The sequence below is a fragment of the Scomber scombrus genome, chromosome 20 (genome assembly GCF_963691925.1).
Source record: "Scomber scombrus chromosome 20, fScoSco1.1, whole genome shotgun sequence".
Classification (NCBI taxonomy): domain Eukaryota; kingdom Metazoa; phylum Chordata; class Actinopteri; order Scombriformes; family Scombridae; genus Scomber; species Scomber scombrus.
This window is the reverse complement of record NC_084989.1, coordinates 11,347,240-11,417,232: the sequence shown is the minus strand read 5'-3', so window position 1 is coordinate 11,417,232 and position 69,993 is coordinate 11,347,240. Positions and strand designations below refer to the sequence as shown.

Genomic DNA, 69,993 nt, shown 5'->3' with positions numbered 1-69,993 from the left:
CTCAGGCATGAGATGTTTCGATTAATTCACAAGCAAAATTTTCTACCCGTCAGTGTTCCTGTCATACGCGCTTTTTACTTTATGAGGAGACTCATAAACAAGATTTAAAATTCACTCAGCTAGAACTGGAACAAATCATTGCCTGCATTTTCTGCATAGCACTGAATGCCTGCTTCACCCACCAATTTATAATAATCAAGCCTGTTTGCAGGAAATTGAACATAGTGACCTGGTCATATGACATCAGAGTAGAGCATCACAACCAAGGGTACTCTAGCTATCTCCCTATTTGTCAGAAACAGTAATGACAAATTTTCTTCTTTTATACTTTATAAATGATTCATCTTGGCCAAATGGAAAGCTTTATCCGTTTAATCCCTTCTCATTTTCTTTCTCAGAGAGAGAGAGAGAGAGAGAGAGAGAGAGAGAGAGAGAGAGAGAGAGAGAGAGAGAGAGAGAGAGAGAGAAAGAAAGAGAGAGAGCAAGTTACATAACTCTTACAAATGCAGAACAGGATGGAGATTTGGAAAAAAAAGAGAAATTAGCTTAGAATGTGCCTACAAAATATTCTATTATTGTTGAGAATTCAGAATAAAGAGGCATATAAATGTGTGTTTGTTTGCTGTTTATTGAAAACCTTTTCTTTTTCTTTACCATCTGATTTCGCATGTTTGGATGTCTTCTGTCCACCTCAAAGCTTGATTGCTGCTGAGTGAAAGAGGCAAACAGACTCCATACCTTCTCGAAAAAAGGTCGGATGAGCAAGGCCGTTGTAGTGATGCTAGCTTTGAAGGTTTGCCAGGGAGGCTACAGGAGGTAATCACGGAGGAAAATATGTCCTCTTCTCCTCCTCTTCTTTTAGACCTCCATTAGACCAGCCTGCCTCTGTCTGGAAAATTGATTTTCTCCCTCCCCCTCCTCTCTTCCTCCTCCTTCTCCTCTCCTCTTTCTCCTCTCTTTTTTTCTTCTCAGGTTCCATTTGAGCTTGTTCATCCACTCTCGATAGCAGTTCTGCAAGACAGAGAGAGAAAAGAGAATAGTTAGGCCGCGACAGGTTGTTCACACATATAGTTGCCCACCCCCCCAACAGCAGATGCAGCGGCTCGGATCTCGTCTCTGTCTCACACACACACACACATGCACACACACGCAAACGCACACACGCACTCACAGACAGGCCTGCAGTAGTTTGAGTCCTTCTCTCTCTCACATATTTCTCTTAACTCATCCTCATCTGCTCTAATCCTTCCTCTGCTGTTCATTCTCCATCTCTTCCTCTTTCTGTTGCTCTCCAACCAGTCTTCACACTTCCTTCCCCTACCAAACCCTCTAACCCCCCACCCCCCTTTTTTTTTAAGAGCCAAGTCTTGGATCAATGCACCATTGATTTTCCTATCAATGAACATTAGTATGATTCAGACTGCTGCTTGCACTGCCCTGCCCAGAGAACTACACACACATGTGCACACTCGCACACAACCACACACGTACACACACATACATACATGCACTACGAGCGCCTGTTGCCACAGGGACCCCAGATTTCATCACTGCTCAGCTACGAGCACAAAAAAAGAACGAGCTGTATGCTGTGGACAAAGGAAAACAGCGAGCAGAGACAGCAATAGAAATACAGCAGGGTGGGATTGATGAAAGAGAGGTTCTAGTTGAAAGCACAGGAGCCAATCAATGAAAGGAGTGACAGAAAGGGTAGGAAATGAAATCAGACCGAGCAGAGTTAGTGTTTGTTTCTGCGCAAAGGAAACAGTCATTGGTCAACTGCCTGCTAGTCGATTCACTGCAGAATAATTCAGTCTGATTGGCAACCAGCTCGGGCTGTTGATAATGGCTGCTAATCATGACAGTGAATGGATGCGTGTGCTTTCTACACCTTTGGGTGTCTTTCACTCACACAGGCATGAACATACACACACATACACACACACACACACACACACACACACACACACACACACACACACACACACAACACATCTTCATCTCCTCTCTCACCCTATAATGGGCTGTGAGTCAGGTGGACACTTTTCTTTCTGCTGTGCTCCTTTTGTGTCCGACATTGTATTCATTCCACCACAAGCGGCCACTCGGAGAGCACATTTCTGCGACATCAGCTACATTTTGCATCACCAAACAATGACGCCATGCTTACACTCAGCATTACCATCTTCAATTAACTCTGCATTTGTTGAGAAGTGGATGGAGGAGGAGCAGAACAGTAAATATTTTCTAGTTATTAGGCTATCTTGTGGACACAGCAGCTCACTGGTTTATAATGGACCGGCTTGCACAGTAGATAATCTATATATGTCTTTGCAATGTGAGGCTGTGAGTACACTTTACTCACTAGTTTAAAAAAAAAAATTCTCTATTAAACAAAGACCATGCACAAAAACATTAAATGCACAATGAAAAGAAATGCCAAATTTTAACATTTCAGCTCATTTCATCTAAAGTTCTGGAGCAGGTACACACAGAACAATCTCTACTTTCACTTTTTCTGATGCAAATTTTAGAAATGTCTTTCTTTGAGTACAACACTCTGAGGTACTGTTGTATCTTTTATATGATTTAGATTTTCTCATATCATCCATTTACTGGTCAAACAGAGAGAGAGAGAGAGAGAGAGAGAGAGAGAGAGAGGAGAGGAGAAGAGGGAGAGAGAGAGAGAGAGAGAGAGAGAGAGAGAGAGAGAGAGAGAGAGGAGAGAGAGAGAGAGGCAGCAGCAGTGTAGACCTGGTCTTGATAGAACAAAGGAACATCCTTCTTTGGGAGCGCATGCATGAAAGTTGATCCTCGGTTAAGACCCCCTGTACAAGGAAACTGAGATGCCTAAGGGCCGTCCTTTCGCCCTGCCTGATTGTAAAGTGTTTTAATTTGTGCTGCAGTGGACACCCGCATGTCTCTCTGTCTGCCTTCCTTTCTACCTGCTCAAACAGCGCTTGCTGTTAGTGTGTGTGTGTGTTGTGTGTTGTGTGTGTGTGTGTGTGTGTGTGTGTGTGTGTGTGTGTGTGTGTTCTGAAAAAAGGGGAGAGAAGTGGGTGTGTTAGGAGTGTATCTATAACCTATAAATAAACTTTACTAGAGTTTTTGTATTCCTCTATAGCCCCATATGTTATTTAGCCCAATAAATCATGTGTTATTTATTGATTTACTATCTGTCTATTATGCTACTACATATATCTCCCTGTCCTGTGAAAAGCATGTATCTCCCAAACATAAACAGTTCATAGAGATAATAAAAACAAGTGTGTTTTCAGCTTTATGACAATACATTTTTCCTAATTCAATTTTTTTAACAGTTCATTTAGTTTATAAAGTTTGAGCATTTTCTTAACCCACAAAGGATCACTTTAAAATTCAAAATCACCACCCTGTGTAAATGCTCTGAAACCACGTGCAAGACCTTTCTGATATACATCATACCACCAAGCTAAGTCAGTAGTAGTAATAGTATTTGAGCATACATAGTTTTTGCTGAGTACAGTTAATGCATTTTGAGTTTGACAATAAGAAATAAGGACCAGAGCTAACTTTCCTACATATATAACACACAATGTCTCTCAATAATGTTTCAAAGCAACACCAAAAACCTCCTTTCTTTTACAACTGTGTCATATTCTATCACAACAACATTTTTATACTCAGATGTTATAATGTATCCCTCTATTGCAACATTCCAAACAATGTCTTGAGCTTAAAAAGTTGCCACTTTTCATTCAGGATGGACCCAATGCAGCTGAGAGAGAAGTGTTGTGGACTGCTGCTGGAAAAGCATGTAAGGAGATATATGCAGGTATTCAATTTTCTGGATGCTTGATATTTCTACAACTAGGTACTGCACACACACACACACACACACACACACACACACACACACACACACACACACACACACACACACACACACACACACACACACACACACACACACACACACACACACCCGCGGGAGCATGTCAACCGAGACTATAACCTTTCTAACCACAAAGTTCAATTACTCACTTAGCTCACTGTGATCCAGACCTCTGCCTCTGATTGAGGCTTTAACATGTGGACTGACTATAACTAATGAGTCTTCAGCAAACCCAGCCGTGAATAAACTTTTTATACTGTAGTTTTGCAATAGACAAACTAACTAACAAAATAACTCAAACAAGCGTGAGTCCAGATAGGCTTGTTGTAGTTTATGATATATTCACACACCACAGTTTAGTGCTGATTTAGCTGTAAGTGGCGTAAAGCAGAGCCAAACTGTGAAAGATCCAGCCAGCCGTCCTCACTCAGCGGCAGGGTAAATATGGCGGGTCCACCGTGAAAATGTGTTTAAAAATAAACATCAATACTCGTGTTTCATACAGTTTTAAAACTCTAAATACGCATTGAGCCGGCGATACAAGTCGCTCGGCTTGTGTACGACTTGCCTGTGGTGCTCGGTGCGGAGCCGTGGTCCCGGGGAGCTGGGCGGGAACTAGGCTGAAAATCGGGCTCCTACCAGCGGTCACAGCAGCAGCAGCAGCCCGGCAAGAAGCTGCTTTTCACCCGGCACACAGGAGGAAGAACAGCTGCCCCTGAGCGTCCAGGAAACACCGGCTCTCCCGCAACTGAGAGAGGAAAATATGAAAGGAAAAATTATAAAATATAGCAGTGCAGTCTAACATGGTAAAATAGTAAAGATTGATTTTTGATTGATATTTAAATTTTCAGAAACAGTCAACCTGAAAACCGACTAGCAATTTCTTTATTATTATTATTATTATTATTATTATTATTATTATTATTATTATTATTATTATTGTACAGTAATGATAACATGTATAATAATAGGCTATGTCATCTTAGGGATTTTTAAAAATGTAGCTAATTGAGCTAGAATTTAGTTATTCAGCTACAGCATGAACTCATTATTTATGGGGCTACTTTAAACACATGCTATTTTTATCCTTTATTAGTGGTTTTGCAAATATTGTTATTAAAAATATTAGTCAGTATATTTTAATATGTTTTAATATTCAGTTGAAGCCTACATGTATGAAAATATTAACCGCAGGATAAAGACAATATGAGCTCGGTTATTGAATATTACGTCAGGTGATATTTGCATTTAATAGCCTATCTCGTCGCCACATGCCATAGTGTAGCAGTGATAGACTTAAAAGACTGTAATTGCAATCACATTGAACCCCAAAAGCTTTTATTGTCAGAGTGTGAGTGGGATACACACACACACACACACACACACACACACACACACACACACACACACACACACACACACACACACACACACACACACACACACACACACACACAGAGGCTGCAGCACCATACTCCTATACATCCCTGGCAGAGAATCACCACGGAGCCTCTAATCGCCGTTACATCTGTCACATTTAGGGTGACGCTGCCTGGCGTGCTCCCCAAGTCATAATGGTGATGGTGGTGATGGTGGTGATGGTGTTGGCTGTAGAGAGGGTGAATTACAGCGGGCATGCCAAATTTTCATATATGTCGTGTCACAAGGGAGACACCCTCTCTTCTCTTTACTTCGCATATAGCTGTATTTTCCCCTTACACACACACACACGCACACACACACACACACACACACACACACACACACGCACGCACACACACACACACACACACACACACACACACACACACACACACACACACACATCATCCCCCCTTCTCTCTCTCTCCCTCCTTTCTTTGTTCCCCTGTGATGGAGAGAGAGAGAGAGAGAGAGAGAGAGAGAGAGAGAGAGAGAGAGAGAAACCACACCACTGCCACCCAGCGGCCACAGCGGCGCGCGTAACCGTGCACGCGTACTCTTTATTAGCCCCCGACCTCCATGAATTTCCATCAGCGTGTATTAAAAACGCACACGGCGCCTTCACTACATCGCTACATTTGACAAACGTATTCATGCACAGGGCCGGAGGGTGTCTGCACGCACACCACACACCCGCGCACGCACGCACGCGCATACGTGCACACTCACGCACACGCGCCCTGCTGAAGTGTCCTTGAGCAAGACACTGACCCCACGCTGACCTCTGTGGACGGGGAGCATGAATGAGTCCTCCTGAGATTATCACATTATCATCAGAAGAATGTATTTCTTTTCTCCGCCATATCTGAAGGATTATTCATCAAACATGATTCAATAAAGAGGAGACTATAGGCTCTGAAGGACAATAATTTAATTAGCTCTATATATAACCTAATTAATGAGGTACTTAACGGGGAGACGTTAATTACAGATTCTATATGGCCCTGCTTATTTCTGCAGGGCATCCTCTCTTCTCAGCGCCTATAAACAGGATTAGTCAATTATATTTTACACGTTTGATTCATCCACGATCGTCTGCCGATTTAAATGACATTACTTCAGTCATTTGTTTGTTTGATACCATCATTTGTGATTTATGCAGGCAGCCTCATCTAAAAAATGAAGTGATATGGGAGGAAGTTTTAAAAAATAACACATAATATGAGCAAAAATCCAACAATGACGGGTGTGTTTGCTGAGATAATAAATAATGCATAGGTTATAAGAGCAGCTCACGGTGTATTCAGAGGGACAGAAATGAGGGAGAGTGTTTTCCAACAGGGGGCAGAGTCACTCTGCACAAAATCTCTCTCTCCATCACGTACACGCATACGCTCACGCTTCAAGATCTGTTGTTTTTCCTCTGCAAGCAATTTTCACCTCCTACACAGCTGCCTTAAAAATTACCTTTAAATAGCCTTATACAAATCTGAGCCCAGCGTGTGTGCTGTTTGTTTTACAAATAAACTTTGGAGCCAGAACAGAGAAGTGTAGATTAGTGCCAGGTTTTTTCTCATTTATTCTAGTAAATGAAGCTGAAAGTTTGCTGGGAGCTCAGCGGTTAAAACGTGCTAAAACGGTTAAACACCCTTGATGTTTGACAAAGTGCAAAAGCGAGTTTTCTTTTTCTCCTCAGAGGGTCAAATTAGCTTCTCATCTAAGGTTACTGTTTGGGATTAGTTTTGAAATAATAACAAAAAATGAAACAGTGAATTTAGTTTTTGTTTTTTTCTCTGTGTGGCCTCATTGTTACATCGAGGTCCTGACCCCGGAGCTGGTTGCTTGGGAGTTCTGGTTTCATGCTTAATTAAGTTTTAATTAAAGCTAAATCTGGTGTTTGGAGCTTATAAATAGTATGAAGCATGACAGGGGAATGCATATGCTGCTAAACTTTTTCCAAATGTTTTTATTTGAATTTGGTTTTTTTTTATGCAATGAATGCAAATGTTCAGGGCAGAATTAATCCAGAGCAGGAAAACTGATTTTCGTCTTGTTTTAAATTCTTTAATAGTTAAATATTTGTCCAAAAAAGCATGTCTATAAAGTCACTATTGCTTATTGACAATCAATTAGCAGCTTGACTTGTGCTGTGATGAACATGCTTATGGCAGTAAAACATTTCTAGTTTAAAGTCTGTAGTTCAGTAAAAATCTCCACACAGGGACTCATTTGTTACAGCAGCATTAAAGCAAACAGGATTTGGGTGACACATTTAGATTTCTTTTTATTTTCACAACATCACAAATATACAGCCTGTTCCACACTGAGTTCATTTCACCAAATAACCCCTTTTTTCTATCACCATTGCACACATAGAGTAGAGCTGATGCAATCACGTGGAGTTGTTGTGAGGCCATATGCCTTTGGAAACTCTAAACTATGTTAAAACAGAATAAATAAATAACACATTTGCATCATCCACTTGACTATACTGAGAGTTATTAGAATGAATGAAATCAGTGCCTAATTGATTTAAAAAAAAATCTTTCGTGTTTTTATTGCTGCCATCATTTGCACACAAAAAACCTGAACCACAGCCTTTACTGTTGTGTAGCGTGTATGGCATGAGAATATGATTCAAGAGAGAGAGAGAGAGAGAGAGAGAGAGAGAAGAGAGAGAGAGAGAGAGAGAGAGAGAGAGAGAGAGAGAGAGAGAGAGAGAGAGAGAGAGAGAGAGAGAGAGAGAGAGAGAGAGAGAGGCCTAATTAGTGCAATGCAGCATCAATTATAGTCGGTTTAATAGCTGATGTATATCTGCTCTGCGGGTAGTCGTGATGCTTGGGGATCTGCGTTGCAAACACTGATGCTTTGGTTTTTGAAGTCGTTGGTTTTACTGTAAGCTGTGAAAATAGAAAAGAACGAAAAAGTACCAGCACACTGTCTTCTTGCATCCCAGTTTTCTTCCTTAAGTCAACATAGGCATGGCAGCGTTTCAAACACTCATGCTCTACCTCTTTGACGCAGATTATTCCTTCCCCACACCTCCAAAAATATGTGGATATCTTGATGACTGCGAAGAAGAAAAAAGAGACACAAACCAGAGTCCACATGCAGAAACAGGCCGAGACTGATAACTTTGTGTTGCCCTCACTCTGTTCAGATACAACCTTTCCTTTGTAAATATTCATTTCTTGTTATCTCAGAAATAAAGACCCATCAACCACAAAATCGACACACGCTGTGATAATACAATCTGTCAGTGTCTTGTAGTTTAATCACCCTTCGTTGCAATCAGTGCAGGATACCTTCAGCGGATTAAAACAGCACGTTTAAACCTGCGGGAATATTGTTGATTCAGCAGTAACAGATGTTGATACACCCCGCTGTGTCAAGATGGTTTTGTTGCAACGTTGCTCTTTGTCATTGACAATGCACTCATTTTCCAAGGTCATATTACCATAGCGTCTTCTTAAAGGGGATGTTTTCAGCTGGCCATCACCTACATGTGAGTATGTATGGACAGTCAGTGGAGGGAGAGGATGATCGCTGGAGTATACTGACTTCAGTCCAAGCTGTGATCAAAATGAAGAAGACAAAAGATAAACACACATCATAATTCCTTTATAGGGTTTTGGCAATAAAACCTTATTCAGATACTTACACAACATCAGACATACAGATCATTTTTTTCATTTCATTTAAAAATCAGCAGGATACGATTTGCAGCTCAGTTGATCTGTTAAAACGTAAATATATTTGGCTTTTGAAATTGTCTTAATGTTTAAAAGTGTATCCAAACATTAGACTGTAAGGGACACATTGGTGCACCGATGCTCACTCTAAATGACACATTTTACAGTTGACACATTTCATATTTGACCTCAGGAGGTCACTGGACTATACGGACGTTTATATTTGGTCATCTTTAAAACCTCTTATTGTTGCGCACAAGCCCGAAAATAATGTACTGAAAATATAAAAAGTCACTGTTGTTCAACTTTTTGATTAGACTCGCAGCCCTTATCTTGTTCGAAAGGCAAAATGATCAAAATGAGTGTAAGTGATCCTGAATCAAAGTTACAGAGGCTGAAGTGTCCCACAGTGTCGTTTAAAAGCACTCCAGAGACGATAAAGCTTAACCCAACTATTCCAGAAAGACTCGACGTGATGAAAAGAAATGACGTGTCTTCTCCTGCAACAGTGGCCAAGACGATAGAGGATCAACATTCATTCTGTCAACAGACAAAAAAAAGAAAAAGAAAAGGAAAGGAAAGCTGACGTGAGGTCACCTGTTCAGTTATAGGCTATGTTAAACAGATACGGTTCGTTGACGCTGCAGAAATAACACAGAAAGCAAATGTAAGTGGTTGTAGTGCTTTTTATTACGTTTTGGGAAGGAATTAGATACGCATATTCAGAGGTTTCATGTGTAAATATAATAATGTGCTGAAGAGAATGCCAAAAAAACCCCGCTTCTATGTGTGAGTGGAAGACATTCATTCATATGATTTGTGCAGATTAGACTCGGAGAAACAGACAAAAGAAGAGAAAGAGACACACAGAGAAAGAGACGTAAAGTCGCAGAAACGGGATGTGCACCGCGATAGGAGATATTTCTTGGAGGAAAAACAAAACAGCAAGGAGAGAGTGAAGCCTAATCTATTTCACAACCCGACCTGGAGCCAAGATGGACTTTGGACAAAGCTCGGAGTCAGAGGTCACTGCGATAGCTGCAGCATGTGTGGCCACGGGTGCGCAATAACGCAATCCTCCTCATTTCTGCATAATAACCGACACGCCGGCGATGATCTCGCTAACAGGAAAATAAGCAGACTAAAATTGGTTCTGTAGCTTAGATAAAAGGTGACAATGACAGGAAACATTTGACAAACGGTAAGTAGGTTTTCCCTTTTTAGCGGTTAACCCGTTAACTGCTGCTGGTGCTTATGAAGAAAAAAAACTGTGCAGCAGCATCTACAGTCAGACAGGGGTGTTAACTGCACTGAAGACTTGCAGTGTGTAAAGGTGCATGTAAATAATAATAATAAATATTATTCGTGGGTGCTTCTGCTTCTCTGGACATGTGTTGTTGTTGTTGTGGATGCACAAGTTGCACATGTTTTTTCTCTTTTTTCACAATCTGGGCAGAATTTAACATCACTGAGAGGAGCAGTCTGCAGCCCATTTGTAGCCTGCAATAAATGATGCAGTAGGGGGTTTCATGCAATAGGGAATTTCCTTGTCATGGGGTTCCTTTTCTAGGCTGCGTTGGATAATAATTGCAGATATTTCAGCCTGACATATGAGAAATTTAGAAGCGACCCGGTCTGTTCAACAAACTTCTACCTCATGACTCCCTCAAGACTCAGGCAGGGAAGTTCCCCAGATGAAAAACAACATCACAGAGGCACGTAAGTAAAACACGCTACAAGATATTACCAACAAGATGGCTGAATTGAAGTATTACAGCCTTCAAATGATACACATACAACTTTACAAGTGTCACTGTTAATGGGCTGGTGCTGCTTTAATTTGACACAGTTTAAATATACAACAGCTTTACAAAATAGATGAAAAAAAGATGTTGCACATCCTCTCACGTCTTATCTGTCTTAGAAATGTTCCTCTTATCTATGTCAATAGATTTAACAGGGAAAATACATTGCTGGTTCAATTTCTTTAGTGTACTTTGGTAACAGAGAATAATTGAAACACACAGGTAACGGTTCAATACAATGATTAATGCAGAAAAACTGTATAGAAAATGGTGTGTTCCTTTTAAATTGAGTTTATATCATATATTGCATATACATCATGATTTTTTCACTTCTCATCTTAATATTTGGGTTTTGGTTCTATGGATATTTGAACTACTCATATTGTCACAAATTGTGTATTGACAATTGCAATGTATAAAAGTTTTTTTTTTTTTTTAAAGAATCCTTTATCTCGTCTGTTTCTCATAATCTTCATCTTCTATGGGATCATATTTGACAGGAGTGATCATTAATGGATGGCTGGTATGTGGTTTCAGCCATTCAATGAAAGGAAAAAGTGTCTTTTAGCCTTCTGTTGATGAGCAGGTGTGAGCAGGCAACATCTTATAAATCAGAAGCATCAGAATCAGATTTATTAGCCAACTACAAGGAATTTGACTCTGGTTTGACTCAACAAACAAAGTTCAGGAGAGATACACATGTGCAAATAAATAAGAAAAAAAACAAATACTTATAAAAAAAACTAATGGACAACAACATGGGTACATACAGATGGAAACTGTCTTGGTAAACTGTAACAGGATAAGAGTCTAAGAGTGTGAGCAGTGCTGAAATAATGGCTCATGTAATATGTTACTTTACATACATGCAGTGTGTGATTATGAACTAATACTGAAAATGGTCAACTAGCCTATATAAATAAATAAAAAGATATTCAACTCTTTTATGTTAAAGATGGGTCAACCTGCAGATATCTACTATATCTCAGGGTATAGTAGACCACACCTGAGCCTGAAAATCATTAGGTTAAAAATTCACCCAGTTTGGGTCAATAAAGCACCAAGACAATAATGGGTTAACTTGGGTTAACATTCAACAGATACACACGTTATTAACAATCAATAACAAACAGCGACATGTAGGTTTAAAACGAGTATAACAAGCTTTAGTAAAATAACTAAATAACACTAAACTAAAACAAGCCCTTGTCTTGAGTGGCTTTCTGGGTAACAATGTTGGTGTTGGTGGGTAAAACGGCATACAGAACTGCACTGGTTGACTAAAAAGCCTGTCAGGTGCATTCATATTCACTGTAGCCTAAATGAAGCAGACCCCCCACCTAAAAATCTTGCATCCAACAGTGACTCCGATCGCTCTGACAGTAGAGCAACAAAAAAGCAGAGGAACTACATGCATATGACCAAATCTCCACAATATCCCTCCAACATCCTACTCGATGATCCGCAGTGATTTGCCAGCTCCTGTTGTAGCTCCGCACCCCGGGCTCCTGCAGCTCCTCCCTCCGCTGCTGCACGCATCAGCTGATCCGTCACGTGGGCTTGTGTCGTGGGTCAACCCTTTTGCAAAATGGAGTTGTCCGAATCTGTGCAGAGAGGGCTCCAGTCTCTAGCAGACCCGTCGGCGTTCGATCAGACCAGCTTCCCGGCGCTGGTAGACGTGTCTTTCCAGAGTCTGCTCTCTTCTCACGGCGACCCGGCTGTCCTCGGTGAGCTGCAGCCTCCCCCTCCTCCGCCTTTTGTCTTAGCCGTTGCTTCCGGTTTCCCCTCTCCTTGTGGATGTGTAAAAGGGCTCCCATCGGTGTTGTTGCGAATTGATACGGAGCTGCTGCATTCTGCGGATTGCTCGGAACCACAGTTGTGTTTATATGAGGCTGTGTAATGAAGCGAGGTGGCTCTGCAGACAACCGGAGCGATCTGCAGCCTCCTCTGCTGTCTGCTTTGCATTAGGCAGCAGCCACACAATCACACGACCAGCCGGGATGCCTTTTGTCATTTAAACTGAGTCTACTCAACATATAAGATGTTGCTATGTTACACTATTTCAATCAGCATTAGTCCAAACTGACAATGAATACACATCTGATTGGCTATTTTTGCTGTAATCCTGTTTAGCAGATGTTTGGAGCCATCGGCGCGCAGTGTGCTACTCATTTTGATCGGCTTTGAGCTTAAATGAAGCAATAAATATGAATTCTGCAAAATGACAAACCTCTACCATTTACTGCTCATGCTCTCTGTAATAGCCGCTTCGGATATTTCCCCATTTCTACCATGTGTTGTCCAACGTCTGCAGCATTCCAGCTCCTTCTGCTGGCAGAATTATTTAGAAAGCGAAATGTTCACTGTCCAAACAACACAAAAGACCCCCCCGGCTGATGCAGCGGAGGGGCCCATTCACATGCAAATCATCATTGATTTCTATTCTGAAACGTCAATCTGTGTGAGAGAGTATGGATTGGCGAATTCTGCATCATTTATATAGCCTACCAATCAAACGCGTCTGTTGCTGCTAATGAGAATGAAGTTAGAGGCTGTAAGTGCAGCTATGTTGGCATCCTTCTTTACACCCGTGTCTGTCCTCTGGTTGCAGATCAGCCCCAACTGAAGCAGATCGACCAGATCCTGCTGAAACAGAGCCACGCTGCAGCGGTCACCCTCATACTGGAGGCAGTCAAACAAAACGCAGACAAGTCAACTGTAAGGTGAGCGACCTCAGACAGAAGAGAGGGCTTCCTGTACGACATGCATACGTCTGTAAACCCTACTCATGCTTGTGGTGAACTTCTAAAAACAGCCTCATTAGTTGTCAGCACATAGCTATAAAAACGGTTCTCATATCACACAGTGTGACAGGAAATATTTAGCTCCATATAATGCAGTGTGAATAATACACGTTGAGACAGTGGCCCAATCTCCCAATAGATCATGAACCGCTCAAATTAAATTAATATATATGCAAAATGTCTTATTTCTATAACAAAAGCTATACATAAACATTGTGCACCGTTTTTATTGAATGCAGCAAAACACTGATTTATAAGAGGTCAAAGTATTTCATTTGATAGAAATGTATGATCTGATTGTGTTCCTGCATGTGCACTATAGCAGGAATACACAAGGATGTTGTGAATTGCAGTAAATGAACACATTTGAGCAACTTTTGGAATTCCCAGTGCAGCTTGTCTCCAAGTTGACAACAGCCTGAATGGATCAATGCTATCTATAGCTAATTATCACAAATTTAGTTTTTCCACAATAGTCCATCTATGTTGCCTTAAAATGCTGTTTTTTTGTTATTAACATAGGGAGGTAAAATCAGAAGTTGGTGTATTATTCTCACAATTAATCATCAGTTAGATGTTCAGAATAGACAAACTCTTAAAGCTATGTTGTGTGTGTGTGTGTGTGTGTGTGTGTGTGTGTGTGTGTGTGTGTGTGTGTGTGTGTGTGTGTGTGTGTGTGTGTGTGTGTGTGTGTGTGTGTGTGTGTGTGTGTGTGTGTGTGTGTGTGTGTGTGTGTGTGTGTGTGATCAAATCTGCTAAAAAAATATTTTAACTTTGTGGAAAGCATTCATTCTAATTTTTATATTCCATTAAAACTCACTTTTATAGATTGTCCTGAATTTCATATTCTGAAATTGGACATTTTGGCTGTGATAGTAAACTCTATTTTCACTTAGACAATGCATGGTAACATTCAGCCTTCATTTGACTTATTGAATGAAGTCTGATGAAGGCTGAAGTGAACAGATAGTTTTAAGACTTTGCAGAGTTTTTTTGTGTATCTGTGTGCGATCAGCTGTGTATCAAAGTGTTGTTTTGTTCCCACAGCTCCTGCCTTGAAGAGCTCACATTCAGTGCAGAGAGAATAGAAATATTCTGTGGCACATATCAGGTGATAGTTCAAATCATGCTGCTTTAATTAAAATGTATGTTAGTCTTGTAGCTGTGGCTGAACTGTTCAAACCTATTTTTATGTTTTTAATTTTACAGAGACATAAAAAAGAACTAGAGCATTTGTTAACAAGGTAAGCCTGGATTTTTTTGTGCTTGAAATGTGGTGGTTTATAGAGGGGATGGTGTCATTCTTGAGTTAAAAAAGACCATAAATGTCCCAAAAATGTGTGACTCTGGAACATTATTGAGATTTTCTCAGTTTTACATTGCAGAATTATTAACAGAGCGATTTTGCTCATTAATGTTTCATTGATGATTAACTGGAGGTCAAAGTTTGTCCCATTTTTATTCGACTCTGCATAGCTGATAATCTCATCACATGTGGGGGGGGGGGAAACGACGCACTTCTCAACAAGTCAATAAATATATGAGATCAACTAGTCTGGACACAATCTTCACCAATCAGAGTTTTTAAAATCGGGGGAAGAGCAAGCAGAGAGTCTGCAGCCTGCATGACAGGAGGAAAAGGAGCGTGATTAATTGCAATGAAAACGCTGCGTTATGACGCACCGTGAACAAACGCTCATTGTAAAAGTAACACATTGTCTGCAAACTGAATTGAAACAGACACATTTGTCGAATAAAACAGAGGCAGAGGAATCACATACACACACTTTACGCACAACTTTGTAACAAGAGGGTAAATCCTCAGAAATAAATTAAGCACTAAAAAGTTTTGGCATCGGTTAAAACGCTCCCATGAGACACAGTTACACTTTGATGAGGGCATTCATAGCCTATACACCTCCAGATTTTTCTTCATCACTTTGACCTCCGGATGTCCACAGAGTGCATCGTGTTGAGAGTAAAGTAAATGAGTGAAAGGAACAAGGTGGATTTTTCCCCTTCAGCTTCTTTTCGCAGCTGCTACAGCGTGATTACAGATGCGTCTCTTGTGTGTCTTGCAGCATAGGAACACAGCCACCTCGGGTTAACGACGTGTCGTGGCGCCTGCAATACCACATGAAGGTACATGAGAGACGTTTGCAGCACAGTTTGTCTTTTTAGTTTTGTTGTTGTTTCATAGTTTCTCGTGTCACACACAAACTTTCCTAACAGAATGGACAGCTCGATAAGGTCAACGAGCCTTTCTACTTGATTTCATTGAACACTGAGGTAAAACTCGAACACAGTTGTTTTTTTTTATACCTTATACGTTTCTTGGGTTTTCATCATGTCTCTGTGGTAAAAACGATGTTCCTGTTTGCTCCTCTTGTTAGACTAAAGGAACCCCTGAAGATATCAACTTCACCTGCACAGTGGAGCAGTTACAGGTAGAGGATTTTTCTTGTTAGTCCGGCTTCAAATAACTCTTCATCTGTTATTCTTATTTTATTCCAGAGTCGGTATTGCAGCTGCATCATGACCAAATCATAGGGCACCACACTCAGTCTCCCTATCACTTAACAAAAATGAAAGAGTGCGACTCAGTGAGCTGAGAGTGTGAAGCTAGTGTTGTTTATCAGTTTGGGCAACTTCCTCATGTATGCCATGTATTAAATTGTATCATATGAGCCGTGCATTCACTATAAAATAAAGAGCTTTCCGGGATTTTCTGCGCATGGCTTTTCATCACCAGGACAGTCCATCTCTTTGGATTTAGGTGCGTTGCTGCATTCACACACCCTCAAATATGAAATAAGAAAGATCGTAATGATGATGTGGCCTCTAATGAAGTGAAAGGTTATAGTATTTTGTATCTGTTCACCCTGTTAACGTTGCAAGCATGTGAGGGATGACCTGTTTTTAAATAATGTGGGCTGCAAAATATATGGAGAATTAAACTCGGATGTAGTCTTCAATTGTAATCCACAGTCAAGTCAGACTCAATAAAAAATTCTGAAGGCATAACAATGATCTCAGATTCTTATTTATAATAAGCACACGCAATTTATAAGGGTTTTTAAAAGTTGATATTTTAGTTTACCTCCGCCGAACAGGTTGCTGCGTTTTTTTATTCGTACTGAAAATAGTCAATTGTTGCCTGTTTGCAGGATTTGGTGGGAAAGCTGAAAGACGCTGCCAAGAGTGTGGAGAAAGCCAGTCAGATGTGATGCTGGTGACCAGTTTCTTCGCCACAAAGCAACTTCACTTCACCGGTTTCCAGCTGCATTGTTCATCTCTTTATTGCTTCTTTTGTACCTGAGATTGACGCATGATGTATGAGCCAGTTATCATTCCAACGTGTGTGTGTTAATTAAAACAGAAAAATAAAAAAAACCCTTTGTTTTTGTTTTTGTTTTTTAAATAATTCAACGCGTTCAAACAGAATCCGATATGATGTCTGTGTTTTTTGAGAAATCACCAGGAAAGTATTTTTTAATAAACATTGCGAATGCGGAGCCAGAGAGTGAAGTGGTAGGCATGTGTTTTGTCAACACTTAGCAGCCTGAATGGGATTTTTGCCATAGTTGCATGACAGCAGTGTATTTTGTTTCCTGCAGCATTTGTTGCAACAAGAAGCTCAGGTCCAGCTGTCCGGGCTGATGGGAGCTATTTATAAAAGGCTCCTAATAAGAGATCAGTGACTTTCTAGACAAAATTGCTCTGTAAGAATTTTATGGAGCCTCTTAAGCTTTCTGCATCCACCTCACTCAAAAGTTCAAATCAACAAGGCGGCTCAGATTCCACAAACATCCGCGATGACTCGGTCCTCGGCGGCGCTGGCTGAAGGATAAAGACTCCAATTCATCAAGTGGAAGTTGCAACGCATTTTTTTGCAGATGTCAGGACAGCCTGTGACAAAGGTTTGACGCCAAAGCCATTTGTCACATGGACGTATTTTCATCGTGTGCGTTGTTCTTTAAAAGCGACGATCAACAAAGATTAATAAAGGCAGCTGCCCGAACTCCAATAGATCCCACGTTGCGGCCAATAGTAAGTGGTTCGGGGCATTTTTTGGACGGTCAAATTGACGTGAACGTGTGAACGTGTGTGAGTGCGTGTGCTGCAGTTATTTTTAACACCAGAGAGACGAGGGCACACCATCAGTAGCCTACTTTCTACACTCTCCTAATCACCGTGCCATTTGAATGATACATGTGAGTGCATAGGTGTTGTCTTTTCCTGGTGAAAAGTGTGGGCTATCAAACGGTATGAATATGCATTATGGATTATTTCAAATCATGCGTCATACATTTGAAAGAGCAGAATACACCGACAGTATTTTTTTAGGCGCCCTTAAGCAGCTGCCTGCTGTTATTTCAGCTCAAGTTGCACAAACTCTTCAATGTTTTGTGTCATTTCGCGCTTACAATGTTATTCTAATGTTGGCTACAATGTGTGTGTTTTCAGCGTTATTTAACATCATGCGTAGAAGATTAGGAAAACCAGCGTACACCGACAGTAATTATAGGCACCCTTAAGCAACTAGACCACGTGACCAAAGCGGGGCGGTCGAACTAAGCCATTTTGGGGACGGTGTCAGTTTCCACGGAGCACACACACACACTGCTGCATTTTACTGGGGGGTGAAGCGGATATTTTGGAGGCAAAGTTCTCGGTGCCGAAGTGGGAACCTTCCCGAGCCCAAGCCGGAGGATCGGTTTCTTTTGACGCCGTGGATCGGATACGTAAAGAGCGTACAAGCGAGGAGAAAACAGGAGGAGTTTTTATTCGCACATCTGAAATGCGCTCCGGTCCGCCGTGCGCTCTCAGCCACTGACAGCGTCTGCAGCCTGCTTCAAGATGGCGGCTCGGCTCCTATTCATTTTCTGCTGATCTGCCTCCCAACTTTCATTGTCTATTCGCGTCAAGATCCACCGATTCCCAGCCGAGCGATCAGGTACGTCTTCTTCGATATCGTCTCTAACTAACAGCGGGAGAAGGCGAGGTTTCGGCTTGGTGCTTTTGTGTTTTTCTGCGTACCGATCCAGTGGTGGATGTGGAGCTCTGAACGGTGGCTGCAGCGATCACCGACGTGGAGCTCCGTGTGTGTGTCTGCGCACCACTTTTTTTGGGGTAAAATATGTTCCTCGCTCGGGTACAAACGCGAGTTGGGGTTCACGCTCAGCCGCTATGGCACGATCCAGTGTTGAGTTATGTGTCCGTATAAATTGATCGCGGCTGATGTTTGCATTGCGTCGTTTGGATTTGTGTGAAGTGGCAGATATCAGGCGAACCAGGCTGGATTGGCTGAGATGTTAACAGCAGCAAGTGCTCCAAACTGTCTTTCTGCGCCCATATTTCCACACAGCTTCTTCATTTTATAGAGTTAGGATGCTTAGGGTGTTATGAACTGGGTGTTATGTTGCTTTTGGGCGTATGTGATCAAATGTTGGATTTATTAACTTAACTTGGATGACTCCCATAAACGTGCCAAGGAGGCAAACCGTTTCAATTGTGCATAAATGTTTCATGACGGCTGCTTGGTAAACACTGGATCGTCGTTTAACATGCACAGTGGCTGTTCGTGTCTCAGTATGTGCTTATCATGATTAAAGAAGATGTTTGGATTTGTGGCAATTTAAAAAAAAATATATTGGGCTACACGTCGGCCAGCTCACAAAAGACTGGTCGTCTCATCAAGCAGACACAAGCAACAGCAATTTCTCTTGAAATAATGCGGGCTGCAGCCAGCATATAGACGGTTTGTTTGTTGACATTAAAGCACAATATAGATTTCCATATTTTCACCTCCATGCGACTGAATGCTGGCCCACTATGTGCCTCTGAATGTGTTGATACAGGACGGACTGACCTGAGCCTGGGCTCTCTCCTCCTTTTGGGTGGAAAAAAAAAGTATCATTTTTCCTCATGAATGCTGGTAGAGACCCTGTGTGGGCTTAATGGGTTCAATTGAATGTATTTTTCTCCTATTCGGGTTTGCAGCCTCACACGTTTATGAAGAGATGTGATCATGTAGCATAAACAGTTAGTACAAGCAGTTGAATAAAAGTGATTTTTGCTTGCATTGTCTTTAATAAGTCTCAATCACGTGGTCAGTTATGAATCCCCACTTGTTTAATTACTACATTTCTAAAATGACTGACATCGGTTAATATGACGTCCTTGGGTTTTTTTTTCCCATCGCCGATTTTAACAGGGTTATTTCCAGCTGCTGTTGATTTACGTGCAAGTGGAACCTTTATTAGAGCAACTGGTCTCGTTTTGGGAATAAATTAGATTTGCACAGAAGAAATCTCTGTTTGTTGTAGCTCGTATGGCAGAATTAAAGATCAGTAGCTTGTAGCTGCTGTGGATTAACTATTGATATGTAATTAAACCTGGCTGGCAATTTAAAAAGAGAGATATGTGGTGGATCAGCTGCATTTTCTAAGTACAGTCAATGTCTTTGTATTCGCGACTGAATCCATACTGGAAGTGTTGACTGGACTATATTTCAGCTGCTGTATCATTGCTGGTTAGTGCTCCAGCCATGTGAGTGTATTCGTTCCTGTGCTACTAATGAACTTTTGGGTTTCTGGAGTGATTGACTTGATGTCTTCTAAAGTGAGCCTGTAGCTCCCACAGGACTGAGACAGAGCAGTTGTCCAAACACAAATCAATCGATGAATGGCTCAACAGGCTCTCCTGCGTGATATTATCCATCATGATCCAAGTGTGATGCATCCTTTTGATCGCAGTCTCTGTCCAAACTTGCCCGCAGTGGTGTGTTCACAGACCGTCATGGACCGGCCCGGCGGTCGGGCTTGGTGCGGTGTGTGACTCCATGAAGTGACAGTTTTGGTTGAAGATTGGACTGAAGGAAGGTAACCTCCTGTCCAGTCTGCTGTTATTACAGTAGGATGTTATACAGAGAGCAAAGGGCATCCAGATAGTCACAGGAGACTTTAATAGCCAATATTCACTATTTTTGGATTATTGTTTTTCAAACCTTCCAAGATATAGTTTAATAAAAGTGGTCGTTTAATGAGTGGAAGTAGAAAAACAACGCTATTTTGGCATTGGGAGACTTATTTCACTTGGTCAGAACCGCCTTTATGGGATGAAACAGCCACTGACATCAAGTGTAGATGTTTAATAAAGAGTGCTGTATGTGATTTGAGTTGATAATGGCGCAGAATAATAAGTGTGCTCCAGTGTGCGCTCCAGTGTGCGCTCCAACTTCAGCGCAGTCGCTGCTTGCTGGCCATGTTGTGCTGCACACTGCTGGTTATCGCGCACACACCATGAAACACAGCAACCACAATAAAGATGAGAGTATTGTCAGAGTTTGGCTCGTACTCTCCTCCCCGCAATCCGTCAACATTTGGAAAGCTAGTGTAAAACAGTGGGATAGTGGCTTTATTTGCCCCCTTTCGAAGGAAACCCCGCAGCCCGTTGAACCGATACGGGCTTTTTTTTTTTTTTTTTTTTTCCTCCACAAAATGGCAGCCGTGCTGTCGGCAGCCTGGCAGTCCAGCGGCTGTGTGCGCGGAGGGACGCGGAGGCTCCGGTCCCTCCTTATTCCCGCTCTGCACACCGGCAGCTCGCCGTGCTGTTGTTGTTTTTGGTGAGACATCCTGTCTCGTTCTGGTCACTGGCGACCAGCCATGTGGGTTAAAAAGCAAAAGGAGTTGCCATAGAAACGCTCAGGTTTCCCCACAGCCTATGTGGCACACCTGACGCAGTGAATGGGTGTCTGCTATCATCCCCACAATCACCCCGGGGCGCCAGTCTCTCACTGCTTCATATTATTTTCCACCCATGATTTCAAACATTGGTTTAATTCCTGGTTTTAAAAATGAAGCTGTTGCTCTGGTGAAAGTGAAACATTGAGATGCACAACTCATGAAATCTGTCTCAGATTTAAATTTGATCAGCGTCACTCACAGATTAGTCTTTTTTTGCTGTATTATTATTTTTAATCAGAACTTTAAAACTAAATTTAATGGTGGACTCACTGGAAGTGTGTCATTTAACAGCGGACTGTCCGATCTTTACCATTTTGCAGAATGCGTCCAGATCTGGATGTTCTGCGTCTGAGCAGAGAAATCTTTTGATCAGAGCTCATTTCTGTCTGCTTGTTGCATCCGCTGTGTTCTATGATGTATGTTTAACACTGTAGATTTAAAGGTGAAGGAAAAGAAAGGAGAGCGTCGGTGGATAGATTTATGATTATTCAGTGCGCTTCGGTCAGGTGACTCTGCGGTGTTGTTGCCTTCCCCTTTGGTTATTATTCAATTAGCATAAAAGATGATGTTGCTTTAACACAGTCAAACAAACAGGAGCTTTCTCCAAATGGTCTGACCTGCGCTATAAAAGAGAACCTGCAGCCCTGACACGCACGCTGCATTGTTTTGACTTGATGTGTTTCCCCCCCCCCCACGCAGGATTGTTGTTCCTTTTGCTCATCATGCATCGGACGACCAGGATAAAGATCACTGAGCTCAACCCTCACCTAATGTGCGTCCTGTGCGGAGGATATTTCATAGACGCAACCACCATCATCGAATGTCTTCACTCATGTGAGCAACATGACAAAACTCTTACACATCTATTTTAAAAAAAACAACAGATTTGTGCACAATAAAAAAAAAAAAAAAAAAAAAAGCTGCGAGAAAATGTTCCTGCCTCCAGTGTTTTTTCTCACCTATTTCCCTGCACATGCACTTTAATGTAAACCTTTCATTGCTGTGCTGTTGATGCTGTAAAGGAAATTTCTCCTTGGCAACTTGAGCCAGTTTTAGCATAACTACTTGAGATTCAGGATATCCTCTGTGATGCATCTGATATTGACAGTTTACTCCTTTTTCTTGTTATTGCATATTTGCAGTCTGCAAAATGTGCATTGTGCGCTACCTGGAAACCAGCAAATACTGTCCCATCTGTGATGTACAAGTGCATAAAACCAAGCCTCTGCTCAACATTAGGTGAGATTTCTATTTTCTCTCATATTCTTTGACTGCATTACAAAATCGTAAAGCTTGTCCTTTGTCCTTTTTCATAATTTGTGTATTTATAAATTTAATTCTAAGGCAAATAAATCTCTTTTGGTATTTTGGCTAGAATAATTTAGCAGAGGAAACTGTCTTCTGCTGGACTGACTCCTCATGTTGCATCAAATAGACTCACCTTAGTATTTTCTTATATATTCTTCCCAAAATGTAGAGATGCACTGATAATGTTTAGTAATCAACAGTTCAAGAAAAATCTTTGTTTCTTTTCTTGTAAATATTTGGATATTTGTGAAATATTAAGCACAGGCAGAGCATTCACAGTGAGATTTGACACAGAAAATTCCAAAGACAGCTACGGTTGTGTGTTAAGCTTTGTGATGTATACATGGTGTTCATGCACTGTAATGTAAAGCAGTTACATGCAGTCATATAATCTGTTAGTCCTCCTTTCCTTAAACTTAATAGAACAGGAAAACCTTTTGCCACTTATATGATTCATCTGTAAATAATTTCCATTCTCTCTGTCTGACTGAAGTTTCTCTTCCGTTTTGTAGGTCTGACAAAACTCTACAGGACATTGTATATAAGCTGGTTCCTGGCCTCTTCAAAAGTAAGAAAATGACGGCTGTCTTTGTGTTTCACGTGTCTTGTTTCATTCTGACTCTGCAGTTGCACATTTTTTGATGCCTCCTTTTGGTTTGGTTAGTTTCATCTGTGCTCATCACACAGTATGAGACCACTGCACCTTCTGCATTATTACCACCTCTGTAAATGAAAAGAGGAAAAAAATGAACTCCCAAATACTAAAAGAATGTATAAAGATACATTAGATTATGTAAGGATGTTTGTTATTCTAAAAAAAAAATGCTGTAAATGCAGAGCTGTGGTTGCTGAGCAGAGATGATATCTGCTGTTATTGTCCTCAAATCTGGTTGTCTGTGTCACATTATAGTTATACTGTTTAAACGACTGATACATCTGCTCACATTGGATCAGGCAAAACACCAGTTGTTTCATTTCCAAGTCTTATATTATGCATTTAACGCATCAAATATTACAATGAATTCATGTTTTTTTACTATAATGAAACAACACTGTAATAATCCAATCTGTTTTAAATTCAATGGTTTAATTTAGCAAATTGTGACATACCTAACACTATTCTGATGTCATTTCTCCTTGTATGCAATTCAGTTATGTTCAGATTTCCTGCTGCAGATCAGCACTGTATGCTAAATAAATGTGTGCACGTTCAGTATTTTCAGCTCTAAAATCACGTTTCCTTTTAAAAAGTGCAAGTGAACAGACATGTAACAGCTTTCCTTCCTTACTGTCCTCAGATGAAATGAAAAGGAGGAGAGACTTTTATGCCGAGCACCCTGTAGATGGTGAGTTAGAACGCATTCATTGAGCGTTAATTTGCTTTAAAAAAAAAAAGTTCTACATACTGATCTGCGTGTGTCTTTTTCTCTCAGCTTCTAATGGATCCAATGAAGATCGTGGCGAGGTGGCAGACGAGGACAAGAGAATTATTACAGATGATGAGATCATCAGCCTTTCTATTGAGTTTTTTGATCAGAGCAGGTGGGTTAAATCCAGTGATTGTTTGCTCAGTTATATTGTTTTATCATTCTTATGAATGAAAACTTAACATTTAATTCCCTGATAGGGTGAATGTGCTTAAAAAACATTATTACTGGATTAAATGTTCCATCAGATTTAGTTTAGATCTGAAAAAGTGATGCTGCATTGAAATGGACCAGATCCATCACTCATGATGGTCAAACACTGCCTCCTTCTGTACTTTCATGTGGTTTCATTTTTTTAATATCATATATTTCCTCTTCTGGTTCAGCCTCCCCATCACATTATTTTATTACATTTTACTGACACAGTGTACCAATTAGTTTCAGACACTGACAACTGTCTTGGCTTTGTTGCTATAAAAGCATTTAAAGGGCTGCTGACATGAGTAATGAGCCAGAACTGTGTGTCAAGAGTTTGTTGTAAGATCTGCAGGAGGGGGAAACAAAGAGGAAAATGTAGAGAAATGTGCTTCTCATTCCAGCAACTGACTCTTTAAATCAGGTTATATCCACAGAATCAAATCTTTTTTTGTTATAGCTTTTTTAGACGATGTTGTGGATTTGTTATCGAATTTAAAATGGTGTTTGCGCCTGAAAAACAGGTCAATATCAGAGCTGGAAAGTTGCTTATGTGTTTCTTTTTTTTCTCTTGTGTACAGACTGGGAGGTGTAGCAGAGGAGAAGCAGCCTAAAGATCAGGTATCCAAAGATGATTTGACCACATTCTCTCCTCTTTGCTCTCATACTCTGCAACAGCTTGTATGCTTAAACTCACTGTATATAAATATATTGCAATAATGCTTAATTACATAATATTGCATTGATCTGCAGGTGGCAAACAAAAGGTACCTTCAGTGTCCAGCAGCCATGACAGTCATGCATCTGCGGAAGTTTCTGCGCAGCAAAATGGACATCCCAAACACCTACCAGGTCTGTTTGAATATTTCTGCTCATTTTTGACAATCTGGACATTTTAAATAATAAAATATAAATCTGTCAAAGAGAATTGTGATATGATGATTTTTTTGTTTAAATAAATTGCTGAAATGCTGATGTATTTTCTGTCTGCATTATGCTATTATTTTTTTTAAATTATTTTAAATTGGCTGATCCCCCCCCCCTCTCTAGGTTGAGGTCATGTATGAAGACGAACCTCTGAAAGATTACTACACATTAATGGATATTGCATATATCTACACTTGGAGAAGGGTGAGACAACTTTTAATACTTTCTCTGGACCTGATGTTTAGTTGGTGTATCCAAACTGTTGCAAAATGTCCAAAATTGTCCATTTATTACATTGTAATAACAAATGGATCATTGTAGTCATTTGTGTCAAATAAGTTTCATTATAATCATATCAGTCTCCATCAGCTGGAGGATACATTTTAACACCTTGCCAGTTATAGTCCAAAATACATATAATATTAACACAATGGTCACTCAGTTTTTCTGACACAAATTAACAAAAAAAAAAAAGTTCTTGAATATTATTTAGTTTGTTCATCATATATTCTATTAGATTTTATCTGCACCAGTTATAGCAGTTTTACACTGCACAGGATAAACTGCAGGTTTCCATCTCTGTCATATCTACAAAGTTATATATACCTTATATATATTCTGTTCATAAAACAGCAACAAGAAGCTGATGGGAAGGAAGTCATCTGCTCACAGATCTTGATCATAATAAGTAATTTGGCGAGTAGGGCTATAATATTATTACAGATACATTCTGAAGATGTGTTTTAATTTGCTTACATAATTGAATGTACTGTCATTCATGCAGGTGTTGAAACTGTTTCCAAAATCGACCAACAATTTGAGTCAAAGCCATTATCATTGGACAGATGCAGTTTGCAGTTAATTCAGTTGTTTTCAGGCTTAAAATAAAAATAAAGATGGTCTAGTCTGGTCGTTTTATTCATTATTTAAACATTTATAGGCTGTAATATTTAATAGAAGTCCTAATTAATATTTATTCCTGTTCCTATTCACTTTAAATTCCTTTTTAATGGACACATAGAAAAGTGGATTACATTTGACTGTGATTACATGTGACTGATGATGATTCTCCACAGAACGGCCCGCTGCCTCTGAAGTACCGGGTCCGACCCAGCTGTAAGAAGATGAAGGTGAGCCACGCGCAGCAGGAGGGCCAGAACAGCGCGAGCAGATCCGGTCCCGAGAGCGACTCAGCCAGCGACAAAGCCGGCAGTCCAACGGGGGCCCCGTCCACGTCCTCGTCTCTCCCGAGCCCGGGCACGCCGGCTCAGTCCCCTCACCCTCAGCTCCCACCACACGGCCCCAACAACAACGTGAACGGGACTCCGGCAGTCGCTGCTCCACCTACCCCTGGTCGAGCCTTCACCCAGTTCAACAGCGGTGGCGGGAAACCCCGGAAAGTGTCTCTGAATGGCTCGTCGATCTCTTCGGGATGACTCGGGGCCCCAGATCGGACCGGACCAGCCAACTCCAGACATCCGCTCAGCTAATACTGTCTTCATGCCAACCTAGTTCCATTGTGTAGACCATGTGTTCTCTCTCTCTCTCTCTCTCTCTCTCTCTCTCTCTCTCTCTCTCTCTCTCTCTCTCTCTCTCTCTCTCTCTCTCTCTCTCTCTCTCTCTCTCTCTCTCTCTCTCTCTCTCTTTGTTGTTATAAATATTATGGTATCATATGTAAGTTTAAACGTAGTGGAATCAGAGACATCTCAAAATAAAAGAGCGAGGAAGTCGGGTGCTGTGGGAATTTTATTATAATAATGGAAGAGAAAAAAAAGGAAAGTTGGGAAGGAGAAGGACAAGCATTTATCCCCCTCTTTAAAGCTACATCTTTATTTTACAGAAGTGACTGAAGATAGTCTTTTATATATCTATATTTTTCTTCAAATCAAACGTGTTAATCATGATTGTTTCATGTGTGTTTTTTGGGGGGATATTTTGCAGCGATCCGTTTTAAACATGCATGCTTATCATGATAACACTTTTTCATTTAGTGGAAGAGGATTCTGCGTGTTTGCCCCACACAAGTCTCACTTTGGAAGCGTTTCAGGCATCGATTCTGATCAATAAAAGGAAAGGAAAGCCGAGTGCTTTTGGGGGGGAAAATAAGTTTGTATTAGCGCTGTTGGCTTCACGGGAAAAATGCCTATAACATGGAGGAAGATCCACTTTTCTTCGCCTTTTACTGGAAAAAACAAACAAACTTTCTTGTAGCTGCAGTGGAAGTCGATCCTCCACGTCTTTAACACCTATCCGCAATTTTAGTGAATCCACCTGTAAATAGAGACAAAATGCATATTTAATCAGCGATGATGTTATTCTCTTATTCCCGTTTGTTCTGAGGGAATGTCTTGAGCTCCTGCTCAGCACCATTTCATGCTCAACGACAGATGTTTTTGATGTCTCCCGTGTTTTTTCCGTATTTGTATCGCTCGATTGTATGAACAACTTATTGTATTGTTACTGTTGCACAGTATAAAACATCTAAATAAAAACATTTTACACATAATGGGGGCAGTTTTTTCTCTTTGTGGCGGAGGAGGATCGGCAAGTCTGGTGTTTTGCATGAAGTGAATAATCAGATAGCTGAATGGAAATGAGCAGACGGCGCAGAGAGCCAGATGTCAGTGTGAGTCAGCGGTGATGAAGATAACTCAGTTTGACCCGTGATCACATCATGTTTCTGAATGCATCCAGTCAACATACAAGCCTTTTTTGATTTCTCCTTTGTACTAATGATTTATCACATAAGTAATTATATTTCACCGCGTTGAAATGCACTGTATCGCATATAAAATAGCTACATACAAAAAAAACAACAAAAACGTGTTTCATTTGAGGCAACAACACATTCGTGTATTTTAATCTCATAAATAAATATCAGTGTTATTTTTATTCTCCACTAATGCTGGCTGTTGGTCTTTGAAACTGTATTTTGAGGCGTTTTATGATTATTTTGGATGCAGAGTAGTCAAATAAAAAAAAAAATTGTTTAGCAAGTAAACATTTTCATAATTAAAGTTTCATAAAAAAAAAATCTAGATTTAATTTTTTTTTAATGAAAATTTAATAATGAACATTTAGAAAATAAAAAAATGCACACAGTTCTGATATTTAGACCACTTATCTTGGCGATTTTTTTGTTTTCAAATTTAGCTCACCAATAAAACCAGATTGAGCCTAATGAGTAAATGTTCGCACTCAGATCTTTAATTATGTTACTGCAGTGAACAGCTGAGAGATTTTTAGGCAGAGTTTTATAGGCGCAGCATCATTACCTTTATTACAACACAGAAACAGCAAGTAATAAAAGGGAAATATTGCTCATTCGGATTTGAAACAGATGGGAAACAAACTAGGTTTCCGATGACTTAATTGGATGACAATCAATTAACTCGAATTTGACAATTATCTCCCCGATTAAAAAAAAGGAGAAAAGACTAGAAATTGACCTCAAACGAAATCAGCAACATTCCGCATTTACATTTAATTTAAAAAAAAACATATACTCTGATTAATGATCTAATTAGAAATTGTATTCAGTTTAACATACAGCGTTAAAACTATTGATGAGGACAAACATCGGGAGCACAGCATCAACAAACACTGATTTTAATAAAAGAAACACAAATACAGTAAAACGACAGTAAAATAAAAATAGAGGAGGGCTGCATTGTTGTGAAATCATAACAATGTAATTGCATTTGGCAAGAAAGTCACACAGGAAATATTTAAGTTGTTGGATTTAAGATCACCTCTGAATGAGATACATTTGACATATTTATATTTGTGATATAGAAACTTAAATTAAAGCCAATTAATAGGGTTTGAAAAATGATATCAGCAGCCGACTCTTGAATCAGTCACATCTGTATAGTGACATGATCAAAATGATGCAATGTTATGGCCCTGTGCCGAGTTAAACTTCTTTCTATTTAAAGCTACCTAAAAAAATAAAAAATAAAAAAATCGCCATCGGCAGATATAGCCTAATGCTGCACAAATGCATTTTCTTTTATGTTCTCTGTGGCATCACACAGTTGTGTCCTATTATACAAGAGACTATAAAACTGAGAAAAAGGATCTCCTAGACTGAAGCTTTGATAGACCACATTTCCTTCTAAATACGATTGTGCGGTTTATCACGGAACAAGTGGAACTAACTCAGGCAGGCATGCAGGTCATTTCAGGACACACTTCTTGAGCAGGCAAAGCAAGCAAAACAAAAAAAAGAAAGAAAAAAAAGAAAAAACTCTCTTTTTGTATGAAGGGTGTAACGCAGTTCAAAGCTGACTGAAATCGTTTATTTCACTTTATCAGACAAAAAACCGCCCGACTTCTGCTTTCCTTTGAATCGTGTTGAATAAACACGTTATGAAAGCTGTCTGTTTTTTTTTAGCGGGAACAAAAGACGGCGCGAACTATTAAGATGAGGAAGCATGCAGAGCTCTCACTCTGCACATTTTTCCGGAGGGACACAAACCTCTTCCATATGCGCGCAAAACCCGAGAGTGGGTCATCTTCTTAAAAGACGATCTTCGGCGAGGCGCGACAGAAGGCGCTGCTTCCCTTGCGTTGCCACGGCAACACTCAACAACAGTAACTATCTAGCTTAACTCCGACCTGGAGACAGCCAGGAACAACAATACACTAAATCCTGTCAAAACTACGAGTTGTTTTCTGGGAGGACGAAGATAATTAAGTGAAGAAAAAAAAATCTTCAAGAGGAGTGATTTTCCTTCAGCGTAACAATGAGTCAACGGCAGATCATTCAAGGTGAGATTCATGCGTTGTTTTGATTCATAAAAGGAAGATTGAGCTAGTTGTTCACACTGTCTCTCTGTGTGTTTGTGCTCTTCAGCTTTTGAGCAGTATCAGAAATCGAGGATGCAGTTTGTGCAGACTGTTGCTGACCTGGCAGCCAGGCCACAAAACATCGAAACCCTTCACAATGCTGGTAAGAAACAAGACAATAACCACTTGCTTTATACTTATTTAGCTCCTATCTCCAGATATCCCCCCACCCCCTCTGCTCTCCTGCAGGTGTGATGTCCATGCTGCGTCCCTTGATGTTGGATGTGGTCCCCAGCATCCAGCAGACGGCAGCTCTGGCTCTGGGCCGCCTGGCAGACCACAGTGATGACCTGGCCGAGGCTGTGGTGAAGGAGGACATCCTGCCCCAGCTGGTCCACTCTCTGGCTTCACAGAACGTCAGTATCTACATCCTCTGGAAAATGGCTATACTGTCAGTCTTTGGAGGCTTGTGTGTGTGTGTGTGTGTGTGTGTGTGTAAGGAAAAAGACAGACTCACAGAGGCTGTCACCCATGCAGGACCTCAGGGTCAGCCCCCTGAATGTGAGAGTGTGTTTTGGGCTAACTTGGCAGTTCGCCTGGGGGCTACTTCAGAAGCTAAGAGCCCTTTACCACAAGAGCAACCAGGCCTTTGTTTTCTCTTTTCTCTTGCTCTCTTAGCCCACTCAGAGGCTCAGTATGAAGGGTTAGGGTTAGCAGTGGGATTTGTTATTAAGGGACCTTTCAGCCTCATATCTTAAAGTCCCCCTTCACTCAAAAAATATGTTTTTCTTTGTGTTCCTTCAGTTGGATGTTTGAGCTTCACTGTGCAGAATGATGTATGTGCAGAGTTTGAAACGAGAAGGCGTTTTTAACAAGTTTCTCTGAGCTCACTGAAAATTTAAATTGTAGTGCTGAGCCTATGAGCATGATTTGTGACATCACAACTATTTTGGAGGTTGATCCTGGTCCAATATTCAACTTACACAAGTAGGAGACATCTTGTGCCCACCAGGAAGATATTAGAAAATTAAACATATTTGCATTCACATTCAATATTTTTAATCAGGGAGAAGCAGTAGATGTAATTTGAAGTATTTCGAACTAGGCAATCAAATTTTCTTTGTGGAAAAAACATATCAGACACAAATTATGAATCAAAGCAGAGTACTTTTATATGTCTTTAAACATGTCTGCAGGGTGTCTTTTATTTAGTTTAGTTTAACATTATTTGTTTAAAAGTGACAGTGTACATTAATGAACATTTATATATAAAAAAAGTAAATGCACCCAATTGTAGCCAAAAGTCTAGTTCTCATTGGCAGTCCCCCTGCCAGAAGGAGCAAGGCCATGCACCTAAAAAAACATACAGTAAAATAAAATTATAATTTGATACTATTCAGTTTAAATTTAATACATTTTTCATTTCAAATAAGACAAGAAGTCAGTGTTTGCTGTCAAATTTTATTTTATTTTACAACCATTAAAACCTATAGACAACACCACCATAACCATAAACATAAACATCACCATGTATGATAGCATACATATTTTTTTCTGTGAACATTTTTTGTGGCAAACAAAAGGAATATATATGTGTATAACTTATGTACAGAAACATTTTTCCTTCATGGTTTTCTCACTGTTATTAAATGTGAAACACCAGTTTGTGGAATGATAAGATAAGATGGGTTGTGCCTTCAGTACTTTTCAATATTCAACTGAACTACTTTAAACCTCCCAAAAATTTCAGTTTATTTAATCTCATTTAATCATGTTTACCATCTCTGTTTTTGTGTGCAGAGGTTCTACAAGAAGGCCGCAGCGTTCGTGCTCCGTGCGGTGGCCAAACACTCCCCTAAGCTGTCCCAGGCAGTGGTGGCCAGCGGGGGGGTGGACGCCCTGGTTCTCTGCCTGGAGGAGTTTGACCCCGGGGTGAAGGAGGCTGCTGCCTGGGCTATGGGTTACATCGCACGACACAATGCATGTGAGGAGTGCAGACTGACATGTTCTGATTTTTGTCTCAGTTTCTTGGTTTGAAGAGAAATTGAATCCATACAACACTGTGAAAAAAAGCTTTAAAAGGACACACACTTCTCCCTCATTAGAAACTCTAGCATTTTCCTATCTTTTATCTATGTGTGTTTACATGTTTTTCACCTCCTCTTACTGTGCAGCATTGTCACAGTCAGTGGTGGACGCGGGCGCCGTCCCCCTGCTGGTTTTGTGTCTTCTGGAGCCTGAGATGGCTCTTAAACGTATCGCAGCCTCCACCCTCAGTGACATCGCCAAACACACACCAGAGCTGGCTCAGACTGTGGTGGACACTGGTGCCATCGCACATCTGGCACAGATGATCCTCAGCCCAGATGCCAAACTCAAGGTAAGGCCAGTTAAAGGGCAGCCTGACTGTCAAACAGCTGCAGAAATTAAAAAAAAGCCTTAAAACAATGGTTGCTAAATAGAGGAAAGCAAATTATTAAGATATACATGCTAAATATTCATGTAACCTCAGTGCCCCCCAAATAAAGAAAATGATTATTGAAGATCACATATGTTTTTAACAATAACAGAAGAAAAGCTTTTCATTTAAAATTGCATTTAATTATGATTTCATTATATAGTTTATATTATATATTAATAGCAGGTTTGTGGAGCTATTTTTATTAGATTCTGATTACAGTTTTTTCCAATTGCTAAAACACAATTTTGTAAACTAGTCTGGTTTCATCAAAATACTTAACATAATTCACAGAACCGCACACCCAAACTGCAAAATACCTCATATATCCTGCAAAATGAAGTACTGCAACCAAAACTACATATAGCATTATCAAAATCAAACTTTTGCACCAACTGGCACAAACTTCATTCATATTACTAGATTTTTGTCTGACCAACTACACACTGTTGGGCATAATGAAAAGCACTCTCATCTTTAGTATGCTTTGCCATAATACTAAAATAGCTCAAAAAATGTTTTCTTCAGATTGTTGCACAGAAATATTTGCAGAAATATTTTTCACCAAACAAGTCAGTGCAACATATGCACAGCAGATATATTTACATTGGAGTGAACAAAAATATGCTCACAAAAAACAGTAAACTGAAAAAGAAAATTGCAAAGAAAATGTGCAGAAAAAATATCTAGAAAAAAAAAAGAGGCAAGAAAAATAATTAGGCAGCATCTTGCCGCACAGCTAGGTCTGGCCACAATGCCTCGTCCATCACTCTTTCTTCCCCTCTCATTCTCACCCTCCCTCTTCCTCTTCCTCTCTCTGCAACGTTTTCCATTGTTGTTGTAAAAAAAAAGGGTGCTCACCTGTGGTCTTTTCATAGTGCTTACTTCCTGGTGTTTGGCTAGGTGGCACATATATTGGCCAATTAGCTCATGTTGTGTAATTTTGAATGGCAGTGTTTTGAAATGGCAAACATGTGACTTTATGTCAGATTGTTGTGTCTTATGCAGAGAACCGTGTTCAGTGCATTTAAAAAGTGCCATTTTGAAATGCGAAATGTGTGTAAAGCAGAAAATGTGTTTAGACTTTTGGAGACTTGAATAGAGGTTTTGCTCTCTGTGTGTCAGTTTAAATAATTGTGCTATGCATGTCATTTTAGTGTGTCAGCAATTGGAAAAAACTGTAAACCCCCCCCCCCCCCAACCCCCTTTTTCCCCACTTGAAAATAATTGGTTTCGATCCATTCTTCTTATATCTGTTCTTCCTACTGTAGTTCCTCCTTATTTCACTTTTTAACAACCTTGAATAACAACCTCTGAATGACATGTAATACATAGTGATTTGTGTCTAGCCTGGAAGAAAACAAATTAATTAAATGGGACTTTTTCTTCAACATGATTTTATTGAAAATACACAAAAATTGTGCCATGAACAATAAAAAAAATCTTCAGTGTATGATTATACTGTATATAACTGTTTTTCTATATAAGGTCAATTTTTAAATGAGTGTGTAGTGTACAGTGTAATTTATTTTGTGTGTTTTTGATTAAATTAAGTAAAAGTTACCAATATAGTTACCCAAAATTTTCTTTGGAAAAATGATGTGTTCATTTTATAAGATATAGTGGTGCCTCTGAAATCTGCTGTTGCATTGACATTTATCAGATCCTGCAAGTTACAAAATCTCACTGAATTCGGTGTTAAAAAAAATCTGCAAAACTTGTGGAATTTGAATGAAAAGCTGCATCTATTCATGAAAATAAGTTTTTTGGCAGACAGTCTAAATGGTAAATATAAACTATGATTGCTGGTAGATTTAATACGTTTAGAAACAATTACATAAAGAGCAAATGTATTCACATTTAATAATGTACAATCTGAGTCTGTTCAGCAAAAGTACCAGCTGTGATTTTAGAAATATAAAACATGAAGCAGTAATTTTAGAAACGTTGTTCTCCATCCAGAGGCAGGTGTTCTCAGCTCTCAGCCAGATCAGTAAGCACTCGGTCAGCCTGGCAGAGATGGTGATAGAGGCTGAGATCTTCCCCGCAGCGGTGGCGTGCCTCAGAGACCAAGATGAATATGTCAGGAAAAACGTCACCACCCTGATGAGGGAGGTGGTCAAACACACACCAGAGGTATACTGCACAGATTGTATACAACTCACACACACACACACACACACACACACACACACACACACACACACACACACACACACACACACACACACACACACACACACACACACACACACACACACACACACACACACACACACACAATAACATGTTTGTGTGTTTCCAGCTGTCCCAGGTGATTGTGAATTGTGGCGGCATGGCAGCAGTGATCGACTATCTTGGTGATTGCCATGGAAACCTGCGCTTGCCGGGGATCATGATGCTGGGATACGTGGCAGCTCACAGTGAAAGTCTTGCCATGGCTGTCATTCTCTCCAAGGTGTGTGTGTGTGTGTGTGTGTGTGTGTGTGGTTGTTGACCTCTCCTCTGTGCGACAGCTAAACCCACCACTACAAGCAGAGACATTCCTTCAGGTCCTGTATGTAGGTCATGTTAACTGAACTGGTCTTGGTGTGCTATGTACCCTCCTGTCCTGCAGGGGGTGCCCCAGCTGGCCCTGTGTTTGTCAGAGGAGGCTGAGCATCACATCAAGGCGGCCACAGCCTGGTCCATCGGACAGATTGGGCATCACACACCTGAGCATGCCAAGGCCGTGGCCACAGCTAACCTGCTGCCAAAGCTGCTGCTGCTCTACCTGGACGCCAGCAGCTCAGAGGACCTGCAGACTAAAGTGAGCTGCAATGCTGAAATGCATTTTGTGTCAAAGCCAAACAGAAACTCTTTTGAGCTACAGAGAGAAACAGAAAATGTGTGATTTCTTTTAGAAGCATAAAAAACAGTGTATTTCATTCCTCTTGTGGTTTTATTCTTTTCAGAGTAAGAAGGCTCTGAAGAACATCCTGCAGAAGTGTACCTACCTGCCAGCTCTGGAGCCCCTCCTCTACGATGCTCCCAGCAACATCCTCAAACATGTCGTCTGCCAGTTCAGTAAGGTGAGCAACTCCATGATCAGCATGACAACCCTGAAATCAGCCTTTAAAAAAAAAAAAAACCTAAATACAAAAAGTGTGTTTATTTCCAGTTCTGGCTCAGATCAGGAAAGCTTAAACACTCTCTCCCCTCGTCTCCAAGGTGCTGCCTCATGACAGCAAGGCTCGCCGTCTGTTTGTGACCAGCGGGGGTCTGAAGACAGTGCAGGAGATCAAGGCTGAGCCTGGCACCCCTCTGCAGGAGTACATCAACTCCATCAACAGCTGTTTCCCTGAAGAGATAGTCAGGTACCTTTCACCACACAAACACGCACGCTTAAACACAGACTTTATTGACATCTAAACCCTGTGTGTGAGGGACGTAAACAATAATCAAGGAATGACTGATCACATCACATGACTGTACAGACAGATGTCTTTACACAGCTGTGTGCATGTTGGTGTTATTCACTGTCAGCTAAAACCTTTATTTTGTAGTATTACTAACAGGAACCCTAAATAAAACTGTCAAAAAATATTCATTAAAATCAGGGTTACAATAGAACAAAGCCAGCAGTCAGAACAGCACTATTTCATGGGTAATGATGGAAAGGACAAAATATGCTTCAGTGAAAGGTATTTACAGTGTGTTTGTGTGTGTGTGTGTGTGTGTGTTGTTCCAGGTACTACTCTCCTGGTTACTCAGAAGTCTTGTTGGAGCGGTTAGAAAACTACCAGCCAGCGTGACAGCAGCTCATATTACCCAACCTATTGCAATATTAATTTGAAGATGTACCGTGCATGTGCTTTCACAGTAAAGTGTTTTTCATCTTTTGTTTGTGTTCAGCTTTTTCATTCCACCTTTAAAATGCATGTTAGGAACTGCAAATGCAGCTTGTATTAGATCAGAATAGGATACTGTACTGTATGTGGTAGTATGGTCTCTATATGTATAAGACTATAAAGATATAATAAAGGACAGCATCTCGGTTGTGTCACCTTTAAATAATATCCCACTCCTCAGCTGGATCTAATAAATCTGCACTCTTATGTCACTGAATCTGGTGTCATAGAGAGGTCAAAGGTCAGATTCAGTGGCAGAGTAGCATCTCTGAAGATGGTATGCAGTTAGTGTGACGCTCAAAGACACGTCGACACATGGATTTGAACCCGTGTCCGCTTGTTTAAGATCAGCTTCCTTTTATTAGAAGACTACACTGCGACGCACAAGCACGCACACGTTTTCTTTCATGTCGGAAAACAGACCAGTCCCCTTAAAAAACATGATTTTAAACGTTTATTGTATGTTTCATCGCTGGGTTTCCATTTTTATTACGCAGAAGAAAAAAAAAAACCTAAAGTACTGTATCTCTGCGTCTCTGCTGTGGTTGCAGGGGTCAGAGTGCCCCCTGGCGGCCGTGACCCCTCACTGCAGCTCAGCTCTGTGTGCGTGTGTGTGTTTGTGCGCGTGCAGCAGCTGCAGCGCACATGGCGAGCCGCTCTTTGTTTATTGTCTGCTGGGTTGCCTCTGCTTGCTCTGCAGCCTCCGCCTCTTACCGCAGAGAGATCTGAACGTGTTGCTGCTGCAGCTGCCTCCTCCTCCTTCTCCTCCTCCTCCTCCTCCCTCCTCCTCGCTTAAACACCCGATTTTATATTCTCTGCTAGCGGGCCATCTCTATTGTTTTATTGTGCGGGTGATACACTTTAAAGTTTACATTACTTCACAGTGAACTAAACAGGTTTTACAGAAGCTGGGTGGCACCTTATGAAATATTCTTGCTAATTAAATCAATAAATAGATACTATGCCATTATAAACAAATAACACATGTAGCCAATAATTGCTACATTTATTCGGCTATATAATACATTTAAAATGACATATATTTAATAGGCTATTCAACTTAAAAACAAAGCAAAACGGGATGGAACATAATCTACCTAATTTTATTTATGTCTGTGTAGGATAAACAATATCCAGGAACGAGGATTAACTCTTTATTCTAATGTAGACAATGAGAGAGCATTAAATAAAATCTAAATATTAAGACTTGAAATGCTTTCATTAAATACTAAAATATGATTAGGCAATAGCTTAGTAGTCGAATTAAATTTGGGATGGTCTCAAAATGGTTAAAATGTTCAAACAGGGAATTTTCGTGCGTGCAGGCGATGAGAAATAATCTAAAAGCAACTCAGATTTACAGGTCATCAGCTGGTCTAATTTCTCCTGTAAAATGACACCCACAATATCACTTAGCTCAAAATGCGTGGATGGGAAACACTGATGCAAACCTGTAGCCAGGATATTTTAAGGAAAAGAAAATTGTCAGCAGTGTTCACCTGAAAATAACATTCAACCAGTTTTCTTTTAAATTGAAGTGTTTCATCATTTCCAGTGATTTTGTTCAAAATGAGAAAAGCAAAGAAAATGTTCCAAATATTTGAAAATACTGTCAGTGGGGAGTTTCTTACGGAACTTTCAACATGCTTATTCATTACATTTGAATGGACATATGAACTATTTTGGTCACTTTTAGTACAAAACTCTACATTATTCTGTCATTTAACGTTTTCTCTTATTCAAACTCTCCTTTACATTTTAAACTAATTGTGTGTTTGTGTCATCCTTCTGCACAAACACCATGTTACTGTTCACCTCCCATTAAAAACCCCGACGATCACATTCAATTATCCACGTGGTTGTTAAAATCATATCCCATTCTGATTATTATTATTTTTCTTTTAATTGCATTATTCAAGTGCAAAAATGACGCAGAGTAAAATATTTTTTAAGATTACCATGGCGGTAACGAATTACGATGTATGCCTCTTTTTGATCCATCTCCTTTAATATCCACTGTGGGTACAAATGTGCTCTCACCTGGCTCTAATTTAAAAAACGTAGCAGCTGTATGGTAAACATGACTGCTACTGTCCTCGTTTGCATTATCATAATTCATCAAAATAAACAAAGTGTATATAAAAAAGAAATAAAAAGATGCGAACGGTTATTTTTTAACACCTTGGGGTATTTCGTTATGGTTTGTCATCTTTCTGGCTTTTCTGTATTCATTTTTATTCACTTTAATTCAGTTAATACTTGAAATGAAGATTTGATCCCACAGACGCGATGAGACCGATACACTAGGTTCATCATTTAAAAAAAACAAAACAATCACAGCATGGCTCTATTTTATATATTTTTTAAAAGAAATAAAAGAAACAAAACTATGAATTAAATTCTGCAATGCTCCTTTTCATTAATTGATCGTGTGTGATCATATTAGATGCCGATCTTATTTTCCCAGTGACCTCTGTGCAGAAACAGGATTAAATATAAAACAAAAAAAAACAAAAAACAAAAAAGGAAAAGAAAGGTGAAAAAATATGGAACAAAAAACAACCCATCAAATGTAGACTTGAGTTAAGCAGAACAAGTGCTTTAATTGGTTTGAGTGAACGCTTATGGAATGGAGTGTATTATTATCATCATCATCATCATCATCATCATCATTAAATGTGAGGAACAATAAACATACAACATCATTTTGGCCTCTCTGCCACTGAAAGGGAACTCTCACCGACCATTGTCAAACAGCAATAAACACACACACATTCACACATACACACACAGTAATGCTTTAACCACTGCTAAAAGTACTGGGGCTGCTGTGAGACCAAAGCACAATCTGCAGGGGGATTTGTCCTGCGTGGCCTGTGGTTTTGACTTTAGCATGCAAACTCTACACATTAGTTTTGAGCACTTTTTCCTCAAAGATTTGTTTGATTTTTTGATCAGAAGGCCTAAAAAAAATAAAATAAAGGACATTTTCCAACTCTGCAGATTGTGCCTGGCCTCTGCTCATTTACATTTGCAATTAAAATGTTTCCCTTAACACTTGATAAACCACATGAACACAGGGGGCTGTTTCCCATCACTTTGGACAAATTCACATATGAGTGATGCACCTCGCTCTCTCCCGGTAAACGTTGAAAACAACCCACAAATCAAACAAACAGACACATTATATGATACACAATGTTCTTCAAGCTCAATATGGGGAGGTTCTGACTGCTGAAAGATGCTTTTGGCAAGTAAATGGTGGCAGCAGGTTGACGGGGTGATGGGTGGGGTGATGGGTGGGGTTATGGGTGAAGCACGGACTTATTCATTTCAAGGTACAGCAGCAGGGCGTATGTGTTTAATTTGCATCTGTTTAAATCTGCCATTGGTATCACCTTCTTAACACGACATCCACAGTTAATATTCCCCAAAACAAAAACAAAAATTTAAAAAACTCCCTCTCCCAGCATGCACTGCTCTGTTTTCTACACTTGCTTAAGTCTGACTACAAGGAAGCTTGCAGGGCCAAACAGAGCAATTTATGTACAGTATTGAGCTGTATGTGACAACAGAAACAAAACAGCCCATTAATAGAGAAAGACCACAGAAATATCAACTAACCACTGACTCAGGATGAACTATCAGCTGATACCCTCCCTGATAACAAGCAGGCTGATGGGAGAATTGTTAAAGATGTGAAGCATGAGAAGAGAAATCTGTCAGAAATGAACAAGAGTAAGTGAAGTCAAACAAAACAAAAAAACATCTTTTTAAAAAAATCCTGAAATGTGACTGCATCTGTGGTTAGTGGGTAAATGTGATGAAGATGACAGTCTCCTGAGGTGGGGGGTCAGTTAGCCAGGACGAGCACAATAAAACACAATCACGACACACACACACACACTCCACAATGCACATCCACACACGCAAGCACGCACGCTCTTTAAAAAGGCAGGACCAGCGTGACTGAACGAAGGAGTAACATCAGCACGGACGCCCCCCTCTCTCTGAGGAGGAGGAGGAGGAGGAGGTAAAGGTCGCCCGTACACACTGAAATATCAGAACGATGGATTTGAATTTACAGAATCGAAAGCGATCCACCATCTTTAAATTTCAACACAGCTATTCACCTTTTTTTTAATTGGTTAAAACACAATCATTAGAATGCTTTAACATTGAACTGACTGGATAACATGAACGAGTCTAAACACAGAGGCGCCAGGGTGGACGAAGGGTTGAAAATAACGTCGGGGAATAATGCATCGAAAGTAAACACCCTATTATTAAAATAACCTTTTACCTTTGTTTAAAAAAAAAGATTACAAAATATAAAAATTAAATAATTTCGGAGTATAAAGGCACACATCTTGCACAGTGTATACAATGAAAACACTTATTTAAAGCATGGTAGGGACTATAAGCATGGTAGGGACTATTACGCTGAACAGCTCACAAATCTGGTTAAAGTGTGGGGACACAAAGAGAACCTGAACAACATCGACTAGAGAGGGAAAAGGAAACTTATTCCTGTGACATGCAATATTTTTTTTAATGACTTTTGACTTAAGTACACCTATAGTAAGCATTGTATAAATTCTAGCAGTATCATTCTTCATTTACCACAGCACCATCATTCACTCCCAAGGGGTGGCTCCTTTTTTTAAATACAGCTATATCTCATGACTAAAATCCAATGTAAAAATATAAATGTGAATATATTCTATGATATCTACACAAACATATTGTGATGGAAGCTTTTTGCATGGGTTAGAATAGTCAAGGAGGACGACTTTACTTGTTTTAGTTGGTTATCCATAAGTGATACACAACATCACACGCACAACAACGTTTCGCACTTACATACAAGTATATTGCATTTCCCTTGTTAAGACCGTATCAACTAATTGGGGTCGCATTCGTAACATTTGGTTCCTTTCCTCTTGTGCAAAATATACAGAAAAAAAAAAAAACTCAAACAGAAACAAAAGAAAAAATATTACCACATTAATTCATAAAACCGCCAGATTCAAACACAGATAAACCACCTTTAAAAAACAACAAAACAAACAACGATGAATAACAGACTCACAGCTGAGGTTAGAGAAGAGAACGATGCTGTTGATGTTACTATGACTCACAACATGTATCTTTACATCTGCAGCTAGTCTTCCCAACCTCCCTCCTCCCCTTTTCCTCTACCACCCTCCCCTCCCCTCCCCTTTTTTAAAACAACTTTTGAACACTGACACACACACCTAACATTGGGTGTGTGCTGGTACGATGCTGGAGGTAAACCGTCTTCTGTCTGCCCTGAACGCACAAGCACGATCACACTGTTGACTGCTTGCATAAAAAAATCCACCACAACTCCAACGCAGCGCACTTCTAAAGAGGACTGGAAAAGGTTAGTTTACAAACGCCCCATAAAACAGAATTCATCTGCTTTCCCGCTCACATATTGCAGTAAATTCTTCCCATCCAATCCCTGCAGATCTGTAAGTAAGTGCTCACAGGTGAAGGAGGAGACGGGTTTTAAGTTCAGGCATCTAAAATTCAATTCTAAGAGAGTCGAGCTCCTTTTCCTCTTTGTTGCAGCGCATGTAACAGAACAAGAGCTCCTAACCTCGAACGACAAATAAAAGTGCAACGTTTTTGATTTTACTCATAAGGTGCTGATGGCAACAGAAAGTTAAGGGCTGCTGATGTTTCAATCTCAGAAGATACAATGAGGAGTAACTTTCACTTTGAATCACTACAGCCGCACAAGACTTTGAGGTCATTCCTTGCCACAGGAACAGAAACCAGAACACATAACAATGCCCAAATTCTTCAGAATCAATGCAAGTAAATGACACGAAAGAGGAACTGTGCACCCGAATCCCTCTTCTTCTCCTTGCTTCCCTTAATTACTCTTTATCGCTGTGCATCGCAACAAAAGCGATTATCGAGACACTGAGGTGCAACCAGTGCTGAAAACAAGCGTTATAATCTACTGCGACAAGTGAACTCATCTCAACTGATGAGAAGTGTGTGGCAAGAGGATGACCCAGAAGCTCAGTCCTTTGACTGTACATGAAGAACATGAAGAAGAAGAAGAAGAAGTAGAAGAAGAAGAGGGGGAATGGTCTAAAGGGTGAGTGATGGAGGAGGAGCCAGAGTGGGAAGATTTGTTTGGCTAAGTACTTGTATAGCGTTAGGGTGTAAGGGGTGGCAGGGGGTCTGGCTGTTGGCCTATTGGAAGACTGCTTCCTACTCCCTGACATTAAGCAATTGCATTAGGCGAGGCTCAACATAAACTTCCTCTTTACATCCTGCCCAGCCGTCATCTGACCTCTGTACTCCCCCCGCCCGACCTCACGCTTATACCACAACATATCTTCCCCAACCTCCCCCTGGTCATCATTATGGAAAGACATACACAAACATCAACTTGAACAATGCAGGGTGTTGTATATTGTGTTAGAGGCAATAAAAAAAGCCATATTTCCACATTAACAACCATACAGACAAAAACAAATCATATTAAAAAAAAAAAAAAAAAAAAAAAAAAAAAAAAATGCAATGAATTGGACACTTGCTTTCAACACCCTTATCATCCAAAGTAACACATGAACACACTTCAACAGAGGAGAGGTTAAATGTAAACGAATGATGTTTTTTTTTTTTTTTTTAGTTTTGTTTTTAGCTGCAGAGCATGGCACCCCGCTGAAAGAGAGAGAGAGAGGAACAAACAGCGAGGGATGAGGAGAACGGATGAGGGAGAGTGGTACAAAGCCATCACAGCACCTTATTAATTCAGCCTCTCGATGGCCCCCCCCCCCTCTCTCTCTCCGTCATCTTCAACACCCTGCTCCCCACTTGCCCTCCCTTTCCCATGTGCCTCTGTGCCTCCTGTTGTTCCTGGGGGCTATGACAGGATAGTGGTGATGAAATCGTAAAACCTCTTGGAGTACTGCTCTGGGTTCACTGTGGAGATTTCTGCTCCGGCCTGCAGAGAGAAACGGAGACGACTATGTATTTACCTTGCAATTCACATTTTTACTTTACTTTTTCTACTGCTTCATACCCCGTGTTTGACAGTCTTGGCGGCGTGGGCGGCTTTCTTCTTAGCATCGTAATGCTGCAGGATGTCTATGACGGCCATGAAGTAAACCTCCTTCCTGGGAGCACCTGTAATTCAAATCCAAAGCACTCTTTTTAAAGCAGCAGGTCTGACAACTACAACAAAAACCCAGCAGGGGGAGCTCTCACTACTGCATTTATTATTTAGCTGTTAAATACAACCCTCACAGTACACTGTATTATAAGCCTGATAAACTCATGCAGCTGGACACTCACTGTCATTGCTTTTGATGGCGTAGACGTCGATGGTGGGATCAAACTCTCCAGGTGACAGAGGCTTGCTGCTGTCCAGGGTGTTGCTAGGACTGTCAGGGGGTGTCCCGATGCCCCCTCCGTCACTCTCGCCTTCCTCTTCAGCCTCATTGTCCTCACTCTCTACTTCTTCCTGCTCTGCTCGCTCCACGTCGTGGATCCCCACAAGCAGACTGTAGTCCATGAGCTTTAGCTGCGCCAGAAACTGAAGACGGCGGGAGAAGTTAGTGAGAACAGGAGGCAGCATCCATTACACCACCATGTAAATCAACCCAAAAATATGAATGATTTTAATTATTTATTTGTATTTTTGGTCACATCTTAGATTGCATACATACCTCCACATCTTTCCTAAGCTTCTCCAGGAACATTTTCTTGTTTTCATCGTCAATGTGGATCTTCTGCCCGTCATTGATGAAGTCATTGTCCTTGTAGGTGGGCAGCTCCTTGGCCTGCCCATTAGTATTGAAAATTAGCGACCAGATAATCAACAGTCACAAAGCACAAGACTAAACAGTTCAAACCTGAAATAGGTAGCAGACCTGGGAAAAAATGTGACAGAATTCTGGTGCCTTTCCTATAAGAGGATGACAGCGTGTCCATAAATGTCAGTTCAACCAGTCACTGGTAAAACATCAAAAAAACTACATATATGTTCCTTATTTATTTTGACTAATTGAAGTCAGTTTCAATACATTTATATATATATGTTGAGATATTTGGCATTCAGGTCAAATACTGCAGCAGTAAGTTACATTAACTAAAAGCAGCATCAGTGTTCTTCATCCTTTTTCCCCAGAATACTTACAAAAAACACATTAGCAATCTAATATATTGTAGATGTCATTAAATAGGACTAGTTGTCTTTAATACATTTCAAAATCAAAGGGTATTTCAAAATGCATGACAGAGATTGATTTCTAATCTTAGAAATGAGTAATGTCAATAAGCTTTTTATATGTATCTCTCTAAGAGGACAATCCTGCATGTTGAAACACCCCATAGACATGAATGAGGCTTTGAACCTGTGGTTTGTTAGATAAGCCTGTGTCTGATTCAGCCAAATACACAGCATATATAAAGTAAAAGGAGTTGGCTAACTGTGTACAGGCGGTCTGTCCAAACCAAGGCTTACCTCCTTTCAAGCTATATGATTTGACTTTGTAATACAGTACATGCAGCATGCTCACAGCAGGGCACAGATCCAGCTGATGCATTATTATTAAGCTCACATCTTTTCTGTGTTTTTAGAGTGGAACCTGCTCAGGTTTCTGTACACAGAAGCTTAGACAGTTTTTTAAAACAGCATCCGTTAGATCCATACACTTTGTGTCATGAGAAAGAGGACGTTTAACTCGAAGCCATGAAACGTCCTTGTTGGCATGTGGGCTGGACTCCGAAAAGCATCAGTTCCTATCAGTATGATGACAGAGTAAATCGCTGCTTGAGGGACATTAAACCAACTTTTAAGATGCTTTTCAGAATCCAGATTTGTTTTGCATCTATTATAAAGCAAACGCATCTTTGCGACGTATTTCCACCCTTCAGTGTACAAGCATAATGAAGGAATTTCCTATTTAAGTGTCTATCAACTGATGAATGTTCATCTAAACCAGGCTGCTATTGCAGGACTGCCAGCAGCCTGTAGGGGGAAGAGGTGTTATGTGAGAAGGGCCTAATTCTGAGTCACTGAGGAAAAAAGAAAGCAGGAAATGAGGTAACAGGGCAGCAGCAGCGGTTAAGCTACTACAGTGTTTCTATGGCAGCAGGAGAAGAGCAGCAACACATAACAGCACTTTGTAGCAGAAGAAATGAGCTCGGACAGCACACACTGACACACATACATACACATACAGAATATACTTTTACACAGAACAGGAATACATCTCACAGAATAGGACATTTGAGCACATATACATACAGACATAGACCTCCAATTTGCAATAAATGAGATGTACAACTGGATTGACTGAATATAGATGCGACAGAAACGTAAATGTGGACGCAATGTAAAGCTGACTGCGGAGTGAAGATAACCTGAAAGCGTTCTGCAGCCTCGTTGCCTAAACAGACATTTCAACTTTTACTACACATCCAATTTTATCCATCTTTATTTCCATTCTCAGTTTTCAAGTCGGTTCATGACATCTTTTGCTTTCTTTCAGGCACGCAGAGGATTCAGTTGACCTGTAACTGATTTTCTCTATTACACCGACTGCAGTGAAATGACGGACTCTTTAAGTGGTGCACTACACCTTAGTGGTAAGAAGAAAAACAGATAGATATATTAGAGGCAGGAGGAAAAGGTGGGTTGTCGATTAGCCTTGTGAAGCTGTGTGACAGGTGAATTTCTCCACTGTTTAGAAAATGAATCTTGGCCTTAGATAACATAATGATGACTTTCAGGAGAACAATGCCTTTCTGTAGGGTCTGTGGTGAGCTCACATTGGGGTGTTTTGTAGAGCTTTCTATTCAATTGTAATGCCCACTGATGTTGACAGGTGTGGATTAATACCAAACCAGCAGGTTCAACATCAGTGATATGAAATTAATAAATTATAAACTGCAACACATCACAGCATAATTCGTATGAACCGGTTATTATCATTCATAAAAACAGTCATCGTCTCTTAGCACCTTATTTATGTGGAACTATCATGCAATACTTGGATCAGTTGCTAGCAAACTAAGCTGATTCATATCAACCATTTCAACATGCAAGGCAACATGAATCGAACACTTCACGTGTTTAGTCAGCATTATTACATGTGAGCACTGTGTAGGAGAACAACTTCCTCTTGAAAACAGAAGAGTTCAAGAGTATTATTGTTAACTGGGCATAAAAAAACAAATCAAATGTGATTCAAATAGTTCTGTTTACGTATAAATGGTTTTGTTGCATGTTTCCTTGAACTTTTTTTGGGAACAACAGTTGATATCCCCCAAAATTAGAAACAAACTGAGACGCAGTTAATTGCCATACTCACCCAACAATACAGACTGCTAAAGTAATTATTATCTCAGGAGGTTGTGGACATACACAAAACTAACCCGAGTCACGCTGCCTTTGGGCAGACATCCGGCGCATTACTGTACAGCTTAAAACATTTAAATAAATAACGCTCTTACAACTGACTCATCTCTTGCATGAGCTTTTAACTAAGGCAATTACTCACTGACTGCCAAATACATTTTATTTCACAAAACAAAGTGTTTTGGCAGCAGTGGGTGCAGGTCACAAAGTCAGGAAATCTCATCTGCACTGTAATGCTTTTAAGGTACAGCCTCTCTGCATCATAGGCTTGACTGGTATGGGTGATAAATCAAAAAGTGCACTCTTCTGTTTTTATTCCAGCAGTGGTCTGCTTATCAATTTGTATTACAGAAAGATTGTAACATTTTGTGGAACTCATTAGAATAGTGGGACTCTACCTAATAGTTTCAGTGTTTTATTGGGAATAAAAAATTTCAACAAAGCAAGTGAGTTCTCCGTCTCAAATACATCATCTTTCCCACAATGTAACGTCTCTGTACTTCATTTCTCTTTCAATCTCTCTGACCACGCAGTTTGTCCTTCCCAAACTCAAGCCGTTGCCTTACTCTTCCACCTCTTGCTCTCCAGTGTTTGAAATACATGTTTGTGCCGTTGAGTGAATGGTGGGAACAAAAATTAACTCTCTGGTAAAACTAAAACTGGACTTGTTGACAAAGTTGAGCAAACGGTGACTGCAAATGGATGAAAAGTGTGCAAAATATGACCTTTAAGTAATAATGTATCAGCCTGGAGGAGACGAGGAAAAGAAAATGCTCGGCCGAACAAAAAATAAATAAATAGATAATTAAAAAACAATAAATAAAACAAAAAACAATAAAATAAGATTGGTTAAATAGATCATGCCTGGTATATGAGCCCTGGTTCTCTTACATCTCTTACGTGTTTCATGGCGCAGTAAAAGCGCGTGGCAATCCGCAGTGTTTGCAGCCTTTGCTGAACGTTACCAGATTTGGGCCGCGGGGGCACATCCTCTGGTGCAGGCGGCTGCTAGAAAAGGGGGAGCGAGGGAGGGACGGTAGGGGTGGAGGAAAGGAGAGAAGAAAGGAGAGAGGAAGGGAGGAAGGAAGTTGGAAGTAAAGGCAAAGTGTTTAAAATGTAACAGAACACAATTGTTTCTTTCAAATTGGTAGAGGGTTGGAAAGGGCATCAACGCGAAGGATCCTTTTAACCAGTCAAGATGTTTACCCATCTCAAGATGGCTTGGCCAAGAGAGTGTATGTCAGTGTCGGACAGCTCCATCCAATGACAATGCACAAAAGTATAACGATTTTTGAATTTCTATATTAATAACTTAATTTATTAATAGGATTTTAGAATATTTCCTTAAAAATTATTCCTAAATGGCAAAATTTAAGAGTTATATTTAATTTATGCACTGGTGTTTATTTAGTTGACATTTAAACACCTGATAAAGAAGGGAAACAGCATGGCAAAGGTTCTTTAAGGAGGCTGGGACTACGCAGAGCAAAAACTGTAAACTAATTTGTATTCTGTGAGCCTGCATCCTGCCAAACATCTCTTCTGGTATCATACTATTTTTAAAGGCTTACTATTACTCTGGTAGGAACTACTAAACCAATATGAAGGCAGTTCACACACAGTCATACAGGCACATTAAAGCCATGTGCCCCCAGCGGAGATACCAGCCGGTGCTGGTGTGAAGAGAAAGAGGAGAGTAAACAAAAACAACAAACAACTGTAGCAGAGCACATCTGAGCAGAACCCAGGTGCAGACGCAGGTGGTACCCCACAAACCGAGGACCAGTAGTCATTTCATGTCATACAAACACAACCTCTTTAGTTTCCAAGTCACTTAGCACATACTACGATTCACCCACACCAGTATTTGATATATTGTGGGTCATGGACAAAATAACCATAGTTTGGGCCCTGGTTTCAATAATTTAAGGATTAAAAAATGATCTGGTAAACCAACAGACTATATCCTTGTTAAGCTGCTCTATGTAAATTATGTCAGAAAGCCAATTGCTGCCAAAATCCGGAGACAGCAGCTAAAGGAACCACAAAATTTATTTCATGTAAAAAGAAAAATACAGGTCATATGTGGGTAGAACAGAACATGTCCAAAAATGTGCAACAGAATGGGGGCTGGTGTTCATACACATTGGAATGTGTTAGAAATAATGTAACTTCAAAAAAGATGCAGAAAAACATTATAATACCATGCAGATGCATGCATGAAAGGGAGACGGTCATGCAGTCAGGAGAGAACCCTGCCATGCTTGTTGTTTGTGTGTGTGTAAAGCAGTTTTTACACATACTGTACCTTCTGAACAAAACACAAGATTTTCTTCTTTTACTTGACATGATGCACCCTCTTCCTCATTTTAATAGGCAACTGCTGTATGTGAGTGTTCAGACTTTCATGGATCTGAGTCAAGAGCCATGAAGTCCAGTCTGAGTCTGGACTTAAACTAGTGAAGAATTTGAAGGCAGGACATTCATTCAAAGCCACAAGCACTTTTAGTGTGTAACTGGAGATTAAACATGTCTGTCTGTGTTTGTAGGAAGGTGTTTCATGTGGGGAGACCATGTCTCTTGTCAGGTCCTTGTCTTTGATATGAGCTCTGGTGTCTCTGAGATCTGTTGTGAGTTGGGTGTAAACATGTGTGCACATTCAAAAGTATGTGGTGTGCTGTATTCTGCATTCATGTAAGTAAAATGGCAATTACTCATTCCCCAAATTCCCCAAAGACTTGCAGCAATAACTTGTAGGCCTACTAATTTGTGAGTTAAGAGTCAGTAGCAGTCAGTGTAGGAAAATAACGTCTTCATTCATGTTAAAAATGTAAAATTTGTCTCATGTCTTGTTAATCTTTACTGTTAGCCTATAAATGGTGTTTCACACACAGCTGAGCTATAGTCAGAGAGGTCACAAAGTCGGCTCACGTGCATGTTAAATCCTCAGCTGCTTTGTTTTTCCGCTCATCTTTTTTAACCCCAATGTTTTGTTTCTTCTTCCATTTACACTGGGCTATATTTAGTTCAGGGATTCCCTTAAGTCTTCCATGCCTCACTGCATGGTGCCCCACGATTAAGCCTCAGTAAAAGCCAGTGGAAAGTTCAAACCTCTCCGGGTCAAAATTGTGACACTCATGTATAAACCGTTTTTACGGTCCGACAAACCTCCAAACACTTATATGTGGACACATGCAAAACAAAAAGTCACTGTGGACAAGCAATTCATCCCCTTCCAATGCTGCTGAGCTGACAGGTCAAACCAACAGCACCCCAGAGTCACAGTGTTCAGGGACGCTGTCTGCAGCTTCCATCATTCGAAAGGTCAAAGCCTTGTAGCTAAAAGAAAATATTGTTTACACCTGGTAAAATATCCTTTCTAATTGTATGCTAATGAAATGTTACGCAATGAACCATCAGGTCCTCCACGATTTCAGTTTTTACACATGACTTTGTCTAAGCAGCCAAGAGCCAAAAACTGAAAACAGCCAGTCTCTCACGACAAACAGCAACATTTCCATCAACATCAAAGACACAAAACACCGGCTCAGACAAACACACACACACACTAACACACACACAACCCACCCAGAGAGACACACATGTATATGGAAAACAGGACGATTCAAAATCATGTGACAACATCTGATTAAATAAAACTCGACACCAAACACACACACACACACACACACGGACAACCCTCAATTTTTCACACACAGACAGCAAGCAGGGGAACTGGTGGAACAGCAGAAGCGAGGTTAGAGGGGATGAAGCAAATTAAAGAGACACGAATAGCGTGCAGGGGTTGGAAAGGGAATGTGGTGATGGAGTAGGTGCTAATTGAAGGAGATGAATATTTGCTACTGCCATAGTCACCCAAAGGGAAACAAAATAGGACACTAAAGTTGTGTTAGTTGTGCCGTTTGGGTGATGACAGTAAGCTTGAAACTGTTTGAAACTGTGTTGGTTACTGAAACCACTGGAAACACAGTTTGTTCTCTCTCTCGTTCTCTAATTGTCCCCGTGGCTTTCAATAGAGTTTAAACAGATCATGAACATATTTTTAGTACATGACATCAGTGTTTCAGTTACATGAAAGAGAAATATTTCCGCGTTTCGTCTGTCATCATTTGTACAAAAAAGTTCAAGTAAGCTACATGAAAGGTTACAAAAAAAACATGTTGGTATTGTTTATTGATTTATTTGCTTTGTTTCCTCCACAACATATACGTAGGTTGGAGACTACTTAACTACAGGCACAAGAGGTTAAAAAAAAGTAGATTTAGAGAATAACAAAGAGGTTTGCATATCGATGTGCAAAAATGGGTTGTCGGTGTGGTTTGACACATTTGTAGCGCATCAGTCGGTTGTTACTCAGGGGGATACGAGGGACGAATTCCTAAACTCGTCTAGAAATGCTGTAAATTCATGCTGGAAGTTTAGTTTAGTTTAATCCTTATTTTGCTGGTTTGAAACATGATTTTTGCTTTTCAATTGTAGCACTTTAAGTTTATTCTTTTTGAAAAAGTGTTAATGCTTTAAACAGGTAATAACAACAATAATAATATATAGTACAGGTTAAGAGATCCTGACTGAGACGAGTTTAAAGGTGTGGTGGGGTGTATTATAGTGAACCCTGACTCTCGACAGGTGACTGTACCTTCTCCTTGTCGCTGGCCTCTCTTGCCACAGTGGAACCCTTTGGGGAAAAAAAAGATAGAATATCACTCTCCAAACCCAGTTGATACTAGTAGCACTGGGAAGTCTTGCTTTATTTTCCCCTCTTACCTTGAGATCATATTTTTTAAAGACGGAAAGGCGATGGGAGAAGACATTGCGTGTAACAATCATGTAAGTTGCATCTCCATCCACGGTGAGTCGGTACATCCCCAGAAACTGAGGCAACAGTGTGTTGCCATGGCACTCCACAATGAACTACCAAAAGAGAGCAAGGAATATCAATTAATGTGCCTTTATACTCAGAATGGATGCTCACTGTCTGCATCAAAAGGTAGACAAAAAGTAAGATAGAAGGTATAGAAAGAAAGATTCTGTTTTGACTTACTGTTGCTTTGCAATCAAGTGTAGGGTAAATGGAAAGGAGGACCCTAAGGGCCACAATACTGGATCATATGAATGTGTACTCTGACAGTTCTTTTAATTTACTGACTAATTAAGAATAGAAGAATAGTTTCATTGCAAGTTTTTATATGGCATAATTAATGTCGACATTATGTCAGAGGCACAAATCTGAGAAATGCCTGACTTAAAGGATGGGTTCATAATTTTGCTAGTCTTAAAACAGCAGTCATGTGCCCATTTAACACTTTCCTCGCTGTAATCATTCCGGCTGTTCATACAGGCCATTAAAAGATCTCCTTCAAATGTGCTTTAATTCTAAGTGATGGGGGTCAAAATCCACAGTGTGTCCACACAGTCATTTTGTGCTAAAATGCATTTAAAAGTTGATCTGTAGCTCATATGAGGCTTCGGCAGTCTGAGTTAGTCATATCAAGTGGATATCTGCCACATTTACAGTTAAATTCCCTCTTTGTGTTTCCCTATTGAGCTGTGGTGGAAGTACAGAAACAATAAAAGGGACTTTGGCACTAAAAACACCTTAACATTGAAATATATCTACTTAATTTGATTCATTAGGACAACTGAAGCTTCAGCTGAACTTTTTTGTTTGGGTACAGGACTGTGGATTTTGGGCCCCCATCACTTACACTGAAAGTGTAATATGATATGATCTTCTAAAAGGTCAGTATGAACAGGAGGAATTGTTATGGCAAGAAAAATTCCGATAGTCATTTGGGCACCAGACTTTTGTTTTTAAAATTGTGAACCTTACTGCCTTTAATATTTACCCGCAAATCCATCTCTATCTTCTTTATGTTGTGGTGCTACATTTTTCAAAATGATAAAGCCAGTGGAGACTGACTGAATAAGATCAAGTATTGTGCTTGTGTGTGTTGTGTAAGTTTGTGATACAGGTAGCAAGATGATTCTTTATGCATCTTTGTAATGTATAATATTGGGTATATCACCTGATGGTACTTCTTTAGAATGTTATGCATCTCTGCCACATCTTCGCTGCTGATGGTCTTGATAACATAGCGTTTGTCATACGAGGTGTGGAAGCGGGCCCCACTCCGTCCCTGGGCCTCACTGTTCAAGGGAGCACTGCGTGTCAGAGAGTTCTGCAAAGAGCAAAAATGGAACGGAAAAATAGTTATCATGTTTATCAGGATGTACACATGGAGATACAGATAGTTTGACCTCTTGGTGTTTTGACAACCCTGGCTCATGTGTTATTTGCTCTGCCTTCAGAGAGCTAAGATAATGTACTCATTACTTATATTCTAATTTCTTGAGTGGTCACTAAAAACAAAAAAAATAATTTTTTTGGCAAAGAACTCATCTAACTAAGAGTCAGGACCCAAATTGGTCTCTTATGTTAAAATAGCTGGCAGTCAAACACATTTGGTTGAATGGCTGACATAGCTGCTCTTTCAGTGTATTGGATGAAGCCCACAATTCGTCTTCTGCTTGTATCTTCTTGTTGTCTGACCTTCCACTCTTCAGTCTAAACATGTGGCGATCTGACCCCACGTCTGCTGCCTTTTCAAACCTACACACAGACACAAACAGCTGCTGTCCAGACTTTGGAGCTCAAAAGTAACATGATCCAACACCCCTGGCTCAATGCCTCATTCTCCAAGAATTCCTGATGTCCTCTGCCCTCACTTCCTTCTCCTCTCTTCAACCCTTAGCATCTTTTGCTTGTATTGCAAAGTGAGGACTACACTTTGAGGCACATGCTGTAACAACTGTTAAGCAGCATTTTTTGTCATGTGCTTAACTGAAAATGAGTTGTAGTCTTGTTTGCGGCCGTTTGTAAAAAGCGTGGACTACTGTATGAGGCAGGTTTCTGTGTTACATTGAAGTGGTTTTTATCACAGGTTGAAAATGTTTAAGAGGCCCTTCCCCTGAAGCTGGCTTTCAAAGTGATATCCTAATGTTTTTGTTTTAGTTAGCCATTGTTTTAGTTAGCCATTTCCCCCACTATGCCTTTATCATAATTTGGGGGGAAAAGTGAATCTGTTTGCACTTCGGTTACCTTCCCAAAAACTTAATTCAATGCTGCTAGCATTCCTCATTAAAACTAATGGTTACTGCTGCATGTCATCAAAAGAGCAGGCTTACTGGTGGTACTGGCAGCTGGTGGTACCCATTGGCTGTAATGAGCAATATATTACCAGCCTAATTAGAAATAATGCCAACAGGCTGGTTTGAGAGCAACGGCAAAAAGAAAAAAAAGTATAAACTAATAAACCTTTTTGACCACAATGTGACTTGTGCCTTATGTAGAAAAGTAGTTTAATGTTGAAAATATCCCGACATTCTTTGCACTGGCCAGTGTCTTAACACCCCCAACTGCCCACTCACTGCAGCCAGCCGAACCCTAATGTAAACATGTGAGGAGGACAGCTGCACTGAGCTGGGACACAATGACCTCCAAATACTGCCAACTCACTGCCTGCACTGGGAATGGGGATTTACTAGGAAAGAGTGGAAAATAAAGGAAGAAGAGGAGTTGGCTGAAACAAAACAGGGAAAGGAAAAAGTGCAATAGAGCAAAAGTTAACTAGTTAAGAGTATGATCAAATTGGTTTTGGAATAGTTAAAAGTGTTTATTTCAGTATGCTTGTGGCACCAGATAGTTTAGGTTATGGGAGAGATAATGTATTGCCTGTAAAGATCATGTGATTGTCTCTACAGGAACTGGCACTCTCGTTTGTGGTAACTCAAACCAATCTGGTGCTAAAAAGATGACAAAAGAAACTAGATATTCGGTCCAGAAGTGTTAGTAATGCTGGCAGACATGCCTATCACTTGTGAATGTACAGCAGCTTTTCATACCAAGAACTCCTGATCATCGATGCCAAATCTCTCTCTGAGGTTTCGAAACACGAGAGGGCAGTACTCCTTGAATTTGAAATGGCTGGGCATGTTCTCTCTGAAAACACAAGTGACATGATTACGAAATGCTGCAATTCAAGGAACAGTCATAATGTTTGTGAAATATAATAATTATATAATATACTCAAAAAAATAAAAAGACCATACTTGTTGAAGAGGTGGTTGTCCACTTTAATCTTAGAATAGGCCTTGAAGTCGTCTGGCATGAGCATGATGGGAATCTGAACATGGCTTAACTCATTTATCTGGGAAGAAGAAAAAAAAACAAAGTAGGAGAGATAAGTGATGTGTCAAGGAACACAAAGCAGTCCAAAATATGTCAGCGAAATCACATTACATAAGAAATGCTTGAAATTTGGCACCTTAAAGACTTTAAAAATACTTTAAAAGAAAAATATTGATCATCACTCCTGACAAAAATAATGTGGTGATCAACACTGAAATGAATCCTTGCAAATACAGCGGCAGAGTTTAAAGAGAAAAACAACATAAAGCATTTATTCAACACATTTGGGGGAAAAAACATCTGATACCAGCCTGGTAGTGGAGCTGTGCAACCGTTACTCACTAATGTGTAAACTCAACCATGTGCTAGTTGTGTGCTTTACACCTCAACTCATGTAACCTTTTTCACGACACAATATTATTCAACCCAATAAAGTCCATCTTTCCACAGACTAGTCTAAAGGTCAGCGCTCACATAACTTCACATGAATGCTCACATGACTATATTCTACCTCCGAAAGAACAACCAGTGTACCAGAATATACACACACACACACACACACACATGTAACTTCACCACCTTGCAGCACAAAAAAATACTCATATAATTAATATCACATTTCTCTGTTTTCATCTATGCATAACTGAGTAAAATCAGATGTGCTGCAGAACAAACAAAATCAAGGATAACCTCACACATTCAGATGTTTTTGTTTTCCCCCCCACAAAATCAAAGTCGCCTGATGACAAGTTACTAGAGCTTATTTATGATTCAGACCAGAGTTCGGGTCTGCATCGTCCATCAATACCGACACAGCATCCCTGGTGATGTGAGCAGTTTACAGATTAGATTTTCAGGCTGATGTAGCATACAGGTTTGAAGGACAGCTGTAGGGGAAAGGCAAGTAGAAACATTGCCAGGACTGCAGACGCTTCAAGGTGTTTTCAGTGTGTATAAAGGCGAGAAGGTGGCTTGCAGGTGAGAGCGTGTGTGTTAAAGTGAAAGATAGAGCTAGCACGTGTCTCAGAAAGAAAGAGAAAAAGAGAGAGAGGCCAGAAACAGATGACCATGTGTGTGTGTAAAAGCGAGGTGACGTGTCGCTCCTGTGTGAAAGATAATCTTTACAATATCCTGCAGTCCGCGATGCTCGGCTATTTTATCTAATCTTGTATAGTGTGAGTGTGTTCATGAATCCTGATGAAATGTGATCTCAAAATCAGACAACTAAGCCGAACATTAGATAAAAATGATAAAAAATGGAGCACTCGTCTTTTCAGCACTCACATCTCACTCTCTTTCTATTGAAAATGTGTGCATCAAACAAATCAGAGCAATTCAGGCTCTGTTAGAAAACGTTTAATCATAAGAGGTTATGTTGTAATGCTATTTGATACATTTGACTCTAATTAATTACATGTTGTGGACTATCTGATGAATTAGAATGAGAATACTAACACTGAAATGATTTACAATGATTCGTATTTAGTCATGATATCTATCTAACAAAATGTAAAATTAGAGCGCTTCAATAAACAGCGGCAGGGTTTCAAACACATAAGGTACATTGCAGGATTTTTCATTTGGAGCTGGCCATGCTGTTATACCTAGACCTGACATTTGTTATGACTCACGCACAGCTTGATACACATATGATGAGTGTGTGTGTGTGTGTGTGTGCAAGTGTGTGCGCACGCATTTGTTACTGGCTGCAGGACAGGGTGCTGGCAGGTTGCTTGAATCTATTAATAACCTGTCATTCCACCGAGCTCACTTGTAGTGTAGGTGTGCTGAATAATGAACTCAAACACACTAACTGTGATTGACTCAAAACGTTCATCACAAAGCGTGTAGGTGTGTGTTCCTTTACAGCGCTGTTCCTATTGCACGTTAAGCTTTTATACGTTGCTCTCAGCTAGGATTGTGTGCACAGACAAGAGGTGGTATCAGATCACAATTCCAGCAGCTGTCTTTAGAGGAGGTGGCCAATATTTCTACCATTGGGGATTGATTGTGGCCCTGTAATGCTGCAGAAGTGTTACAGCAGATGGTGCAGAGGATGGTCTCGGCATGACGGACTGACCCATGGAAGCATTTTGTGTACTTCAGATGGTCGTTAAGAAGTGCACTTTTTACACAGAGTGCCTTAAACAACTTCGTGATATCAATGCTCATGATTTTGTTCTGGACCTGAACCGTAACATGACATGGTTTTAAACTGAATTTTTATGTTTACAGCCATCTTATTGGTCGTGGAAGAGCACTTACTGCAGTCTACGGCTGTCAACTTCATATATCTGTGAGCTCAATTGCAGCATTTAGAGTTTTAACATTAAGGATTGCTCAATAATGAAGAAGACATCAACTTATGTGAGGTAACTGTCAGTCAGAGATTTGGGTCTAGTTCCCTAAACAGCTTCAGGACTAAACTCTCTCTCCTAATGCTTGATTTCATAATCTATTCCTCTCCACTTAGCCACTGGCCCACACACACATGACTGATGTACTTTTTGTTACCAGATGATGGTACTCAGAGTGTTGATAATTGCTACAGAAATAATTGTGAATTCAGGGAAAACATTGATGGTCAGTTTTACCCTCGCTGTGGAGGTGAGAGTGTCCTTGTGTTGAATGGTAGGTGTACTGTTGGTGCTGTTTGTTGGCAGCTTGCACGTAAGGCAGATTGAAGTGGCTCATAAACAATTTAACTCAATACCAAAGACAGAGGCTGGCAGCAAGTACACAGTATTTTGGCAACAGTATGTTGGCTAAAATCTCCTATCAGACAGACTAAAGTTAACCCAGAATCACCTACTGTAAAGCTTATAAGTAGTAATGCTTACATGCACAGAGATGTTTCCGGATTAATCACTGAAGGTAATGACTCAGACAAAAATGAACTCTGACCTCCTCATGTGGTTGAATTTTTACTAAATGTAAAACAATTCATCGTGCTGAACACTGCAAAAGCTTGTCCAGTGATGTGAAAAAGTTCGACTTTGTACACCGTTCAAACATTGCCTTTAACCAGCTCAGCAAACATGCATTAAGTTCAAGAACGAGGCTGTTTACTTGGAGCACTTTGATGTCTCCTTAGGTGAGAGTTTACAATTCAAACTCTGCACTTACATATTCTCCAGGGTTATTTTAAGCTTTGAAAACAACAGAAGAGAAAAGAGAAGAAGCACGAGAACATTTTTCAGTATTAGTGTGCATAATTAATAACAATAACAAACAAAAAAACCCCAATAACAGCAGGAGAGAAATTTGGAAAAACAAGCTAGCTGATCTGAAAAGAGAAGAAAGCATGAGAAGAAGAAAAAAAGAGACAGGGAAAGAGGAGCGTTAGCAGAGCAAGCAGAGGATCCAAATCCACAGATGCTACATCCGACTATGTTTCAGTGCCCTGCTGTGACAGGCGCCGACGTCACAGTGATGCTATAGCACAAATGCTTCATGGGTACTCAGAGGGGAGATGTCGCCTAATCAATACAGCTGTGTTTCACCAGGCAGGGCGGAGACAATGCCCAATCCTACTGAGCACACACACACACATCTGTGAGAACACTAGTGTACTGAACATTAACAAATACTCTTTCCCTGTTTTAATCCTATGTCCATGTGTTACTTGTACATTGATCTCATTATATGCCAAATATATTAAACAATTAGTTTGAGTGTATTTTCATATCAAAATCTGTTTTTTCTGTTCCTGTAAAAAAGTTTAAAATATTTGCTGACTCATTCTGCACTATGAGGATTTTACAAAATTTCATCCAATCCACATCATGACTTTGTGTGAGTAACTCACCACACCGGTCACAGAAAACCACACTTCATTTTTTGTGGGTCATACGAGCTGACAGAGCAATATGGAAAGAGATAGGAAGCGATGTGTGTGGATATTAGAGGGTAAAAACTTTCATGTCCAAAATACTGTGGCTAAGGTCTAATTTGTTCATCTCCCCCTCGTCCTCCTCCTCATTTAACAGGTGAGGGAGGTGTTTGTGGAGTCAACAGTCCTCTGTGCTCCATATCGGTAAACTCTGAGCCCCGCCCACTTCCTTAGGGGCCCAATCAAATGCGAAGGATTTGATTTGAACCATTCTTGTAACTGTGCCCCGCTCAAATATGTCTTTTTCACGAGGAAATACGTCAGAGCACAGAAGCTAAAGATGCTCTAACTTCCATTTCATCGGGACTTTAATGCGATACTGACACACACTGATGCTAAAATGCAAATGGTGTGGAAATATTCTTTTGATAAAAAGTTTTAATGGTTCCTTGGAGGCGGCCCAGAATTTCAGTTTCTATCTTAAGGGCATAATATAGCTCTAGTGTAGTTTTGTTTAATCAGTTTCCTCCAGCATATCTGCTCATCTCCCTGCAGCTATCAGACTTGCAGACAAATTTCACACCACAACTTCCTGTTTGTCTCCATGGTGATGAAGACTGGTTTTCCGGCCCAGGGTGAAGCAAGTGTGTGCTGTTGCTCCATTGGACAGGAAGCTGGTGAGGAGAGCGTGCTCTGTCAGCAACATGGCACAGTGTTATCTCTCCGAACAATGACAGATAGCTCGCGCTTAACTGATGACAGCCCACTAATAGTGTTGACAGCAGAGAGATTTCCTTTCACTTGGTGAAAGAAATTAGGATTTATCAGCACACCGGATCAGATAATTTCCTAAGTAAAGATATTAAAGGGGAATGAAAATATTAGAGTGGAGAGAAACCTCCTGAAGTTAGAAAGAGAAAAGATGACTAAACAAGCGTGTCATCAAGATGTGTAGCCTGGAGGGGCGCATTTTTATAAAGAACAGGAAAGAGCAGGAAAGCTGTGACTTTTTCTTTTTTTAATCTATTCTAATTTCTGATAAGTCAGTTATTGACTTGCAAACTACAGCTTGAATTTGTCTCCCAGGCATAAAAACCATTATAATGACGTGGCAATTCTGTTCCTCTTGGTAGAAATGTCAGCAGAGTTATATCACAACACAAAGAGCACTGTGAGCATTTCTGAAGACTCAAACATCCTCATAAAGTGAGTATGAATGGAAAAAGTGCAGGATTTTTTACTCCCTTCCAATTCTGTTTCTTTTTAATTAGCAATACTTACATTTTAAGTCGAATCGAATATGTGTGTCTACAATAATTTACAATATTTGATTTATTTTTAGTCATGCCAATGACATAGGATGCCAACATCAGTCCGTCCACCACTTTGATCTTGACTAAAATATCTCAACAAGTACTGGATGGATTACTTTGACATTTGGTTGAGATATTTATGGTGCCCACAAGATGACTCTGGTGATCTCTGACTTTTTCTCTAGTGCCATCATCAGATACTTTACTTTGATTTACGACTAAATACTTGTGTAATTATTGATAATTGTGTGAAATGCTAATTAAGAAATGTTAAATAGTTAAGATAGTGAACATGGTTAGCATTAAACATGCTTAACATCAGCATGTTAGTGTTGTCACTGTAAATATTTTAGCATGCTGACGTTACCTTTTAGCTCATGGCTTTGCTGCGCCAACATGTATTTTTTATATAATCATTTTTGTCCTCTTACTCTGCTCTTGCAAGTTTACCTTAAAGGTAGCAGGTGTCAGGAAGTAGGCAAAACAGGGCCAATGACAATTTGGCGAATCAGCCAGAAAAAACTGACTTTTTAAGCTGCTGAACGGGTGAGCTGGCGTAGTCAAACGTGTGATGGACTCTTGAAATGAATGAAAGAGATAAACAAGACAAATCAACTGTCTGAGAAACAACTGTACCAGGTGACAGCCAGAGGGAGAGAAAGCGGCAGCATTATACATTTTTCATTTGACTCATCTTACAGTGTGCCTATTGTGTCAAGTAGTCAAGCTGTCAATGAGAGAAATGAGACAGGTGCTCCAATGAAGTGAGTCCTAGACAGTGTATGGCATTAGTGCACACTTCCCCTAAGCCTATTTACAAAGCATTACAGTGTAAGTGGCTCCAATTAAAGTTTCATCAAGACTGACTGATCATGCAATTAAGCAATATGTAGAGGTGTAAATATACACCCACACAATAAAAAACTTAACACGATCAGTCTCGCACATTTTAGGGAATGTCTCACTGAGAAGCATGATGTGATACAACCCAATATCAATTAGTATAACCAGTATTTTTTTTTCATAAAAATCTGATTATATACAGGAAAATACAGCTGAACTAAAATGTGGAATAAATATAATCCACTTTTGTGAAAAACATTTTGTTTTTAGGATATGTCCTTGACAAAATGCTTCAACATTTAAATGTAGAAATACTCCAAACATTATTCCTTTCCTTTGTTTTAAAATGAACTAATGATTTGAATAAGTACACTTTAAAATAGTTAATATTTATCATTCTTTTGTGGTTACACCATTAGACATTTTCAGGAGCATTCAGCCTTACTTTTGGTTAAAAAAATGGTGTAAATGTCATTTCAAATGACATAAAACCAACAAATATACAACCTGATGCTGCTTTTAAGGCTATTTTTAAAGATATTTTTGAATTCCTGACCGTACATACATCTAAGTTGCTGCTGATATTGATACACCACAAAGACAATCACATTAAGTTTAATATACACACCCTGTTGGATGGAGATTTGCCCTTTCACTGTAAGATAGTCGGCATCAAAGGTCACATGTAGCTGTAGTAGATTGTATTTAGTGCGGATATGACATTTCAGTGAATACTTAACAAAGCGATTACATCATTACCTGACCTGTTATGAATCCCAGACACATTCATCATATGGCAATTTAAACAATATCCACATGAGCAATAACACAGCTACACCCGAAACCCTACTCAGGCTCTTTTATGAGCTCCAAACAGTACAACAAAAGAAATCTGGGTGTGTATATCAGGGTTTCACTGGATAAAAAGAAGATAGGGAGAAGGATAGAAAAATAGTAGAGTAATGTCAAAGTAATAATCACAGTTACAGTTCAGTTCAGTTGTTACTGAAGTACTTTTAATTGAAACTCTAGGAAACATGAATACACGTTCTCTAGAAACCACTCTCTCTATAACATCCTCAAAACGTGAGTAAAAATTTGAGGGTGACAGCCTGTATGTGACCCAATTCTGCGGAGCACCTTTGACAGCCTCAGTGTCAGGGGTTAGTGGTATTGCTCCCTCTGCGCGTAACCACAGCTTTCAGGGGTCATCTATAATGAGGACATGCGGATGATAAAAATGGAGCAGTGGTAACGTAAAAGGACTATAGCGGTGTGTGTGTGAAGTAGAGAAATAGTGAGAAACACAGCTTTGAAAGAATGTAACCCGCCACCTGAAGAAGACACCAGCAGTGCAATTAAAAGCTTAGCGTAGCTTTCCTTGAAATGTGAATACTGGCTGTATTAGAGCTCATTCACTCATGTTGAAACACTACAGGACAAATGACTTAGGTGGAAATTATAATTATCATCAACAGGTACACACACACATACAGACAGCTCAACATGACTGTTGTGAAGTCAGTGCTACGAAAGGCCAGCTATTTAAAGGATATAGTGGTTTAGACTGACTGAGCAACAAACAGGCTTATGGTATATGGCCTGTTCTGCTCAGTGAATCAAGCTGCTCAGCAACATGTCACATTGCATTTGGGCAAGGAGTGTGCAGGGGCATAGTGACCCTGTGGTGAAGGACACACACACACACACACACACACACACACACACACACACACACACACACACACACACACACACACACACACACACACACACACACACACACACACACACACACACACACACACACACACACACACACACACACACACACACACACACACACACACAGAGAGAGAGGCCCGAGTGTATACGTTTGCATGCACGCAGAAGCAAACAGTAATCAAAATGTTGTGTTTAAACAGTTTTGTAGACACACACTGGAAGACAAAAACAAAACCACAAGCTGCTTCCAGAAGGTCTTCTATCTGTCACTGCCTCAGGGTGCCAGGATGTGAGGCTCCAGCTTTTCTGTTTTCCTCACCCATAATTATCACACATATTAGCTGTAGGTCACTCCTGCAGATATTTATAGGATCCTCCTTTTATGCAATCCGCAGAACCAGACGCAGCTACTCTGAGTCAGGCGGAGAGACGGGATTCAGCGAAGAAAAGGGGGATAAAGAAAGAGAGAGGGAGGGGAAGAAAGTGAGCCACATAGACGGGATGACACAAAAAAGGGGCCTAGACAAAAATAGTGTATGAACCTGCAGGATGAGTAGAGTTTAATGTAGGTGCAGAGAGAAAAGAGGGGACACTAAAAGGGAAAAAAAGGAAAACCTAAGTAAGCCCAGGATGCAAAATATAGGAAAAACCCGGGTCACATAAGTAAGACTTTATAACAACAGAGTAAATGGTTACTAACATTTTTACTGTCCGAAAGGTCTGTGATAAAATAATAAAAAGCAATGCGGGACATCAAGTCTACACAATTATCTTGTTTCCTTAAAAAAAACAGGAGTAGGTGACATGCAGCAGGTTATGAGCTGCTGGACTTATAACTATGATGACACAGTGAGTACCTTAAACTGTGACAAAGCAAACCTACAACCAGTGAAAACATTCAAAAACTGACACCAGAACCAGGACAAATAAAACATGCAAGTGGATTGATAGAGCCAAAAACAATAAAATAAATAAAATAACTAAACAGAATTTAAACATTCACTAGCCATTTGGCTGTGGGCAAAAACTATTTTTTCCACCCTGACCAGAGCATGTTTTGACACGTTTCTATTTCAACAGTGAATCAGACGTCTGAGGATTTACAAAAAGAGCTGACAGGAAAGAGAGGACTATATCCCCTTCTTATGAATTCACAAAATAAATGAGGATAAGGCAGCCGGTGAAATTGTGAATCATTTCCTGCAGCAGACACAAACACCTTGCACAAGGTCAGGGTCCGACATAAAGACTGGATCGACAGCCTGGGGCCAGTAAAAGTTGATGCGGGGCGAGTTGACCGGCCAGTCAGAGTCAAACAATTTAGGACGAGGGAGGACATTTCTCTTTGTTTGATGACGTTAAAAGTAAAGTTCAACTTTGCTGTTGGCTTTCTGATTCATCTCAAAGATGAGAGAAAAAGAGAGAGAGACAGAGAGAGCAGCAGTGTTCGAGCAAGGAGAGAGTGGCGGTTGCGTGAACAAAGCTGGTGAATGATAGAAATAAAATGCAATTTTCTGATTGTTTCGCAGTGATTTCACTCTTAAGCAGAAAACGAATAACCATCAAACACTCAACAGATGAATTACTGTGTAGACAGATGTTTAGTTTCTGTTTCATTTTCCTCCTCTGCATTCCTCCTTTTCATTCATTCACTACAGTTTGGCTCTGTGTCTGTGGTGGACAGGTGGCTTGCTGAAGCGGACAGAAGAAACGTGGAATGAACACTTGAACACAAACACTTCTCTCGCTGTTCTGTCTTAACGAGTACATTTCTACACATCTCTCAGCACTGTCTCAGTTCTTAACACAATCATTTGTAATCAAGGTCCTCCACATTCACTGAAATTATTATAAATTCTGTCCTTTTCTCCCTATGTATTCTATACTCTCTGCCTTTACACAAAATATGGAGATACTACATGTATACACCATTCATTTACTGATACAAGAGGCTTGAAAAACTCTGATATACTGGCTAAATGATCCTGTGGGGAAAAAAATGTTACACTGGACTCTGAACATGTTTTTTTTAACCTTTAAACATCTTCAGAAATCAACTTGTTTGATTGAAGATTGTATCTTGACATAAATGCCATTGTAACTGCTTAGAAACCCCTATTTTTGGCTATGCTCTAAGGATGTCAAATTCATGACAATAAATCCTGCAATGATAGGTGTTGTTCTTAAGTGAGTTAACAATACTAACTTTAAAATGGTTTGAGGCAGTAACTACAGTCTGTGAATCAGTGTATGAGAAAAGCCATTAATTCATCCATAGACTGTTTGTTGTTGTTGTTGTTGTTTTTAGTGTTACTGTATATATTACAAAGCCAGGATTTAGGGCTTTTTTGTTTTCACATGTATCTGACTGCTGCTACATTTAAGAAGCATATACAGTATATTGTAAGTTACATCAAATAACGAACTGGTCACCTTGTTGGCATATTCTGTGGGCTATATTTATGCTAAGTCCCTATTCTGTGCATGTCAGCATGAGTGAAATGAGCAGAAGCAGGGTGTCCTGGCTCAGTGTCTCTGGTTTAATTCGGGTTTGGGACCTTGAAAGACACCATCCTCCTTGTCTCTCTTCACATGTTGTCACTTTACCTACTTACAGTTAAATGCGTTACAGAAAGTAATCTTATGACCAAACAGCAGCTGCATGACTTAATACGTTTTGAATCTAGTCCTTCTATTCAGTTTGCCTGTATCAAAAACATCTATGGATTAAAGTTTTACTTTATTGTCCATGTGTAATGTTCAGTAGAGGCTATTTCTCTCACACAGGTATTGAGCAGAAGGATAGTCTCACAAACATAAAATAAATAGGGGAAATGCATTGCTACACTCACAGAATTTACATGGCCATTTTTATGACTTGAGGCAGCTCAATTATAATTTGTAAACTCAGTGCAGAAAAAAAAAAAAAAACGAAAAACTGACAAAACTAATTCTTTATTTGTCATGTCGTGCAGACTTATAGCCTGGAGATGCTTTTTTGATGATGAATTTCAAGTTGACCCAGTACAATCACATTTGTTTGAACTTGTATTCCCACTAAGCTACAAGGGTTACAGCAGAGATTTTCACTGAAAAAACTTCTTTAGCTTTGGCCTCAATCCATATCTGTAAGACAATAAGCTGTGTAGGCTATTTAGTGTCTGAGCAATGCAAGTCAAATGTCCAAGTATTAGGATTACAGTAAAATTGGGGCTACTTGTCAAAGAGGGTTATTTTCAGCATACTGCATCATACCTTTTTCCTCACATTGAAATTTCAAAAGAAATATCCCTGGCTTTCCTCAGCCATTACACAAGAATCACTCTGATGACATGCGCTGAATTTCTTGGGCCATAAACATCTCTCATCTTATTTATATGCTTCTTGGCAATCCAATTTATCCTTTTCACATGGCTGGCCCAGTGGAGAGGTAGTTTCTATGACTCATCTGTATTGTCTAGAGTAACTTACTGACCAGTATCTGCTCTTTCAGTGTTTTTTTTCTTTTCTTGTGCTCTCACAGCAATAACACTGTAAGAGTTTGGGTTTTTCAGGAGGAGCCAGAGAAGTGGATGGGTTTGACTGATAGGCCACAGTGGATATGAGGGGTGGGGAGGGTGAGTGTGCATGTGTTTGCATGTTGCATTCTCAGGCCTCCTCCTCAGTTCATTCCTGTGCAGTGTCCTGTTATTTGTGACCCTTTTACTTCAGCTTTCAGCTTAAAGTCACTTTCTATACTGCAGTCTTCACACCCTCCTCAAGCAGTAACTCAGAAGCTCAATCTGGTAACCCTGCATGGGCAGGTTTTATGATGCCCATAGTATGAGAAACAGATTACCTTATCAAGTGATGAGAAAAGCAGCAGTGGAGGTAGCCTAAAGGCATAAAAAGGAAATGTGCTGGCGGCAGCCGTGCTGCTCTGTGTTATGAAATCCAAGTGAACAGTTTGAACATGTATTCTCCAAACTTGTGTAGGTTTTTATGCTCGAGAGTGAGCGGCTCATTACACAGCTCTACGACATCTGAATGAAACAGAGAAGTTTATGATATGAGCATAAATTATTCAAGCATGGACAAACTCACAGATAGATGATTTAGATGATGCCAATCCAAAAATAAAACACTGACAGATTCTTAAGAGACACTGCAGTATAATATATTATTATTATTATTATTATTATAATAATAATAATAATAATAGGGAGAGATACTGTGTGTCTGCCCAGATGACAGTCTTGTTAATATATGGCTGAAATTATATCTGATAACATTAGTTAGTATACAGACAAGCTATCTATGTTCATTTTTCTCAGGCATTTCAAGTGTCGTTCAAAAAGCGAATGACTATGAGTACAGCATAGCTACATGGAGGTAAACCTCTTATGCGCCTTCCTCTGACCATCAGGCCAAACACCACAGACAGGTGGCCATAACCCTTCGACAGACTACAGCTTAAATACAGAACAACAGCTTTGGATCTTTAGCTGTCTTGGCCTCACATTCGTTGGGTTATATAGACGCCACATAATCCACACTAAACTGCCACCGTTAACATCAAGCCAAAATAAATAGAGAGAGATAACCTGCTTCGTAATGACCCCCGTTGTGAATGTGCCTTTAAGTACTGTGCGTTTGTCACACTGATACAATCAGACATCTCACATCCCTTCAAAACCAACACAGAGATATACAATTACGTAGCTAAAACACTGTTAAAATGCATAGAAAAGAGGCGTTGATATTGGTATGAGTTTACAGCGCAGAATGAAACAACAAACATAGCTCAAGTATGGTAAAATCATCTGTGCACAAATCGCTGGTGCAATTGAAATGCAATCGTGTACTTGTCAAAGGAAACACTGCAAAATCAAACAGAAGCAGAGGTAAAAAACTAACGTGCCAAAAACAGTGTCAGATATAGAGCATAGGAAGTTATACATATCATAAATCGGCATACAACCTTCATGTAAACCCACTTTTGTGATGTTTACCATGACATTTTAGTAATAAAGTTTCACAAAGTGTTTATGCTCTATCAATGTGCAGTACTTACCAATATTTAGGCTCTTGTAGAGAAATTCCCTAATGGTTTTTCCTACTGAAATGAGGAGTTCTGTATTAATTTGCTAAAGCAGCCAATGGTGGCTCCACTGTTTCGTGTTAATTTCTAGTACAAATGCCACATACAAAAAGAAAACAAGCAGGATAACCACAGGCAAACATGAATAAAGAGCAAGAGAGCAGTGAAGCTCTCTGCATCAAAAGGCCAAAATGTGTTTGTTTTTTTATTATATAAACTATACTATCGTCATCATTTACACAGTAAGCTGCCACATTGTAATTATTTCCTACTGGATGAATACGTATAATGAATAAGATTGTTGCTGCTCACTTACTGCTCGGCTCTCTTGTTTACATTTTGGAAAGCAGTTCTCCTAAATCTAAAACACCAGATAAAAACGCTCAGTAAACAAGCTTTAGTGCAATAACCATGTCATGTTTATAAGAGTCAAGCCGAGTAAAGGAAGAAGAAGAGGTTATTCATATTAAGATTGGAAGAATGAAGAAACTGAAAGAAATGCTGATTATTATGCATTAGACTGCTGAATAAGCACCATCTCTCTGTGTATTATAATAATGTGTGTAAAACATTGGTTTATTTAATATTTGGGATTTGGTGCCAGAAATATTGGTATGTTCCCTGCTGGCCAAGTTTGCTTTCTCTCCAACATATGAGTGTTGACCCAGTGCAAATATTCAGTCAAGGAAGAGAAAGAGAGAGCTGAGAGCAGAGATAAGCTGTCTTGCATGGGAAGATCTGCTCTCTCATGACATAGAGCCCTAGGAGCTTATCCTACATGTGCATAACAGGAAGCCAAAGAGGGGTTAGCTGCTCAAAACACACACACACACACACACACACACACACACACACACACACACACACACACACACACTTTCAAATCCATGCAATAGTAATATCATGCAAATTATAACTGTGCAAACTAAGCTCACTGGATCACACACAAAACTAATGATTTGTTTGAAACCTGCACACTTGCAGCCTGCAACACATTCACATTGACAGCACTGTAGCCGACCGCTGCACAACTGTCACCTCGATGTTTTGTCAATCAACTGCAATAACACAAAGTGTGATATCTGACAGCAAAGTCAGGCTTATTGTGTCACATCATATGGACCTTTGAGGCTCTGACTCACCGAATGGTTGACTCCCCACATAACCACGCTGAGCAGAGGGTCGCTGGCACGGAAGAGCTTCACTTTCTGAGCAACGAAGTGTTTTTTCTTGGTCTTCGTTTTGCTCGCAATAGATGCGGCAATACTGCTTGCCGAAGCCATCTTTAAGCAAACTGGGTGGTTATTGCAGTCTGTGCGATAATCTTGACAGGAGTGTTTTCCCTTGAAGCTGGCACAATGGCCACAAGCTCACGACTCAGTTGAAACCAATACTATTCATTTAGCCAGCTCGCAAGTCAAAGTGCCCCAATTATTATTTTCTTCATCCAACGTCCCACACAGCTTGGCTGACGCGATGGCCCTCCCTCGACAAGGACAAATATGAGGAAAATGCGATGTGTTTAAAGCTAATACTGCTGCTCTCCTTCGCCTAACAGTCCGCCACTTCCCTCTGCCCACATCATAAGCCACCTCTCTTCCTTCCTCGACTCGTCTGGAGCTCCCCTGCGATGCGAAGTCTCACTGAGCTGGCGTTAGCATAACGTTAGCAAAAGAGCCAACTTGCTAGCTAGCAAGCAAACATCAACGATATATTTTCTTTTACAAAAAAAAAAATTAAAATAATAATAATAAACGCAATAAAACAGGAAACGTGGGGAAACAACGCGACGACTGGTAACGAAAATGTCACACAGCTTCTGCCAATGAATTATTAAAATAACACATTAGTGGTGCTGAGTGGCTAACTAACCCCTCTGACTACCAGCTAACGTGAGTCCGACCTTCGCAGCTGACTGACGGCACAAAGCAGCACCGGGCTCCGGTCACCTGCTAGCCGCTGTTAGCCTGTGAGCTAACTATGTGTTAATACCAGCGAGCGGCTCAGCCCTCCTCCTACGCGTCTGTGCTCAGTCCCTGGAGGTAACAGGGGTGTATGCTGTCATGGTGTTGTCCCGTTTGAAACGCCGCGGAGCAAATATTTAGACGCAGGATGAACTGGTGATCAAATCCGTGTGCGGCATGGAGGTTCATGTCAACTGACAGCTCGACGGAGGGGAGGTGACAGCCAGCCTGAGCTCTGCAGTGTCTGCTCCGCTGATTCGCTGTAACCCCCC

General features: G+C 40.2%; 4 protein-coding genes across 6 annotated transcripts in view; 3 read left to right on the top strand and 1 right to left on the bottom strand.

The window, feature by feature from the left end:
- The first annotated feature begins 10,073 nt into the window (after window positions 1–10,073).
- On the top strand, window positions 10,074–16,983 carry commd3 (COMM domain containing 3). The gene is made up of 8 exons (XM_062441495.1): window positions 10,074–12,520; window positions 13,405–13,516; window positions 14,645–14,708; window positions 14,807–14,841; window positions 15,679–15,739; window positions 15,830–15,886; window positions 15,991–16,044; window positions 16,765–16,983. Exons 1-8 carry the CDS (start codon window positions 12,382–12,384, stop codon window positions 16,822–16,824), a joined length of 582 nt encoding a protein of 193 aa, XP_062297479.1. The 5' UTR covers window positions 10,074–12,381; the 3' UTR covers window positions 16,825–16,983.
- Window positions 16,984–17,451: 468 nt separating this feature from the next.
- Window positions 17,452–27,696, top strand: bmi1a (bmi1 polycomb ring finger oncogene 1a). Of its 3 annotated transcripts, none has more exons than XM_062441493.1 (10): window positions 17,452–17,647; window positions 22,045–22,179; window positions 22,488–22,584; window positions 23,166–23,221; window positions 23,952–23,999; window positions 24,087–24,195; window positions 24,857–24,896; window positions 25,029–25,127; window positions 25,326–25,406; window positions 26,279–27,696. In XM_062441493.1, the coding sequence occupies exons 2-10, from the start codon at window positions 22,068–22,070 to the stop codon at window positions 26,636–26,638; spliced, it is 1,002 nt and encodes a 333-aa protein (XP_062297477.1). In that variant the 5' UTR covers window positions 17,452–17,647; window positions 22,045–22,067; the 3' UTR covers window positions 26,639–27,696. The 3 variants fall into 3 exon arrangements, with proteins under 3 accessions (XP_062297477.1, XP_062297478.1, XP_062297476.1); XM_062441494.1 differs by lacking the exon at window positions 17,452–17,647 and adding an exon at window positions 17,719–17,811; XM_062441492.1 differs by lacking the exon at window positions 17,452–17,647 and adding an exon at window positions 17,957–18,554.
- Window positions 27,697–29,950: 2,254 nt separating this feature from the next.
- spag6 (sperm associated antigen 6) lies at window positions 29,951–36,245 on the top strand. The gene is made up of 11 exons (XM_062441778.1): window positions 29,951–29,975; window positions 30,061–30,156; window positions 30,243–30,409; window positions 31,794–31,977; window positions 32,168–32,373; window positions 34,414–34,587; window positions 34,757–34,909; window positions 35,069–35,260; window positions 35,406–35,522; window positions 35,662–35,807; window positions 36,182–36,245. The coding sequence occupies exons 1-11, from the start codon at window positions 29,951–29,953 to the stop codon at window positions 36,243–36,245; spliced, it is 1,524 nt and encodes a 507-aa protein (XP_062297762.1).
- A 5,311-nt stretch (window positions 36,246–41,556) lies between these two features.
- Window positions 41,557–69,993, bottom strand: part of pip4k2aa (phosphatidylinositol-5-phosphate 4-kinase, type II, alpha a) — a 28,972-nt gene continuing 535 nt past the window's right edge. Inside the window, exons 1-10 of the mRNA XM_062441771.1 lie at window positions 68,900–69,993; window positions 54,886–54,983; window positions 54,679–54,775; window positions 52,803–52,955; window positions 51,541–51,687; window positions 51,413–51,451; window positions 44,057–44,170; window positions 43,683–43,923; window positions 43,411–43,514; window positions 41,557–43,332 (exon numbers count right to left, since the gene is read on the bottom strand). The exon at window positions 68,900–69,993 is cut by the window's right edge and continues 535 nt beyond it. Of these exons, the coding sequence (XP_062297755.1) occupies window positions 43,252–43,332; window positions 43,411–43,514; window positions 43,683–43,923; window positions 44,057–44,170; window positions 51,413–51,451; window positions 51,541–51,687; window positions 52,803–52,955; window positions 54,679–54,775; window positions 54,886–54,983; window positions 68,900–69,040 (1,215 nt within the window). The 5' untranslated portion in view covers window positions 69,041–69,993 and the 3' untranslated portion in view covers window positions 41,557–43,251. The remainder of the gene's footprint in view (window positions 43,333–43,410; window positions 43,515–43,682; window positions 43,924–44,056; window positions 44,171–51,412; window positions 51,452–51,540; window positions 51,688–52,802; window positions 52,956–54,678; window positions 54,776–54,885; window positions 54,984–68,899) is intronic.

Excerpts from the sequence above, each read along its gene's own strand:
- commd3 (XM_062441495.1), top strand. The coding sequence starts at position 12,382 with ATGGAGTTGTCCGAATCTGTGCAGAGAGGGCTCCAGTCTCTAGCAGAC. Across the intron at positions 12,521-13,404 it reads CGGCGACCCGGCTGTCCTCG|ATCAGCCCCAACTGAAGCAG; the intron begins GTGAGCTGCAGC and ends CTCTGGTTGCAG. Across the intron at positions 13,517-14,644 it reads GCAGACAAGTCAACTGTAAG|CTCCTGCCTTGAAGAGCTCA; the intron begins GTGAGCGACCTC and ends TTGTTCCCACAG.
- bmi1a (XM_062441493.1), top strand. The coding sequence starts at position 22,068 with ATGCATCGGACGACCAGGATAAAGATCACTGAGCTCAACCCTCACCTA. Across the intron at positions 24,000-24,086 it reads TGCCGAGCACCCTGTAGATG|CTTCTAATGGATCCAATGAA; the intron begins GTGAGTTAGAAC and ends TTTTTCTCTCAG. Across the intron at positions 25,407-26,278 it reads ATATCTACACTTGGAGAAGG|AACGGCCCGCTGCCTCTGAA; the intron begins GTGAGACAACTT and ends GATTCTCCACAG.
- spag6 (XM_062441778.1), top strand. The coding sequence starts at position 29,951 with ATGAGTCAACGGCAGATCATTCAAG. Across the intron at positions 35,261-35,405 it reads CAGAGGACCTGCAGACTAAA|AGTAAGAAGGCTCTGAAGAA; the intron begins GTGAGCTGCAAT and ends TATTCTTTTCAG. Across the intron at positions 35,808-36,181 it reads TTCCCTGAAGAGATAGTCAG|GTACTACTCTCCTGGTTACT; the intron begins GTACCTTTCACC and ends GTGTTGTTCCAG.